The sequence below is a fragment of the Amborella trichopoda genome, chromosome 5, assembly GCF_054954075.1.
Source record: "Amborella trichopoda isolate Santa Cruz 75 chromosome 5, AtrichopodaSantaCruz75HAP2 v2.0, whole genome shotgun sequence".
In the NCBI taxonomy this organism is placed as follows: Eukaryota; Viridiplantae; Streptophyta; class Magnoliopsida; order Amborellales; family Amborellaceae; genus Amborella; species Amborella trichopoda.
This window is the reverse complement of record NC_142340.1, coordinates 7,058,491-7,130,579: the sequence shown is the minus strand read 5'-3', so window position 1 is coordinate 7,130,579 and position 72,089 is coordinate 7,058,491. Positions and strand designations below refer to the sequence as shown.

At 35.8% G+C, this 72,089-nt stretch overlaps 3 protein-coding genes, 2 long non-coding RNA genes and 1 pseudogene across 9 annotated transcripts; 3 read left to right on the top strand and 3 right to left on the bottom strand.

Annotated features, from left to right (window-relative positions):
* Positions 1 to 107: 107 nt before the first annotated feature.
* On the bottom strand, positions 108 to 16,334 carry LOC18443560 (Pentatricopeptide repeat (PPR) superfamily protein). 3 transcript variants are annotated; one of them, XM_011628486.3, is made up of 4 exons: positions 16,295 to 16,334; positions 5,849 to 5,970; positions 5,441 to 5,775; positions 108 to 1,534 (listed from the first exon to the last, which is right to left on the bottom strand). In XM_011628486.3, exons 3-4 carry the CDS (start codon positions 5,771 to 5,773, stop codon positions 1,145 to 1,147), a joined length of 723 nt encoding a protein of 240 aa, XP_011626788.2. In that variant the 5' UTR covers positions 5,774 to 5,775; positions 5,849 to 5,970; positions 16,295 to 16,334; the 3' UTR covers positions 108 to 1,144. The 3 variants fall into 3 exon arrangements, with proteins under 3 accessions (XP_011626788.2, XP_006853808.2, XP_020528766.2); XM_006853746.4 differs by having other exon boundaries at positions 5,885 to 5,970; XM_020673107.2 differs by having other exon boundaries at positions 5,441 to 5,970.
* A 4,752-nt stretch (positions 16,335 to 21,086) lies between these two features.
* LOC18443558 (protein EFFECTOR OF TRANSCRIPTION 2) lies at positions 21,087 to 34,624 on the bottom strand. The gene is made up of 3 exons (XM_011628485.3): positions 34,162 to 34,624; positions 24,673 to 25,068; positions 21,087 to 22,652 (listed from the first exon to the last, which is right to left on the bottom strand). Exons 1-3 carry the CDS (start codon positions 34,243 to 34,245, stop codon positions 21,495 to 21,497), a joined length of 1,638 nt encoding a protein of 545 aa, XP_011626787.2. The 5' UTR covers positions 34,246 to 34,624; the 3' UTR covers positions 21,087 to 21,494.
* A 4,120-nt stretch (positions 34,625 to 38,744) lies between these two features.
* On the top strand, positions 38,745 to 39,928 carry LOC18443557 (uncharacterized). Its single transcript, XR_966963.3, has 3 exons — positions 38,745 to 38,990; positions 39,079 to 39,127; positions 39,258 to 39,928. It is a non-coding gene; the product is annotated as an uncharacterized LOC18443557 (long non-coding RNA).
* A 9,453-nt stretch (positions 39,929 to 49,381) lies between these two features.
* Positions 49,382 to 61,957, bottom strand: LOC105421367 (cell division cycle 20.1, cofactor of APC complex-like; annotated as a pseudogene). Its single transcript, XR_016055819.1, has 6 exons — positions 61,859 to 61,957; positions 51,993 to 52,087; positions 50,626 to 51,207; positions 50,163 to 50,428; positions 49,780 to 50,050; positions 49,382 to 49,669 (listed from the first exon to the last, which is right to left on the bottom strand). The product of XR_016055819.1 is annotated as a cell division cycle 20.1, cofactor of APC complex-like (transcript).
* Positions 61,958 to 62,560: 603 nt separating this feature from the next.
* Positions 62,561 to 62,957, top strand: LOC148781912 (uncharacterized). Its single transcript, XR_016055820.1, has 2 exons — positions 62,561 to 62,696; positions 62,779 to 62,957. It is a non-coding gene; the product is annotated as an uncharacterized LOC148781912 (long non-coding RNA).
* Positions 62,958 to 65,988: 3,031 nt separating this feature from the next.
* On the top strand, positions 65,989 to 71,548 carry LOC18443555 (small ribosomal subunit protein eS24z). 2 transcript variants are annotated; one of them, XM_006853741.4, is made up of 5 exons: positions 65,989 to 66,147; positions 66,231 to 66,272; positions 66,558 to 66,728; positions 70,376 to 70,462; positions 71,226 to 71,548. In XM_006853741.4, the coding sequence occupies exons 1-5, from the start codon at positions 66,073 to 66,075 to the stop codon at positions 71,265 to 71,267; spliced, it is 417 nt and encodes a 138-aa protein (XP_006853803.1). In that variant the 5' UTR covers positions 65,989 to 66,072; the 3' UTR covers positions 71,268 to 71,548. The 2 variants fall into 2 exon arrangements, with proteins under 2 accessions (XP_006853803.1, XP_088723399.1); XM_088867273.1 differs by lacking the exon at positions 66,558 to 66,728.
* Positions 71,549 to 72,089: the final 541 nt, after the last annotated feature.

Below are 72,089 nucleotides of genomic sequence, written 5' to 3'. Positions count from 1 at the left end.
GAGATCGTTTGCTTTTCATACAAAGAGTTCCCAATCATCATTGACCATTAGATTTAAAATCGAATGGTTGAAGACGTATCATTGTTTAGACAAAATCTTAATCACAATTTCTCAAATGTTGTAAAATACTATCTAATAAATTTCACATCCATTTCACACTAACATCTATTGGATTTCAATCCAATAAATAAAATAATTGTGACCTAATATAAAAAGTAGATGAATCCCTATGCTTTAAGGAGTTCGCTAGTCCGTCTACTCGATATATTTAGCCAGCGCTTAAAACCCTGTGGATTGGTCAGGTGAATTGGCCATCTAGGAAACCAGTCCAGATATGAAATCCGGCCGAAAGGATCTACCAACAAGAAGGAAAAAAAAAAAAGTGAAAACATAAATAATAAATAATAATAATAATAATAAAACAGTGGGAACTAGCCGGTTCTAGCAGGTACCGGCCGGTTGCTAATACAATCGTCAAAACCGACTGTCCCCAACAATTCCAAGGTATGGTTGGGCAACTCCGATCGGACTTCTTGTTCAGCCTGACTTCTAATTAACTTCATCTTCAATATGCAACCGATACAAGTGATTTTTTTGATCTTGGAATACCCGATCTCGTAAGTGTGATAACCAATCAACCACATTGGTCGTGATTAGGACTTAGGACTCTAAAACTCTAAACATTCTCTTATTTTTCTCTTTCCATAGGCCATCATCCATACCCTCCGTACCTTCCTTCCAACTTCCGTGAACAGTGGGGATACCCAATGTTGGAACAAGTGTGATTTGAGGTATTCCCACTGTCACTGAACTTCTGGGAGGGTTCAATTCCAAATAAGCCCCCTTTCAAGGGGCAATGGAGAACGAGATATCACAACTTTCTTCATCCTCCTTGCACACCATGCACATATTTCCCAAAGCTAAAAACTTGTTCTTGAGGACCACCTCAAGAATCCTAACACCTTGAACAATGCAACAAACACCGGACTCTTCCAATGGAATTGTCATCCGTGACACAAATTTCGCTTTGGGTGGATACTGATTCAGTTGTGGTCAAGGAGGTCTTCAGGGGGATCATACACTATTATAGCATGAAATAGCTCAAGGAAGCCCTCCTTTAGTCTCTCTTTGGCTGAATACTGACTCAGTTCTGATCAAGGAGGTCTAAAGGAGGATCATAAACAATCATGCCAGGAAATAGTTCAAGGAAATCCTCCTTTACTCTTTCTCTAAGCTCAGGGTAAGGTAGGAGGCCTTTCAAGATGACTCGGAAAGGAAGAGATAAAGGAGGGTCAGGAGATTGTCTCATTTCTTCATACCATTCCATTGCTTGGAACTCGAGGTTATTATCTAAGAATGATCTGATAATGTCACCATATGTATGCTGATCAAAGTGGACTCCCTCTCTCTTCAGGTCCTCATGGACCTGGGCTGCCTCCTCCACCTTTCTATTCCTTGCAAGCATCAGAAGCATGTCCCTGTAAAAGAACATATCTGGGCGGTACCATATCTCCTGACGTATAGCCTGGTATACCTGCACGCAAGGCTGCCATTTCAGTGTCACAGTATATGTGTGTGTATATATAATATATATATATATATAGAGAGAGAGAGAGAGAGAGAGACAAAAAGAGTTACATGGAGAGCTATGCCACCAAAAACACTTACAACATGGATAAGACGGATGAAACTCCAGGAAGATCCCGAATTCTGAAATCCAGAACATTTTCACTTCCCATTGGAGTTTTTATTTGAAATCTCTAGAATCAAAACTATGTATTTTCTCGAAAATTATACAATAAAAAAAAAAGACAAGTTCATAAAGGGAGGTGACAGTTCTCCCCCACCCCTTTAATGATAGTGTAAGATAATTTAAGCCCTTGAATGATATTTCCCTTTAAATATTTGACTACACAAGTTGCAGATAAAATTTTCTTTGTAATTGCTGAGCTACAAAAAATAAAAGTAAAAAGAAATTTATAGGCTATTATATAACTCAGAGAAATGTCTGTATAAATAAAGATGCTATCTCTTAAGTATAGTCCAGGAGAGATGGCAGAATTAGTTTGGGAGCCAGTGTTTCAGTTGATAGAAAAGGAACGAACTTGAAGCCAACTAAATTTGCATATTATAAGCTAAAGAGCTGCTAATCTAAGCGTTTTTTGAGCCCTATAGGGGGTTTTTATAATTGACCACCCTGCCTGTGGGTTGCCCAACCTCTTGCAATTGTCTTCACTCAATACAACAGGTAACACTTTCAAACCCACTCCTAGCCTGAAGAAAGATAATAGTGCCCAATGGAAGTCTAATAATGGAGGTCAAAACAGATCCCCTTCTTTTTCCCCTATTGACACTGGTAACAGATGACAGATTTGTAGCTGTGACAAGGCTGAAAATAACATATTTCTCCATGTGATCAGTTGTATATACCTCAAACAAAATAAAAGATTATGCACAATTTCTGATGAAAAAGCTGATCAAATCACATGGCTGAATAGAAATTGTGATGGAACTTGGCAAAGAAAAAGCTAAGATGCCAAAAAATGCAAGAAAAATCTTAGATATCTGGGAGGGATCTTGTGGAAACATGCTCCTACTACTTAAATTAAACAAAAAAAAAACAGATTTCATCAATTCAATCTATTATGGTATTTCAGTTATTTTTTCCAAAATTTTAGAACCTTATAAGGTGTAGACTTCAAAGCTCCAAGAATGCAAGTAAAATTTGGAAGAACAATATTATGTAGGGCATTGAATACAGGTGCTAACTGTTGGAATACTGTCCAGAAGTTCATTCCACAGGATTTACTATGCCGCCCTTTTTTTATTTTTTTAGAAAAATACACATAAACCCTTTTTTTGTACTGTTATTACAATTTTACCGCATAGTTTCCATTGCTACCTCTATACCCATTTTAATCCTTTATTACTATTTGTTTAAAAAAAATGATGAAATTACCCTTTTTGGATATTGAGTATCTGAATTTGTCATTCATGCAAATTAGCAGGTTCTACAATTTTTGTCATCTCAATATCTGAAAAATGACCTTTTCGGATATTGAAAATCTGAAATAGATTTTTCAGATGTTCGGCATCTAATTTCGCACTAAACATGATTCAAAAAAACCTCTTTCGCGCTAAACATCGGATGTTTGGCATCTGATAATGAGGTCTTAGTTGGCCCAAGGAACTATTTCCATAGCACTTGGTAACCTTCAATTTCCTCCTTTGTATAGAAGAAGTCCATAATTTGAGTTCGTCTCGAAAGACCCTCCACAATAAAATACCAGCAGCACTTTCTCGATAACCATTGTCGAAGCTTCTGTATTAGATGACTATCAAAATTCTAGTTGCAGAGTAGAAATGAAAGAAGTCATCAAAAAATATGGGATCTGTTAATTACCTGATTAAACATATAAGATATATCTACATCATCACTTATTTCAATCAATTTAAGGCCACTAGATAGACTCGTGTTGTGATACATAATAGTTAACTTCGTTGGATCACACGATATCATGTTCCCAAAAGGAGTTTTCAGTTGGCCCAAGGAACTATTTCCATAGTATTTGGTAACCTTCAATTTTCCCCTTTGTATAAAAGATGTTAGTCACTTTGAGTTCAACTCGAACGACCATCGATAACGGAATACTAGTTGCACTCCCTCGGCAACCATTGTCAACACTTCTATATTAGATAAATACCAAAATTCTAGTTACATCGTAGAAATAAAACAAGTCATCAAAAAATATGGAATCTATTTAATACCTATTTAAATAATTGATCGCTCGTGTATTTTTTGTCAATGTCCCTATTTAGAAAGATAGATACAAACAATCCACCATCACAACAGGAGCCTCACAATGCAACAACTATGTATCTATCACTAAACCATAAACTCACCCCCAGTAGAACTAATTTTAAAAAGAAAGTATCCCTCAAAATTCCTAGAGGACCTCCGAAAACCCCTACATTTCATTCATACCTTTCTATAACCTGTTTAACAGTGAAGAAACACATAAATATGAACAGAGATTGACTAAAAGCTATGCTACAATTTATAGGTAACAATAAGCCCCGAGGCCTATGAGAATTTCCAACTGTAGCTACAAATTACATGGGTTACTTCCTCAGATTTTCTTGAAATCACATCAATCTCATTAAAAGCTTTCGGGGTTTCCAGCAATGAGACAACACTAGCGAACAAGACTGCTTTTACATAAAAATTTATTTGTAATGATCAAGCTCAGACTAAAAATGGATCATATACGTAACATCTCAGAAAGAAAGAACCTCTTCCACTCTTCAGACAATACCCAATTAAGCACCTCAATTTACTAGGCCATCTGCCAGGTTGGTGGGTTCTATATGGATATGTGAGATTTCCCTGGCAGCAATACTTCAAGATATCCACAATGATAAGTCGATCAAGTACCCAGAAATATTCCGACTCATGACAGCCCACCAATCTAGACTTAAGAGGACCACCATAGAACCAATAGCATTAGAAAAATATTCTTGTAGATTATACCTCTGGACAAAACCAAAGTCTTTGTCAGGATCAACAAACTACGGAATTTACCAAACACTAAGCTTCAATAAATGGCTGAAGGTGATAAAGAACTCCTAATCATCAACCAAACTTCTAGTGACTGATTCAATCTTCCATAAAAAAGCATAAGCTGAATGTCCTAAATGGACCTCTTTCTACAAGTTTTCTCGGACCAAGCAACCTTATTACTTGTCTAATCCATGTAATGCCCCTATGAACAACTTATTTATCTTCTCATAAATTGCAAGTCTCTAAATTTTCCGCGATAATTTCTGACTTTTCATGCTTTTCGAAGCCAAACACCAAACTGAGGGGTCAAACCTCATATACAAAAAGCTCACATTCAACAGAGAAGTAATGAACTCTCTGGAAGTTTGTGCAAAAATAGGAAATTAATTTTGGGGAAAGAAAAATAATTAGCACCAAGATCAAACATAATATTCCATGAGGCCAAAATAACTAAACTAATATACCATATACACAAACATACAGCATGCATAAACATGAAATTTCTACTAAAATTATCTTAACATTAGGCAAATAATCTCTAGTAATTTTGAGACATTCGATAATATTATCATTATTATAAAAAGACAACATTCAGAAAGGCCATGGCTGTCAGAGAAATCCTTAACATCTTCTGTAACGCTTACTATAGAACTTACACAAGCTTGTAATTTAATACTTCCACTGGCAAAAAGATTACTTAGGAAATAAAGATTCAGAAAATCTAGGTGCACCGATACTATATTTATTTCCTTTCTTAAAATTTTCTTCCATTTATTTAGGCAATTAATCATTTACTGAAATGTACCATTCGCAAATTCAAAGATGGAGAGAGAGAGAGAGAAGAGAGATGGATAAGAGAAAAAAGGAGAAACGGATTACCTTCATACAGAGGAAAACCTGGTCCTGGCGCTGAAACTCTTCAAGCACAGCAAGGAGGTCAGATTTGAGAAGTCGAGAGACATGGCTTTTAAAGAAAGAGCGTAGCCGAACTTCATCAGACTTCAAGCGCTTCAATTCCTGAACAACCAAAAGCCCTTCTTTCCCCATACTCCTCCTTCGCCTCCATATTGACAAGCTATGGCTTGCTGCACCAGAAAAGTGGCGTGCTGCGGAAGAGTGAGAAACTCTTTCGCTCTCTGGGAAATCCCATGTCCTTGTTCTAAGGAGAACTCCAAGTCCTACTATAAGTCTCTGAGATTTAGCAGACCTCATGCCTGAATGCAAAAGAGATGAATGAGCCATGATTACTGCAAAGAACGATGCAATCACTCATTTGCATCTTCTTACCCAAAGCCCAAAACTATCCTTCCCACTATCTCTTACTTGGCTTCCATCTTGTCCAAGAATCAACACTTTCTCTTCTGCCTGGTTTTCATCATTTTCAAGATCTCCCTGGTAGTTTCCATGTTCTGGCAAACACAATAGGTGGGAGAAATATAGTTAGAGCAAGGTTAAGTTAAGACATCATATGTCTAACTAGAGAAACACTTGAGGGAAAGAGGGATGAGACAGAGAGGGAAGGGGATTTTGTTAGGGCAATCCACCAAAAGGAAATGCATAAAATGTTTTAATTAAAAAGTAGAAGCAATTACCCTAAAAACTTGAAGGATAACAACAAGTAAAAATGCTCAAAGAATGGAATGAAAATCTAAGAAATGAATATTCCAGGCAGGCCAAACAGTGGAAATGTATCTTCCAGGTTGCATATAAGTAATATCCAAACAGAATTTGCCCACCAGAAAATGTATCTTGTAAGAAATAAATATCTTTAGGAGATGCTCACAAAGACTGGCCACTTACTCATAAGCATGCCTACTTCTACTGAGAGCCCAATGATTTCAGTAAGTTACATGGTCACAATGCCACATACATGACAAGTACTCACAAAAAGTGGTCACCGTACTCACAAGCATGCCTGCTACTACTATGAGAACCAATTGATTTCCATGAGTTCCATAGTTAAAGGCAAATGCCAGCACCATTAATTTCAAAAAGCTACACAGTTGCCAAAAGTAGGCAAGGGGAAAAGATACAAATACCAGATCCGTTAATGGTCCATTAGGGCTGTCAATGCAATCAAATAAGTTGAAAATACAACAAACCAGCTTTGCCAGAAGACTACTGCGGGTCATCCACCTGTTGGCCCGCCACCTTGCTGTTTCGGGTCGCCATTGCCCTCTTTCCCTTTCCTTTGCCCTTAGCTTGTCGCGAACCCTTTGACAAAGCATTGAGCTTGAAGTCCACAAGGGACTCAGCAGCAGTAACAGCTGCAGGCAGGTCCTTGACCCCCTGCCTCCTCAACTCAGCCTGGGCCCATGGCTGCAGCCCAGCCATGAAGTTGAGAAGTTTGTCCTCCTCAGACATAATCTTTATGTTAAGCATCAGACTCGAAAACTGCTTGACATACTCGTGCACTGTGGCAGTGTGCTTGAGTATGCGCAAGGCCTCCCTAGTGGTCCAAGCAGCATTTCCAGGCAGGAACTGCTCCTTGAGTTCGCGCTAGTGGTCCTCCCACCCAACAATGGGAGGTCTTGACTCATCTGTCATGCAGTCCTCCACCAAAGCTTGGCTTCTCCGGTGATTTACATGGAAGTCACGGTCACACGATCTCTCTCACGGGCATGAGCAACAGTGAAGTACTGCTCCATGTCCAAGGTAAAGTTATTTAGCTCCTTTGCAACCCTGGCGCTGCCGAAAGGATTGGGCTCAGGCACCTTGACTCGGGTCGACTCAAGCATCCCTAAAGAGTTGCTTAAGGCCCTTTTGACTAGGCTAAGCTCCTCATTCAAGGTCTTGAGGTCGTCTTTGAAGACATCCGTTAAGGACGCAACATCTGCCTACAAGTCCCCCAACTGGGTTCCTCAATGGCCAGCGTGCTCCTCCTGTGCCACCAACAACGCATCGAGTCAGGTACTAAGGGCCTCGGCTCTCTCATCTGAGATAGCCAATCGGGCATCGAAGTCGGCTAGTTGCTCCTCGACTAGGCTAACACGATTGCCCATGTTTGAAGCCATTGCTTGAGCCGTCTGTGAACCTTCGCTATGATACCAATTGTCACGGGGTCTAACCCTTCGCTGACGCCATGCAGCCTTGGCTCTCAGCCTGGACACTAAGGGTCAAGTTCAGCCTTCACACTTACGCACTGACCTAGAGACTTTTCACAGTCACAGACCAAGCAGACACTTGAAAATGGTCTACGCGCCTCAGCCTGTTTTATTAATCTTTACACTAGATTGTGTATATTGCAACAGATGCCCCCTCAAGGGTCAGGGCCAGGGGCTTATATAGCCAACCGTTACAATATTTGAAATCAAATACACGTGGTGGCCAGGCATGCCTTTGGACCTGATCGTGGACCTGTCAAGCTACCCACATTCCGAGCAGTTACATCTAGAGGCTGTCAACCTCAGCCACACCTACACCAGCACTCTGCCATGCAACATAACATCAACCCATATTCCACCACGACCCTGTCGTCCAGCCCCAGCTGCCCGTTACACCGCGTCGGCCTGGTCGTCCAGCCCCTAGATGAGCCGTTCCACCACGTCAGTCTGGTCATCCAGCCCCCAGTTGGGCCGTTACACCTCGTCTCCCACCCTGGTGGGTTCGAATTCAAACTTGGCGCCTGCCAGCTCACAAGGGCCCATCCATCCCACGATTAGCCCTCTGCAAGTGCCTGTGCACCTTGCTGGGGCCTTGTCCACTGCTGCCTGCTAGTGACCCAAGGCTCTCATACTTCCCCCAAGTATAAGTATAGTCTCAAATACCTTCATAGTTTCAAAAAGCGGACTGCCCAACACCTGGGCGACCGCCTAGGCGGATATCCTTGGGCGCCTGCTTGAACCTGCCTAAGCGGCCGCTCAAGGCCTGCGTCCCACCCAGGGCTGGAAATGCAGCTCCTTGAGGGTAGTTTTGGGTCATTTTTTTTAATACTAAAGGAGTAAAATTGTGGGTTTTAGGTTCATTTGAAATTTAAAACCCATTAGAGGCTATTTTTGAGAGAGAAAACTAGTTCTTCAGCAATTTTATAATTCCTAGACCAAGTTGGATCCGAATCCCATCAAAATTATTTTGAATAAATTATTCTGATGTTAAATTATATTTAGATTGGTTATTTGAATTTGTAGAAGTCTCTAGATATTTTATCTTCAAAAAATGAAATTAAGAATATTGAATTTTAGTATGTAAATATTCATAGAGAAATAATGTTTATTTTTCATATTCTAAAAATAAATTTTAGAATTTTATAAATCATTAAATATATGGGGGCTCACCATGAGCTATGAGACCTACCATAAAAACCACATGCGAAAATTTTGTGGGGCACACATGAGGCCACCTAGGGTGGTACGCCCCACTTAATTGAATATTACTTGCGAAATTATGTGGAAGCCACCAAGGCTATCAATCAAGTTGAATTAATATAGAATGTTTTGAAATTATAGAAGATTGAATTCAATCATATATTATGTGCAAGAAGGTTATGAAAAACAAAAGTAAGTATGATATTATTTTTCATATTTCATTATTTGATGGGATTAGGTTTAGGAAGCAGAAGATAAAGGTTCTAGCACCTTCCTTTGAATCATGATGCTTGATCTAAGGATTGGATGACTCAAATCCCTCACAGGTCTCCTATGGTCAATGATCATAATCTAATCTCCATAAAGATTGCTACCCCTAAGTAACCTTAACCCCTGGAAAACTCTATAAATAAGGTACCAAATCTCTACATCTCTCACACCTCTCATCTCTCTCTCCCTTAAGGGTGGCACGCCACCCTCTCACCTCTCTCTCTCATCTCTCCCATAATATTTAGAAAGAAAGCGAGGGCACGCCCCACCTAGATCTAAGAGGAGGGCACACTGCATAGCCTAAGGCATTGAGGCCTAGTTTGTGATCCAAAGTTTCATAGCTCTCATATAGATAAAAGTAATAACTAAGGCTTTCCTATACTTCGTAGATCTGATATAGATTCATTGATCTCGTGCGCCATTAGAGGAGGAGACCCGGTGTGAGGTATACTAAGTCTGGTTAAGGTAATCTTCCGGCATTTTGCTTTGTACTTTGCAGTATTATTATTTTCTTGTGCCTTCTTATTCCTATAAACATTATGTATATTGTTTGTTGAACAAAAGAAGTAATTAGTGGCAGCAAGTGATAACCTCTTTTGGTTGTTTATTTGATTCATTTGAGTTAATTTAATTGTATTTTGACCATTGCAAGTGTTTTAGTCAGTGAAAAGTAAAAAAATATTAAAGCTGGACAAGGTGATCTAGCACAGTGTGTATAATTTTTTATTTTTCTTTTTCTCACCGACTATAGCATTTACAAGGGTCCAAATACAATAAAATTTATTCAAAATAAACAAATAAACAACCAAAAGAGGTTCTCACTTGCTGCCACTAGTCACAATATCTTTTATCCAATAAACAAAAAAAACATAATACTTATAGAAATAAGAAAAACACAAGAAACTATGAGACTGCAAAGCACAAAGCAAGATGCTGGAAAATTACCTCAATTGGACTTAGTTCACCCCACATTGGGTCCCCTCCTCCAATGGCGCATGGGATCAATGGTCCATCTCAAATCTTTAAAGCATGAGAAAACCTAGGCTACAACCCTTAATAATATGAGAGCAATGGAACATGACTTAGTTAACTTATGCCTCAATACCTTAGTGTATGGGGCATGGCCCCTCTTCCACATAGCTTGAGGCGTGTCCCCTCTTACTATCGCTCAATTCTAAAGGAGAGATAAGAGAGAGAAGAGAGAAGACTAAGAGGGTGGCATGCCACCCTAGGTGAGAGTAGAGAGAGAGATGAGAGATGTAAGAAAATGAGATAAGAGAGCCCCTATTTATAGATTTTCTCAAGGGTTAGTCATCCTTATAGAGATTAGATCCATACCATTGATCATAATCATACGAGACATGTGGGGTGAGATATCTTAGCCATCCAATCCTTAGATCGGTCATCATGATACAAAGGAAGGTGCTAGAACTTTATCCTTTAGCTTCCTAAACCTAATCCCATTAACTAATGAACTATAAAAAATATTATCAATCTTACTTTAATTTTCCATAATTTTCTTACACATAATATATTGATTGAAATCAATCCTTCAAATTTTCAAAACATTATACATTATTTCAACTTGATTGATAGCCTTGATGGCTTCAACACATCTTACTTACTACGATTCAATTAAGTGGGGTATGCCACCTTAGGTGGCTTGATGTGGGCCCCAAGAAATTCTATGTGATTTTTATGGTGGCCCCATAGCTCATGGTGGGCCCCCACATAATTAATGAACTATAAAACCCACAAAATGATTTTTAGAATATTGAAAATAAACGTTATTTCTTTCTGAATATTTAAATAATGAAAATTCAATCTCTCTTAATTTATAATCTATTTTACAAAAATAAAATATCCAAAGACATATAAAAATTCAAATAATCAATCTAAAAGTCATTTAATATCAAAATAATTAAATCCAAATAATTTTGATGGGAATAGGATCCAACTAGGTCTACAAATTTTAATATCGATGAAGCACTCCATCTTCTATTGTGGACTATAATCCACATTTGCTTTTTCAAATTGACCCAGCAGTTCCCATAAACCACAGACCATTGTAGGGGTTCATTATTGGGCTACCAAAGTTAATCAATAGGCAAGGAGACACAATCTCATTATATGGATTACAGGTTCTCCTCTAGAGATGAGCCCAAGTTCAAACAAATCTCATGCAACCACAGATCTATGGTGCGTAAGGGTAATCTCTCGTAAATGTACATGTTTCACCCTCAATGGTTACTCATTTTCCCGATACAACTATCATAAGTACAAGTCGTGTGATGGCTCAGTGATGAGGCTTCGTCCCTCGTCTCTAGAGGCCTACCATCATACACATGGGTCACACAATCCCTTGGCTCATAATTCTGGGCAACTCAACATCATCAAAGGATGACAACGGTCACACAATCCCTTGGCTCACAATTCTGGGCAACTCCAACCTCATCAAGGATGACCCTGCTAATCCTTAGGTAATAAAGGTTTTCCAACTCAACTAGCCTATCACGTCAAGTCAAGTCTGAGTATCAGCATACAGCATTTGCCTATCTCAATCCACAAAGGACCATACTCCCACTGATTTTATGTTCCATATCAACTATTTGAATACAAGCTCTTATAAGGCCTTTAATGGCCACAGAAATACATCTCTCACTTGGCCTTTGAAGGCCTTACATCTCTCTTCCTCACTTTCTCTCGGCCCCCATCTCTTTATCAGCTAGAAACAAACTAGTATAACATATGACTGATTAAAAAGACATTGAACCAGTATAGAACCAAAACTCGCATAAAAAAAACCATAAATCTCAAATAATCACAGGTATAAAACTATAAACTCTATAAATAATCACATATGCACAGCATTAAATAATCACATACATAAAACCGTATTCCTTACAACAGCATTAACCCTAAAGCAGCAGCAAACCCTAAACCAGCAGGAACGGTCAAAAATAAACCCTAAATAAGCACTAACTTTCACATATAAAGCAGCAAAATAGCATTAAAAAGGCGCACAACAACAGGGGAAAAAAATTACCTTGTTGGTTATAGTACGGTTTCTCCTCTTCAAAAGCACTATCTAAGGTTTTGATGTTGCTATTGAAGAGAAATCTGCAGCTCTGATGATGGTATTGAAGCGATTTTGAAAAACCCTAACTAGGGTTTTTTTTTTAGGGGTTAATACCCTAACTAGGGCTTTGAGAGAAAGAGAGAGGGGAATAGTGACAAGGATAGGGAAGCATAGTATTTGAGCATAAAAATATCCGAACTTGGAAAAGCTATGGTCATGTTGCTATCATCATCCAATCAATTGATGGACGGTGATGGAGAGAGTTAGAGTGAGAAACCATGAAATATACCCCACACTTCCACTACCGTCCATCAATTAATTTCATGGTTGAGATATTTATTACAACAGTTTTTTTTTTTTTTTTTTTAAATAATAGCATCGGACACAACATACTCTTCATCCATGTCTTCACCATTTGGTGTTTGGAAACCTAATCCGTATTAGTTCATAACTAAATCTAGTTTAAGCATCAGGCTTAGCCAATGTGAGAATCGGTTCATAAAATATTTTAAAAAATCATAAAAATATAATGTGTGACAACTAGATTAAAAAATTAACAATTGTTACATCCATTCGTTAGATGACACCAATTATCTAATATATAACAGGCAGTTTTTGAATCACACCCACTACGACTATAAAATGTAACGGAGCTTCTAACATTCATAATGGTGTAATTATGCACAAGCTAAAAACCCAATATTGTATGAAACTTCTTATAGCACATATATGGATGGCTTGTTTGTAAATTGGAGCGAATGATTGTATACCCCCCACCCATAATAGATTATGCCCAGTTTGAAGGGATTAATCTTTTTGAACAAGGTTGGTTTTTTCCTTTACCCGTTTGTTTTTTCTTTTTTTCCTCATAAATGTTAACAATTATTGTCATTAGATAAAGGAGCAAAGCTCCAATGAGTACAATAAAAGGATAGAAAGGAAGAAATAGAGGAATACAATCATGTACTCCCTTCTTCGAGGTATGATCAACCATCACTTACAAACACATATTGACCCTATTCTCGAAGGGTCCTACTCCTACACCACCACCTGCCCATGAAACCCAACTACTCCACACAAAGCAACTTACAAAGACATTCTCTACAATGACCTCTCTTTCCCAACCCAAGCTTCTCATGAAGACATCCCTTTTGCAATCAACTCAAGGCCAGGGTTGAGGAAGCAGACATAGCATCAATGAACAAGGGCTTGACAGGTGGTGAGCTAGGGTTCAAACAACACGATGTGGGACTTGAACAGGAACTAAGGTTTGAGCAACAACAAAAACGATCTGAGATACAATGGTGAGCAGATCTAAGGAGATGAGGAAAGAAAACAAGCAGCAAGCAAATATTGAGGAGCAACAGCGAGCAAATATGAGCAACGAAGAGCAAGGGATTAGCAGATATGAGCAGCAACAAGGGGATTGATGAATGTTTCAGTTTAGAAGTATCAAGATGATTATTTTATACTCTCGGTTGAGTACATTATTGAAGGAATTGGATCACGTATATATCTCGCAAAGTTTGGAAGATGAAATAGTATGGGACATTGAAAGTGATGGGAAATTTTCCATCACATAAATATATAGGTTGTTTTTCCATGATCGTTACCACAGGTCGTCACCACAAGTTGCCCAAATTTGGAAATGGCCAATCACTGACAAAGTTTAGGCCTTTTTGTGGTTAGCAGCTCAAGATAAAATTCTAACTATAGATATGTTGATTAAAAGGAGTAAATTTATATCAAATGTTTGTCTTATGTGTAAGGAGGATGGAGAATCTGGGGCTAACTTGTTTATGCATTGCCGTTTTGTTTTAAGATGTGGTGCATGTTTTTTTCGTTTTTAGAGGTGAGGGTGGCTATTCCCCAATCTGTCTTGGGGATTGTAACCCAATTGGCGTTTCCAAATCTACTAAAGGTAAGCAATGTGATATGGAAGATAGTTAAAGGAGTAATTATGTGGGAAGTTTGGAAAGAGTATAATAGGAGAACTTTTAATGGGGATGTTTTACCCTATGATAGAGATCTTGATAATGTTAAGCATTGGTTGTCAATCACCAAAGAGGGTCCAGGGATCTCGAAGGTGGATGTTACACTAAGCTAGCATTTGATAACTTTCATTACAGTGTCCCTAGGAATTACCCCTACTGCGGACTTTCCTAGATTTTGGGATGCAAGTGACAATTGGTACGGTGAAAGCTGGAAACCCTGTTTGATAAATTGTGCTGCAAGTAATTTCACCTGTTTGGCAATGGGAAAACTGGAAACTGCCCTATTTGGCAATGGGAAAACTGGAAACTGCCTATAGTATTGTTTATTATATATTTCACTAATATGATAGGCAAAATGTAGTTTTTTTTAAAATATTTTGTAATTGAATAAAGTTTCTTCCATTCATCCAACATATTACCAAATTGAGAAAAATCCAGGTCTATTTTTTAAATAATAATACTAACTAAAAAAAAAGCCAGGTCTATTGACATACAATTCCTAAGAATGCATTGAAAATCAAATCCTAGTCCACAAGAATCACTTCATTTTGACCCCAAGGCAACAAAACAATGGCCAATAAACAATCCCCTGCTAAAAATAAGGAACTATATAAAATTAATCAGAGGAACATTAAAAACAATAGAACACTAATCAATGGAAGAAGACACACAAGAAACTGCCCTTTCCCCAAGAAAAAAAAAAAAAAACCCAGATCATCATATAGTGATTCAAATGAACACTGATCTACTACTGCTATTACTTCAAAAGAAGATAAATAATAACCAAACATCTATTCTTTATTAGATGCTGAACCAAACAAAGACAAAAGAAATAATAAAATCAAAATCTCAACCAGATGAAACCATCAGAGTCAGAATAAGAAAAAAAAATAAGCCAGAGTAATCAGTGTATGATTGCTTTACCAGAATAGATATAAAGAGTAATGCTTACCGTAAGCAAAAAAAGAGAGTAAAGAGATTCAAAGCTCTGAATAAATCCATGGCAGACTTATAAAAGATAAGAGAAAAGCATTCTTATCAGAACCACTCAAACAGATTAAAGAGAAGGAAATAAATTTTCTGCTTTCAAGAAAGAAATTGTGATCAAATGCATTACACAATGGACAGTGCCAAGGAAGAACAATTTTCTATAAGATCCAGCAGCATAATATTAGAGACAATGCACACAAACATCCTAATTTCAAACAGAACAAAAACATAAATTAAAATAATAACGCAACTCTTAACATGCCATAAAAATGCACAGAAAATACATATAGAAACCTAAATCATGAGATAATGTACAGTAATAGACCATAACATCAACTTGGGGACCAGTTCCAAGTGAAGAACATGCCTTAAACTATTGAAAATCTGTGGATTAAATAACAAAATAAGAAAAAAAGGCTAATAAATTAATAATTCCATCTAGTTGAAATATATGCAAGCATCAGATTGAAAATAACCAATAAATAATTTATTTATTTTTTAATATGTATCAATAAATAAATATAATCCCAATCTACTATAAAAATGACTCCAATAAAACCAGATCAACGCAGACCCCTGATCAAACACAAACAAACATCAAAACAATAAAACCAATAAGAAATATATGATAAGAATCAGATGGAATCAAAAGGACCATCTCCATTCCAGAAAGAGCTAAGAGACCGATAATCCACCAAACACACCAGAAAACCCTAATTTCCTAAAGCCCTAATTTTATCAATAATATATAAAATTGTAGAAAAAAGAAAAAAATAAAAAATAAAAAACTCACTTATTTGGGCTTCTCTGTGAAGTACAGTATTTCATATTTATCAGTTAAAAATAGCAATAAAAACAAAACAAAAAAAACTCACTAATTTGGGGTTAGGGTTTATCAGCACTAATAACAAGGTTTATTAAAGCCAAAATAACAAGGTTTATTAACGCCAAAAAAAATTAACAGACTGATTTGGGGATTATCAGCGAATTAAACTCTGATTTGGAGTTTATCAGAAAAAATAAATAGCCGAAAAAAATTTTAACTTACTGCTTCAGGTTTATCATCATAATAAACAATAAAAAAATTACAACTCACTGATTCGTGACTTCAATCTCTTCAAGCTCTCACTGATTCGTGGATTCAATCTCTGCAAGCTCTCACTGATTTGTGGCTTCAATCTCTTCAAGCTCTGTGATAATGGCAATGGAGCGAGAGTTGCTGCAGGCGTCTTTTTCTTCTTCGACCTAGGGTTTTCATGGGATTTCTCTTCCTCGAAGGAGGCTCGAAGAGCGACGGATATGGGAAGCTCAAGACTGAGGGAACCTCAAGTAAGCACGGCGAGGGAAAAAGTTAAGAGGGGTGCAAATGGGGGAAAAGTGGAGCGGTTCTTATTTTTACTATCAAACACGCTCAATACACCATGCAGGGGAAAGTGAGATTCTTTCCCCACTTCATACCCCATGTCGACGTTATCCTAAATCTTCTAAATCTATTCTATCCTAAGGGTCGGTTTGCATAACTGTAAATATAGTGTATTTGAAATATATTACTGACGTAATTTATTTATGCATACGGATTATTAGTGTTTGGATAGCATTTAGATGCAACTTGATAAATATATTGCTACTTTTGGGTTATGTCGAGAAAAAATATAAAAAATACATTGTCAAACAGATTTGAAAAATATGGCTATGTTTGGCTAACATGATTAAACTTTGGTTTCAACATGTCATTAGAATAATATAATTAGATAATAATATTTCATTGCGATAAGCTTCATTTTTATTTTATTTTTTTATGAGTCTTTCAAATGTCTCTCTTTATATAATTTCAAATAAATAATAAATTTATATTACCAAAATCAAAATCTTTAAAAAATAGGAAATAGTTTGATTAGTAAACTAGAAGGTTTGCTATTGTAGAAAGTTTTGAAACATTGGAGGATACTAAAGAGGTATCAATTGAAAGTATATCATTTCAATTGAGCTTTTATTAATCTCTTATGAGGATTATGTTGTGTGAATTTTTTTATTATGATTGTGTTGTGTAATTTCTCATCGATTACCAATTATTATTTTTATTATTGTTGTTTTTATATGAGAGGGTTTCAAATGGGGTTACAACCAAATTAGGGACAGAGGGATGTAGAAAATTATTAGTATGATTGAAATAGGAAATTGTCTCTTCGTTCAAATCAATTTAAATTTCTCTTATTAAAAAAATTTGTTTCTATATGAGAGTCAGATGAGGGCTACAACCCAATTTTTGTTTTTATATGAGAGTCAAATCAAAGCTACAACCCAAATGGGAGATAGAGGGATGTAAAAAAAAATTTATTATAATTACAATAGAAAATTGTCCCTCATTAGTTGCACACCTATTCAATCAATATAGATTTCCCTTTTCATATCCCATACTTTTATTTTCTACCTACCTTAATAATTATACAATACAACGTAGACTTGAGAGAGTTTAAGAGCAGGAAATGTTTGGGCAGATAGAGTTTAAGAGAAAGAAGTGTTTGGACAGAGAGACGCACGCGAAAGATTTCTAAAGAATACGCATTAAAGCACGTAATAAATTTTTCACCTCTTACCCCACATAATGTATTTCGTGATGTTAATGGATTTTGTGATGTTTGGGAAAATGTCGTTAATCTTGGATAATCACTTTCCATTTCTTTCCTATTAAAGTGTACTCAAACAGTAGAAATGTCGTATTTTCTTGTAATCTATTGTCACGTAATAGATTTTTAGATACCGAAATGTCCCTTAAATCTTCTAAATTTGTTCAATTTGGGTATTGTTAACTTCCACTTTCCCTTGTCTCGGTCAGCTAATTTACCAAATCGACCTCTCTTTTTGTCTAAGGTCAATTTGATCTGAACATTCTGCCTTTTCAAAATCAATCTCTCTTCAGCCTGCCCAAGGAGTTGTACCCAGCCTTGACATATGATCAAAGTCAAATCTCGAGGGGAAACCTAATGCCCTGATCTATGAGTAAGTTTAGATCCGGATTCCTCTGTTGGTAAGTCAAGATCCAATTCCTCTGTTGAATATAATGATACTGGTCAGTGAATAGCACATCCCAAAGGCTAAGTGAAAGATGCTCACCTCGACAATTAGCCAACCAAAAGCGCTATTCGATACATATGCTAGGTAAGCTCTAGAGACCACAATGTCTCATCTCAGTCCATGTCTTCTCAGTCTCAGTCTCAAGCTCAAGCTCAAGCTCAGTCACAAGCTCAAGTTGTTCAGTCTAACAAACTGTCTATCTGACTCATTTGTTTTCTCAGGATCTCCGGTTTTAAGCTTAATTTTAATGGGAGTTCTCATGGTAACTCAGGATGACAGGATTGGAAGGATGGTTAGGGATTGGAATTGGATTTTAATTTTTACCTATGCATATCCTATTGGTAAAGCTACTACAAATCGTGCTGGAATTCTTGCTCTCTTTCACGGCTTGAATCTTTTCAGAAGTAGGAATTTGGGTATGTGTTGTATGGTTGAGGGAGACTTTTTTAATGTCATTAGATAGTGCAATAAGGAGCAAAGGGTACCATCACAGCTTAAATCAATATGGTTTCAGATTCTATGGATGATGGAACCCATGACTTTCTCTTTTCATCATGTTTGTAAGAAGGCGAATGCTTTGGCTGATGCTCTTGCTAAGAGTGGTGATGATGTAAACTCTTGATGTAATTTTCGCTTATTAATAAATTCAATAACATTTATCAAAAAAACAAAAATGATTATTTTCTTAGAAAAATATAAGAGTCATACTAAATTCCTATTCATTAGTTATGGAGTTTTATTGACCCGATTATATTGAAAATAAGGAGAAAAATATACAATAAGACTAATTAGCACTAGCACATGGAGATTACAACTAACCTTTGAATGTTGGATTTTAATTAGGCTGCTAGAGTTAAATAAAGATGCTCAAAGTCAAAAAGTTCGAACTCTGTGTCACACCTCAAACCATCAAATCTGATATTTGAACTATAGGTAATTATGACTACCTTGTGCCAAATGCCTTTATAGTATACAATCCAAAAACATCTATGACTTGAAATAAAAAATTATAAAGAAAAAAAGACGTGGTTTGTCTAAGGCTAAGGCTCCTAAAAAGTCAAAGTAATACACACCTTTAAATAGTGTTGAATGATATTGTTTCAGTACTGGAAATTTTATAATGGCCTTAAATTTATTTTCATCTCTAGTTATAAAATTTAAAGCTTAAAAAATAGGGCAGATTGAGTAGGTATATGAACACTTGATAATCTTGAAAATTGACAGTCGAAAAAATGCATTACAAGATGCACTATTTTCAAGACGTAAAATCTATTTTTTTCTCATGACCACACATCTTGAGGTCAAGATGATCGGTTCGAGGATATTTGGGCATCGAAACAACCTCTTAAAGTGAATTTTGGAGATGCTCCATAATTCGATCGTTTAGGACCGACCTCACCCTTATATAAATTTTTTCCATAAAAAAAATGTTGTCGGATTGATTGGCCACTGGCCTTGCGTAATAATATTCCATTTTGGAGCCCTGGATTACGGATGGGGCAAAATGAACCCCTAGGTCCCTCGGTATCCCCATTGAACACGGTTATTCATGAATATAGGCATTTCTTATCTTTTAAGAATAGGAAATTGATTGTCATGGACGTTTTGGAAATAACCCTGCGCATGAATGGGCCTTATTCATGAATCGCTGGAGCGACCCTAGCAACTCCACTTAGCGTTCATCAATGATTCGAGGGAGTGGAATTATTAACAAATAAACGATCCCTCAGAACGGGTTTTAGCCAATCAGGTTGAAGAACCATTCGTCTCTGTCATTTTTAAGGGAAAACATTTTGTCCGCCCTCGCTGTATACACTATTGCCCAATTTTAGAGTAGGAGCAGTTTTTCATGCCATGCCCAAACTTGGCATTAGGCTTCAAAAGAAATTTCAACCAAGAAACCTAAGAAATGATATAATGATGTGCCTATGAAAATGATTCATCCATCTTAGAATAGAGAAAAAGTGATTAAATCTAAGCCCTAGGTGAATTTGCTAGACCCCAAATCATGTAAATTGCCTCATCCTCGCTAAATAGATAATTTAGAAATTTTGATTTTGAGTTTTGAAAGGCTAAATCTAACTCCCTCATGGACAAGCTACCTCTGCTTACCAAAATTGGAAATATCATTTTTGGAGCTTCTTTTTTAGATTTTTTTCATAGGCTTCGATGGTCAAGAGAATGCGTGTGGCAAATTCAGGACAGATCAAAATATCCCCAAAAATTGGGGAGGATAGATGCTGTAGCAGACCCTCTTTGGGCAGTCGAAATTCTTTTTATTTCATGAAATGACAAACAAGTTTAGCTTACTGGCAAATGTTCATTTTTTCCCCAATGATTTCTCCGATCATGAAAGTTTAAACTTTGAGTAGACTTCCAAAATGTCAGAGTTTTCTTTGAAAAATAATGAGAAATTTAAAGAAGGGAGCATCACAACATAAATAGAAACAAGAGAAAAGAATAGTTTTCAATTAGTTTCCTCCATGATTTGAAAAGCACAAGGACTTTCCTCAAGCCAATAGCAACTTTCAAAATGCCTCTCTGCTGATACTGCAAACAAATAAAGAAAAGGATGGTGCTCGTGTGTAATGGACATTTAGGATATCAAGTGACATACATCTAGGGGTGCCAATGAGCCAACCTGAGCATGGACATGTCCGAGCTTGGCTTGCAGAGTTGGAGGATGAACTTTCAGCATGACTTAAGCTTAAACCATCCATCTTGAGCTTGAGTTGGTTACTTAACAAGCCCATTAAGAAGCCAAGTCGATCCATAGAAAACACATAATCAAGAAAAAAAACAAGTCAAGCCAATTTTTAAACAAGTCAAACATAAGTCTTAACTTCCAGGGTACAAGTGTTTACAAATTTACACGTATAATAAACACTGTTTTAATATATAATAGTATCAAACAAGCTCAAGCCAAAGCTCAACCTGAGCTTCCCTCCGCTTGAGCTTGGCTTGACTAATAAACAAGCTGTCCAGCACGACTTGGCTTGTGTTGTCGAGCTGAAAATATCGTTCACACTTGGCACATTATGAGCAGAGCTGAGCACACCTGCAAGCTGGCTTGGCTTGTTGACACCTCTAATACACATACCAGACACAGCATACATGCTACACATGCATTTCCAGAAGTTAAAAGCTAACCCAGCTATTCACAGTAGGCATTCATGAGAAAATGCTAAACTTCATCAATTTTGGTTCTAAATAACATGAGACTACATGACTCTTCTTCCCTTGTGTAATGCACATCTTTTCCTCCCTCTAACAGGAAGGTTCCTACAAATAGAACCACTACCTGTCACAACACCACAGATACTTTCCCTCTCTACCAATTTCTCTGGGTAGTCATTTGCCACATTCACCCTCATTCCTTTGTGCTCGCTGCATCTCTTCCTTCCTTTAACAGGAGAACTGAAACATATTGATCCATTACCTAAGGCCACTCCACAAACAACCTCACTTTTTCTCTCATAAGAATTTCTAAACTCAGGTGCCCTACGAACAACCCCGCTTTCTCTCTCATAAGAATTTCTAAACTCAGGTACCCTACAAACACCCCAACTTTCTCTCTCAAAAACCCTACTTTCTTTGCAATGAGTACCATTAGGTTTAAATATTATTGTACCATAACTGCCTTCGTCTTCAAGCTTGCTTGCGTTCACCCTCATCCCTTTGTGCTCACTGCATCTCTTCCTTCCCTCAACAGGACACCTGGAACATATTGAACCATCACCTAAGGCCACCCCACAAACAACCCCACTTTCTCTCTCATAAGAATTTTTAAACTCAGGCACCCTACAAACACCCCAACTTTCACTCTCAAAAACACTTGCTATGCCATAAGTACCATTAGGTTTAAAGGTTCTGGTGCCATAACTGCCTTCTTCTTCAAGCTTGCTTGCATTCACCCTCATCCCTTTGTGCTCACTGCATCTCTTCCTTCCCTCAACAGGAGGCCTCGAACATATTGACCCATCACCTAAGGCCACCCCACAAACAACCCCACTTTCCCCCTCCACAGATTTTTTAAACTCAGGTACCCTACAAACACCCCCACTCTCTCTCTCATACCCCCGACTTTCTTTCTCACAAGTATCACTGACTTCAAAGGTTATAGTACCAGAACTGCCTTTGTCCTCGAGCTTGCCTGCATTAATATCTATGCCTATACATTTCTTCGTAATGCCATTCCATTTCAGGTGCCCGAGCTTTCTACTAAGGCAAGCAAGCAGGGCACTTTGGGAATGAGTTCTATCCAATTTTGCAAGAATATCAGCAGGGCGCCGGGCTCCATTTGCACCTTTGTTCCACGCATAGTCAAAGTTTGAGAGAAGTCGTGATTCGGCCAGTCCCGCTTCTCTCTTGGTTGTCATCTGATAGATGTGCAAATGAAAGTATATGAAATAAGCACAAATATATAATGGAAAATTGTTTCATGCGGGCTGGACCGCATTTCTACATATACGGTCCAGAAAGTGTAAAGCATCCTTCTTAAAGATGGATGCAAGTAGGTGTTCTATCTAAAAACAATGGAAACAAACGGTCCAAATGTTTTCTTACTAGAATTATTATTTTTACTCTTTAAAACTTATTTATTTTTTCATACTCGTGATCTCCATGTTAGAGATTACATGCCCTTAAAAATTAAGACTTAAAATCCATCTCAAAAATAGATTTATTAAGAGGCCCACATTTCTACATATGCAGGCTTGGCCGCATGGAAACCAGGTCCATATGTAAAGGTTCAAGAGGTTGTTGGGTTTTCAAGTTCAATCATAACCCACTAGCAAGTTGCATAGTGAGTGCTGGGTTAAGTTAATGACGAAAAAATATGGAAATGTTATTATGTGAAGTTTCAAAAGCTCAGTTAAAAAAGTAATACTATGTAATAGATCTATAATTTTAGATACTACAAGGAACTATAATTAAAAGAATCCAAGTCAGAAGTGCGCCCTCATTTTAACCAATTCAAGATGCGTGTCAAAAAGGGGTGAGTACCAGCGGTGCTCTTTCGTTACACAAAAAACAGGCTAAAGGTCAACACTAAAACTTGGATCAGAGAATAAATATAGCAACATAAGCCCAGAACTACTAGCCTAATGGGAGAAATCAATATTTTGACCAACAAAGAGCACATTTGTATAATCATCAATACAAAAGGTTAAATTCCTACTCTCCCCATGCACCGTTAACATTTATTTGAAATGAGTAGACACATATTTATGTAACATTTAGGAGAAATGAGTAGGATCATAACACATCAGAACCATGAGAGGACCATAACATCTATTAGACCTTGTACCTGTGTTTAGTTATCACTCAAAAGAGCTCAAAAGTTTCAACTTCATGCCTACAAAGCTTACAGCAGGAGTGATAGCAGAGAAGGGGCAGTTATGGAAAGAGATTTCAATAATAATGCTTAGGAGTTAAAAGCATCCAAACACGTTACAAGTTCCTGTAAAACTCACATTATAGAGACTTACTACTTTTATTTTGGCATCCAACTTTTAAACAGAGACCCAAGGGACTGAGTTATCAATCACAATATTTGAGAACTTGATTTCCATATGAACAAGCTTACAAGCACTCTATTGCAGGACAGCTAATGTTTGTGAATGTTCTAAATAGTACAAAATCCCTAAAGCTCCAAATATTATCTCCTCTTGAACAGTAAAGAGGTAAAAAAAAATAAAAAGCAATCTAGTTTTAGCTCAGTTAAGAAGCTTCAAACATGCCAATCTAAGCAATAAAAATCCATAGTTCAGTTATTTAATCATCTTCCTCCAATAACAGAGGATTTATGACCATCGAATTGCTTCCAATATATATACACTTATTGACTTTTTTTTTATTTTTTTATTGGGGTTGGTCAGCAGTAGGGCTCAAACCTAGTACATGGTGCTGCCATTATCAACATTATAAACAATCATCCTAGGTGTTAAAGTTGAATCCTTCACATGGTTCTTTGGACAAATATCAACAGTTCTAACCTTTGAGCTCCATTAAATAAACCAGGGTCTTACAATTGGAATCAAAGCCAACCGAAAAAATATTTTTGATCAAAATGACCTTCTCAACTAAGTGACATAATGTAGATTGATAAACTCAATCGGGGGAATATTTTCATGTCAGGCATACCTTCACTCATCATGTGAAAACAGAGCCTAAATTCATGATCCATAGTAGTAATATCCAATAGTAAATAAAGATGAAGATTTTCTAATTGAGTTTTGGCTCTCAAGGCAGTGCTACTCCAATGAAAACAACTAAATCTGAAAGTATGAAAAGAAGTTCCTAATCAGATGCATTCAAAAGAATCTTATGCTATAGTCAATGTTAATGACATGAGGCAAGTAATCATTTTCCATGTAAAAAGTTCAAAGTGATACATACCGGAGCCCATCTAAATACAATATAGAAGCCCCTCGAAAAGGCTTCTCTAAATAATCCAGGTCTCTTCTCCAAACATTGATTTGTAGTTGTAACTGGTTCGCTTGGTTTCCCATTATCTGGAAGAACAAATGGATCGACTAGCTCCAAATGAGAACCAGACCGACCATAATGCTGGAGTCTTGTTCGAACATTGTCAGCATGTCCAATGTATGCAACAACTATGGCACTGGGGTCAATCTTGCGAATTGTTCGGCCCAAGCCAGTAGAAATGGGAGCCACCCCAAGTTCATAAATACCAGGACATGAAGAACTCAATGGTAAATTATGAATCCGATACTTCTCAGTTCCTTCCTTGCCCAAAAGGTAATTTCCCCAATCAGATGGGCCAATCAAGATCTGAAAAATGAAGCCAAAAGCAAAGGTTATATAAAAATTATGTGTGTGTGTGTGTATGTACAAAATACGAAATAAAGCGATCATAATAAGCAAACCATGTTAACAAATCATCATGAACAGTTCTTGGAAAATGCAAAATGGTTAATGAGAAATGGTATGTCATAAGGAATTGGGAGCACTCTTTTGTAACGGTGTTTGAAAAATTGCTAATCCAAATAAAAAATTAATGATCCGAACCAGATTCGGTAGGCAACCGGTTCATTCCTAAACTAATTCGGGAATCAATCCAGATTAGAGAGACTCACCCGGTTCTATTAGAGAACTGAGCACTCTTTCAGAGGAATTGGCTAATTCTATCAAGAGAACTAATCGAATCAACCAAAAAAACAAAATTGTTTTTTGAGAGAAACGACCTGGTCAAATTTTTGCCCCCCATCTCTCCTATTTCAGCCATTTTCTCAAATTCGTCCCATTTCGATCATTTTAGACCTATGTTTTAAAACTCGACTAAGTCGACTTGGACTCGGTTGAGTCACGTAGCCTCGGCATGGTGCCAAGGCCAGTTCGGGTTCACAGCCTGGGGCTGAATGCCCGAATAGAGTACTCGGGTGAGTACCTAATAGAATCACCCGAGTACTATTACTGATACGAAAAAAAAATAGGGAGCAGAAATCCACCCCCATTTTTTCCATTTTCATGAGCATAAGAGCCCCAAATCCCCGTTTTAATCCTAAATATCAGATTATGCTAGAAAATCACTAGATATTAGAAGCATTAGATTCAAGAAAAACCATCTCATTTCTCCTCTTTTGTAGTTCGAAGAATTGGGATTCTTTTTCCCGATTCTGAAAACTTCAATTTCTTCGAATCCAATGGTCAATCTTTGATACAAATTGAACCGTTTTATAAAATTTCAATTATTTTATTTTTCATACTTTTGGGATTTTAATTATTTTTTTATTTTCTGGTGCCCTTTGTGGGCTTTGATAGGACTCAGACGATTCCACTCGGATTTGCTGGAGTAACTTGGCCCAAGCAAGGGCCAAGTCTGGAGCCCGAGCCTAGTTTTTTGAAAACTGTTTTGGACTGATCTACAATAGTCTTAAAAAACCTTCTTAGGATAAAAAATTCCATTCTATCGAAATCATGGGATCAAAATTTGTTAGAACATTGCTGCGAGATTTTCTTGCCTTTCCTCTCTACTCTTGACTGTGGTTTCGACCAAAAAAAGAAGTATATGAATAGTTTGATTGAGAAGGCCCAATAAGCCCTCTTTTTGTTAGTTCTTTTATCTGATATTCTTCATTTCCAGTTCATCTTCTTCACGTAGCCTTATCAGCTTACTCCAAACTATATCATGAACAGAGGAAATATGGGGAATCTTTATTCCATTTTTCCAGACGGTGTACCACACAACAATTTATCAATTCATCTTCAAATTCTTTTATTGTGTTCAGCTGGGAACCTACCTCTAGAGACATCCCTTTGATTTTGTTCTACTATCTCATACTCTTTAGTTTCTTTTCTATCCTCAACTAATATTTCATGATATCCACAATGGTGGATTTCGTTGCATTATTTTGCCCTTAGTTTAAATGATGGGGATATTCTAGGTATTTTTGTCTTTCTCCCTCAATTGCAAAAACCAAAATATTATCAGAAAGTGTCAATGCAGTACTCTCAAATTTGTTGAATTTTATCGTCACTTATTGCTCTAGAACATCATTGTAAAAATTAAAAATAAAACTCCTAATCCTAGAAATTAGAAGCTCCAAATTGAGCCTTTTTTCCCCTTTTTAGTTCTGATGCGCCCTTTTTTATCTCCCAGTATTGATCTATTTTCTCTCAAATTTGAATCATATCTTATTTATATAAAAGATTTTTAAAAAAAGTTCAGGATCAAAACCCAATATTTATAAAATCATTGAAAATACAATTTATCTCAAATAAATTGGGAGGGAATGGGGGATCCTTCTTATAGAATCACCTATTCCCTAACATATTAACCCGAATCTATGAAAGAACGAGGTGACTCTATAAACGTACCAATTCGCAACTCATTGTATCTCTGCTCCTAGCTTCTTTGAGCAGGTAAAAGCGTCTATACGGACAATCTTCCCAGAGAGGGCGAGTCTTGGGTCTGTACTCGCACTAGGGCCCTTATCTCGATGCAGAGCAATTACATTCCTAACTTTCGGTTCCAGCGGCCTCTAAGCATCACCTAGATTTTTGAACCACATACCCCGACCATATGACTATGATGAGGATGCTCCAGATATTGAGGTTCTACGTCCGCCCCTTTCTCATTATTTCCATAGGGAAGTACACTTTAGTGCTAGTTTACTTATTTTGGGTAGCAACAATATATTAGCAAGGTATTTTGCTTCTTGATATGCATTATATTGGGGGATTGTCACACTTACAGGAGATATGTGACGAGTTCATCCAAACCGCACCATCTACGGAAGTGAGCCAACACATGGGATTGCACCTAGAAAAGGGCTTCATGTGCTCTTTCAGGTCTATCGAAGGCTAAAAGCGGAGGTGCATATCGTAAATCAATTTCTGAAGTGGCAAGAATATTTCTACAACATGGGGACACGGGCTGATGAAACCTTATTTGTCCCTTTCAAGGGGTAATGACTTCTTGAATGTTGTTGGCTGGAGCAGTCTGCCTCCTCATGGGCCATGGAGCCGATGAGGGGCTGGGTACACTTGGCCACTTATCTGGCCTTATTTCTCTGCAAGTTTGCCCCGCCCTCCTCCGGGGGAGACCATATTAGAGGAGAATGTCTTTTCACCACCTATGAAAGGGCAGGGGCCAAGATATTTGCCTTGGCTCATTAGTCCTTCGCAGCCTTTATCAAGGGCTAGGAGTTATATCACTCCCAAGTTAAACTAAGCTCAGTTAAAGATGATGAAGGGGAAACAATCATGGACACGATCAGCAAGGTCATTGAGGAGGGAAAGGCCTAGGAGCAATGCAAGACCGCCTTCCTAATCCAATATTTATGTGGACGACTTTCTAATTACTTTACATTAACTTGGTGGGCGACGCTTGGCCACAATCATTGTGGATCATTGGCAAGAGGGTTATTTATCATGGTGCCTCTCATGTTCATCAGCTCTTTGAGAAGGACAATTTCTTCAAAAATTGTTTGTGCTTCAGCATAGGAGGTTTGATCAATGGAGCATTTGAAGACTGACTTGGAGTGTCGTTGGACGGCACTCGGACCATACAGATACAGATCACGTACCTATTAAGTATTAGAGCACGTGTATTCTCTCTTCGGGCTAGCAATCACAAGAAATTGGAGCCATATTATCCTCATCGATTCGTATGCCAACATAAATTAGAGTAGAATTACACTTACCCTGTGCTCTTTGAGAGGCACAACACTTGGGACAACAACAGTGTACGGGCTGCTTGGGAAACATGTTTCGCCTTTAATGCTCACAATAACTTTGTTGTCCCGAACGACAAAGAAATACTCCTATCACTTCACAAAACCGATGTACATGCTAGACACCTCTTTAAACCTTCGATAGATCTGAAATAGTTCTCGAAGCCCTTCAAGATGCACAATCCCATGTGTTGGCTCCGTCATAGATGATGCGATTAGAGGGGACAAATTCGTCATACATCTCCCCTAAGAATGACAATCCCCCAATGTTATGCATATCAAGGAGCGAAATGTCTGCTTAACTATAATCAAGGGCTGATGTATTGGTGGCATCACTCCATGTCTCCAAAAAGGTCTTTATAACATTGGAGCAACAATCATATACCATAAAGAACATTGACAGGCAGCTAACAAAGAGGGGAACCTTAATGGCTCCTCAAATTGCTCAAGCACATCCGCAATCCACGAGTAATAGTCCCTCAGGTAACGGTGCTCCCCTTGAAAGCACAATCCATATGTCCGCCATCGAATGCATTCTCTTGACCATAGTAGGTAAAAAGGCACTAGAATCTATTCTCCTATTGAGGTAATCATAAAGGGGTGGACCTAGATCCCAAGTATCCAAAGCATCCCCATCATAAGCACATGGATGCAAGCTATCTCATTGAGAAAGGTAAGTGATGCTTAGAACCCACTGCAACCGAATGTCAAGAGTGAAGGTCCGTAACAGCCATTGCTGGCCCCAGCGTAAGTACCAGCCTGAGACTCTTCCTCTCAGTGAAGGTTGTCTATATACATGGCTTTACCTACACAAATAAGCCAGCGGCCTAGATACAGTCAACGCTAGTAGTGTTTAAGATGATGGGGCACCTACTCTAGCAAACACCCTTACATTTTTATAAGAGACCAAATGTATGAAATGCCAAATAAGTCTTAATTGATAAATTTCGACAATGTCTCATTTACAAATTGGGTGTCATGGCAAAATAAAGGGGCCCTCAATCAAAATAAAAGAACCCGTAGAGGGAAACCATGAACAGAGTCCAAGGGGGCAAACCCACCCAATTATCATCTAGGAACGACCTCCTAAAAAGAAGGAAAGCTCCAAAAAGTCTAAATTACTCAAACAACCAAAGCAACAAAAAAAATCAATGAGGGACAAGAGCCTTACCTTTAAAAAGCATCAAGGAAGTAATGAGGCGCGGCGCCTATCCAAGGGAGTGGACTGTGGAGCTTAGAGAACCCAAGGAAAGGGTGGGCTGTGAATGCCTAGAAAAATAGAATATACGGATTTAGCTGAAACAAGAGGATGAAGAGGAAAAGACTATGAATCCCTTATGAGTGCTAAAACCTAGAGAGAGAAAGTAGATGAAAGCGCTCAGTGGGAGAGTGAAAAGTCAAAAATGAGTAAGAAGCTAAGAATGGTGAAAAGTGAGAGTGAAAACCTCCCTTTATAACCCCTCCAAAATGTCATTTTTTGAGTTTCCATCAAATTTCCACACTTTTGACACACTGCCATCAAGACGCCTTTTACAAAGCAGGCATTAATAAAATGATTAAGTTCAAAAGGGGAAGAAAAGTATGGAATTTTGAAATTTCTTCCCTTGGAACTCCTCCACTAATCAAAAAAGTCCTCTTCAAACCAAAAGCCCGCTCATGAATTTTTTTCAAAAATCCAAGGGCTAAACAATAAATTCAATTTCCCATTAACGGTCTTCTGCATATAAAAGCAAACTTGAAGCCCAAAATAAACAAACCAAGGCTCATTAAAAATCCAATGTGAGTAGAATATCGAGCCTAGTTAAGGACATGTTTCCTGTAAGGATTCCTCAAAATGGCTCAATTGTTCTTAAACTAATTCTGAAGGCCGGTTGAGGACATTTTTCTCAAGAAACCGAATAATATGCATCAATTTCCTATGCAGATTCCGAGGGCCAATTAAGGACATATTTCCCGCATGTCAAGGTAGGTGGTTTGGTCGATCAAGGGCCTTTTAAGGGATATGTCTCTTGATTGTTCCAATATGTATGGGCTGAAGCTTCTTTGGGCTGACTACAATGCCTAAGAACTAAATGTATATATTTAGGCACCATCGTGGATTGTCTTTAAATTTCTAGGACGTCGAGTGGAAGTCTGAGAAGCTGCACCATCTCAAGAATCTCGAATACTTTAATTGGACGCATGAAGAAATCAACGGGGGCCAGCATAGTTAATGCTGCTCCAACGGGTGCAAGAAAGAGAAAGGGAAGCCTTGTGAGGAAGGGAGAGGAGGCCCATCGAAAGGACGAGAGAGAATTCAAGAGGGGAAGGAGAGCGAGAGAGAGCCATGAAGTAGAGAAATTACGGGAAAGGGATAAAGAGAGAGAGAGAGAAAGGAAAGCGGTTAATTGGTTGTGCTACCGCTGGTATGAGGGAGAGAGATGGGCCAAGCAAGGAGAGGAAGAGCGAGGCTGACTGGCAAAGTTACCGCCAGTGCGTGGAAAAGGGGGGGAAGAGAGAGAAGTAAAAGGGAGAAAGAGAGAAGGGGGGACCGGCAATGTGGATGCCACCCTCCTTAAGTTGCCGGCTCCGGAGATTTTGGAGTCGGTTCGGACCATTATTAGGCTCAACATGCTCGGCTGGTCACAAGCTTTCCGACGGGCCCGGGTTTGCATATTTTGGACTTTGGGTCCTCCTTAAGGGATACGAAAGATTGTTCAAGGGAAATCCAAGTTTTTAATTTCTTATTTTGCCCTTGTAATTAAAAACAAAAATCCATGAGTTGGCTTGTTTTGGAGAAGTCTTTTTTTATAAATAGAGAGGTTTCAATGAAAAAATATCAAAATCTCATAGTTTTCTCCCCCTCTAAACTTTGATCCTTTTATTACTGCCTTCTTTTTAAAAAGGGTCTTGATTCCAAAAGGGGAATTATTAGATAGGAGGCTATAAAGGGAGGTTTTCACTCGCTTTTCATCATTCTTATTAATTTTTAACTTTTCACTCTCTAAATGGAGCTTTCATCTCCTTTCTCTCTCTAGTTTTTACCACCCATAAAGGTTCTATATCCTTTTCTTCTTCATCCTCTTACTTCACCTAGGTTTATATATTCTATTTTTCGAAGCATTCACACCCATCATTTGCTTGCATTGTTTAACTTCCACACTCCACTCCCTTCGATAGGCTCCACACCCCATCATTGGTGCTTTTTCAAGATAAGGCTCTCGCTCGGTTGCTCCCCATCAATTTATTTTTGTTGCTTTAGTTATTTGGGGAATTTAGACTTTGGAAGCTTGTCTTCCTTTTTAGGAGGTTATTCAATGCCAAACCCCCCTCCCCCCCCCCCCCCCCCCCCCCCCCCCAATCATTACCTCCATAAAAGAAATCCAGTCCCAATTCACTTACTATGACCTGCGCATTTGATAATCGACACATAGGCTGCATTTTCATGGGGAGCTCAACTTCTTGCGGGGGTAGTATTCATGAACTGCAAATGTGTTTAAGCAGTTTGAGAAGCCAATAAGGTTCACCTCTTTGTCAGCTGCTAGTATGGGTTGTAACCTAGGGTTTTAGAGGGGTCAGCCACCACAAAAGATGATTTGGAAAGAAAAATCTCAAGAGATCCCAGCACTGCAGCAACCAAAGTCGATGAATCAACTAATCACATGCCTCCACCTCAAACCTACGATTAACCTTCACTTAATGAGAGAAAAGGCCAATAGTATTATTTCGACAAGGAATGGACCCCTATGATCCACCAAATGCTACTAGATGAGGGGATGATGTCCCTCCCAGAGCCAGGGAAGCTTCAACGAGTAGGCTTTAGCAACCCAACTACTGCAACTACCACAAGATGCTTGGCTATGTAGTGGAGAATTGCTTCCCGAATAAAGACATCAGCCAAAGCTTGATCAAGAAGGGGTTGATCCACCTAGATAACAGCAGAATCAGCAAATCCTACCTCGTGGTGGAGGATCATCCTCCACGGATGGAGTCTTCTCACTCCTCTTGGAGAACGGCTCAATTCAGTCTCAGACTCCCAGAACGCCTAGACACTCAATTCAAGGTCACAAACATCTCTGGCACCTCTATCACCAACAAAGGGCAGAAGCTTTAGAGCTTTGTAGAGTGTTTGCAGCAGTCTTGCGACAGCCGGTGCTCAACTGATGTGTGGTTTTCATAGAGCCCTCTGCCTCCATCTAGCCCTCCCCTAACACCTAAGAAGGCAACCCCTCCTCCAAATCCAAAAACAAAGCCCCAGAAGGAGCACAACTCGTTCCATCCCCTTCCCTCCCCCATCACAGATGAACCCCAAGAGACTTGATATGTGATACAAGTCAATGAGATATATGGGGGCATCTCGAGGCCAATGACCTAAAAGAGACAAACACTGGCTGGGGGATAAAACCTAGCCCAGAAAAAGAGGGAAATCGAGCCCAAGGAAAAAGCCGAAGCCCAGTCCAAAGACGAGGATCTGGTCAGCAGACTTGGCAGGAGACGGCAATCACCCAATAACCCAAACCAAGCAACAATCCAAAGGCGAGGATCTGGTCAGCAGACTTGGCACTGTGAGAGGACAGGGTACCAAGCTGCCAGTAGGTGCATGGTGACCAATGGCTAAGCCACCTGTTGGCCACCGATTGGGGTATGAGGACCGGTGATCTAGCCGCTAATTTGGGTGTGTGGACCAGCGGTGTAGCCGTAGGTCAGTGTGTGTATCACCGATGTAGCCACGGGTCAATGTGTGTGGATAGGTGATCCAATACATTGCAGCAATCGCCCTGGCTCCTCCCCATTTTATGATAGGAAAAGTATAGAATGAGACCATTTACCTTTGATACAAGGTGGTCACAATTAATCTTGACCATTGGATGTGAAATTGGGTGGCTGCATTTATTCCATTGACCAAGCTCAAACTTTAAAAAAAAATTTCTCGAACTTTGTAACACATCCAAGCTATCAAATTTCGCATCGAATGGTTGTAAGTAATTGTGACCACCTTGTTTCAAAGATAAATGGTCTCATTGTAGACAATCCCTTTATGATATATTATTTTCATTTTTTTGAGCAAGTCAACAATTTCAAAAAAATATTTCCACTTTTTTTGGGACCGATTACGAAGCCAAAGAATTGGTCTGATCCACCAGGATTAGCGACCCAGTCAGTCCAGCTGATGACCAATCTGGCAACCCAATCCAGGTTTTAAAACACCACTCTACATCAATTCCAAATAACTTGCAAAATTTCATGAACCTTCGACTGACGCCTCATAAATGGTGATGAATGACATTTTCGCTATCATTTTGGTCTTAAGCAGTCACAAGATGGCATTTGTTAAGGAAAAATCTATTCTTTCTAATAGTGATTGGCAAAATCACATTGATAGTTTCTGAGCACACAAATCACAGTATTCCAGAATGACACCCCGAGGAATTCCAATCCAATGATCTCATCAGATAAGATACAAAAGTAGAGAAGGAGGGAGATAGAGAGAGAGCAGCAAAACCCATGAAATTCCTTTAAAATCAAGAAAAGCACCCCAACTCTTCCAACACAGATATTCAACAACATCATTCCAAAAATAACTAAAAAAAGGGACAGAAAATCTCTCAGATCAAAGAAGAGCGAACAACAAATTCAAAATTGACTTCCTGAAAAAAATACAATGAATTAAATTCAATAAACCATTGATTCTAAAGGAATAGTGACAAACCTCCCATTTAGAGAAGAGATGATCAAGTTTGGTGCGACTCTGTTCCTCTCTTCGGATTCGATGTGTTTCAGAACCAAACACCATTGCACCAATTTACTCATCCAAGGCCTCAAAAACATAAAACAAAAAGGAAAAAAAAAATATTCCTGAGATAAAATGGAAATTCATATAGTTCCTGGAAAAAAAGGGTAAAAATAAGGGAAAACAAAGGGTTTCAGGAGCCTGTAAGCCCCAAACTAACTTGATGGGGGGTGTTGAGTTCCGGAGGGTTTTAGAAGGAAAAGTGAATCCTACCATTTAGAAGGGAAAGTGATTCCTACCAATAATTTACTTACCTGTGTACGATACAAAAAGCCTGTCTACCTTCCGTTTTCAAACTAGACGGTGTAGATGAACCTTGGTTCCTTCAAGCCGGATGACGACGTTACTTTCCTTCACTCTCTCTCTCAAAAAGCTCCTTCGCCAATGGTCCGAGACTCCTAACTCTTCGAGTGCTTTTTCTTTCCTTATTGAGAAGCGTTACTTTCCTCAAAATAAGTGATTTTCATGTTTTTCATAAGCTTTCTCCATTCTTTTCAAAAATTGGACGGCTCCAATGCAGTTTTGGGATTTTTTTTTTAATGCGAAAGTCATTGTTAAAAATTTATTTTTTTTTATATTTTTAATTTTATATATATATATATATATATTGATTGCTGGATTTAGGAGATTACATCCCATTCTTTTACACCGAAGTAAGAGTTTTTTTTTTTTTGACATGGTTGAAGGTACAACAGATTACATCCCTAAAATTTAGGATCTAAGACATTTCGAGGAGTTAGTTGCTTAAGGGGTAGATAGATATCATACTCTATTAAATCTTTTGGCTCTTCTTTTTTAAGAAATGATAATAAAACCCTGCAAGATGACCTCTTAGACTTATTTGAGTTTAGAGTAGTGTTTAAAGAACTGCTGATGGGTTCGATAGTACATCTTATATTTGTGTCAGATTGTTGATCCAGGTCTTTACCAAGGTTTAAAAAATAGATCAGTGACCCAGATTAGTCACCTCAAAACCTATATTAGATCGATGGGTCAGCGATCCGGATATGCTAGTTTTAATCGAACTTTTTTTCAAAAAACACTATAATTTATCAAAAAATCTAGATTTTTAGGTTTATAAAAGAAATAGTGGCAATCATATTATGGTTTTTCATTATTGTGTCAAAAATATGTAAATACTGATAACCTGTCTCATATTAAGTGTTTGTTGTCTATTAAATTCATTTTATAATTAAAATAAAGTTTAAAATGTAACACAATAATAAAATTGATCTCTCTAACTCAATTTATTTATTTTATTATTGTATTAACTTAGGAGCTTTAATTTTCAAAAAATCTATATAGAACAAATTTAATGCTGAGGTTGTTAGTTGAGACATAGAGAGAGAGATAATTTTATTGGAATTATTTGTTTGTACTACTTTGTAGAGAAAGAGAAAATTTTAGTAGAAACAATTTTATTGTATTTATTAATAAAACAAATTTTATAAAGAGATAGAAGTTCTTGGTAGAGAGAGACACCAATGTTTTAAGGGCGGTAGGGAGGAGAAAGAGAGAGAAATATGCATAATAAATTTGACTTAAAAGAATGAGAGAAAATAACGAGAGAAAAAAAAGAGACACAACAGCCAAATGCAATTATAAAAGAATAGAGAGAGAGAGAGAGTGAGGGTGGGAGAGAGAGATTGTTTAGTAAAGACAATTGTGATAAAGAGAGGGGACCTTAATGCATGGGAAGGAAGACTTGGAGGGAGGGTGACAGTTAGAGAGAAGAGAGATTAATGTATTATTATAGAAACAACCCTTGAAACCCTACCTCCATTGATTTCCCCCGCTGTGGTGGCATCTATGCTCGAAGAGGAAGACCCAAAAATTAGGATTCAAGTTCTTCATTTGGTTTTCGAAGCGTTTACCGCCATGATTTTGGCTTATATGAACTTGAGCATGATTGAAAATGCTTCAGTAAGATGGATGAGTTCAATTGTAGGCCCAATACCTTCACTTACCATATTTATACTACTCTTCTTGATGGATTCTTTAGAGCAGATGAAAGTTGGACTTATGTGATCTAGCCGGTATATATATATATATATATATATATATATATATATATTATTATTTTTTCCTTTTTTTGGATTTCTTTTCTAGTTTAGAATACTCACAAGTAGTCCATTACAATAAAATTTACTTGAAAAAAAATAAAAAAAACAAATCTAGGATCTAAAACTTGATGCCACTTAAAATATTTATTTTAATAACCAAAAAATATCACAATGATGTGATTAGGAGTGATTAGGAATAACAAAAGACACAAGAAATAATTATGGCAAGAAAAAAGAAAGAAAGTGTTGGAGATTACCTCAACCGAGTTTATTACACCCGATACCAAGTCACCACTTTCCGATGGTACAAGATCAACGATCAACCTTCAATCTCAAGCATGGGAAAGCAATTTATGCCAAAACCCTCCATTGGAACCATAACTTCTTTCAATCAAATTTTCAAATTTAGGTAGAACCCCTTGATAACTTAGTTGAGAGAGATAGCATCTCCTTACTACACCATTAACGCTTTAGGTCATATCACAACAAGATCGGATAGAGATATCCAAACAACCATGAGTGGGGTGTGTCCTTTTTGCTTACCATAAGAGAGAGATAGATAGTTGCTATAAGAGAGAGAAAGTTTCTATGTTGAGAGAGAGTTACGAGTCATTCATTTCCATAGATAGGTTATCAAGATCATATGAAAAGTGTTACAACCTTTATCCCTTATTTTCTAAACTATTACCCATCAATTAAAATAAATGGATAAATATTTTATAATATTGTGCTTTTCATGCACAAGTTTCTTCATACATCCTTGTTATGTTTTAAACCTACCTCAAAAATTCAATATTTCCAAAACACTTAATATCTTGGGCTTCAAGCCAAATAACTTAATCACAATAAAATGAAAATATCCAAAAGATGGGATGTGCCACCCATTATGCCATCTCATGGGCCCCACCAACTTGCCATGGCAGGCCCATGTGCACAAATTATCGAATATTGAGTCCCATTTAAAACGTAGGATATGTAGCTTTAAATAATAGAGAATAAGACGGCTATCAAGAAGAGAGAAGATCACAAATTTTATAAATACATGTCTAATTTCTCGTTTGGGTACTTGGAAATACGTTTGCTTGAGGGATACATATTCTCGGATATACATATGCCAGATAAAACTCCTAGGAAATATGATAATCTTCTTTGATAGTATCTAAATGCAACTCAGAATATGCCTTTACTTGGCTCTCCAAGGAGATAAATTTTATTATAATTTCATTTTGTTCAAGTTATATAATATAAGGTTACAAGGTCCATCTTTGTAATTCTTCATTGGAAATTTTTTTCGCTTTCTAAATAAATCAATGTAATGTTTTTATTTTCCTTTTTCGTGAAAATCATCTAGAATTTCTTAATTTATTTGGACAAGTTAATTAAATAGTATCATGCGAAAAGGAATATTTTGGTTTTAGTGGTATTTTGGTTATTTTATTTTATCGAAAATATATTTTCAATATTATTTCTAGGTGCGCTCCATTGCGATGATAGCATTACCAAATTTAATATTTATATAATTTGTAAAAAAAATTAAAAATAAAATAATCTGACATATCTAAGATCAAATGGTTAATGGCTCACTTGATCTAAATTCTTTGGATAGGGAAGTATATATCTTCTATCTTGAGGGGAAGTATATAAACATTTTCCTAGTGATAGATTTTCACAAAAGGAAAAGGTTTATATACTTTCCCTACTGTATAGAAGATATATACTTCTCCCAACTATCAGTCCAATTATAGATCAAGTGAGTCACTCACTCTTTAGACTATTTTATTTTAAATTATTGTCTACAAATTATATGAATATAAAATTTAGAACCCACCATCATCTCAATAGGCTCACCTAAAAAAATATTAAAAAATATTTTTGATAAAATAAAATGACCAAAATACCCCAAAAACTTGAAGGCTATTTTATTTTAAATTTTTTGTGCAAATTATATGAATATGAAATTTAGAACGTATCATCATCTCAATGAAAATTTAGAACGTATCATCATCTCAAAGAGGCGCACTTAAAAAATATTTTTGATAAAATAATATATCAAAATACCCCTAAAATTTGTAAGGGTATTAGTTATTTTATTTGATTAGAAATATTCTTTTTATATTTTTTACATGCATGAGTTCAAGAGAGGAGTTGTTGCTCAAAATATCTCAAACTATTGTCAAAAAAAGCTTTTTTAAAAAAAAATTGTTTCGTACGACAAGGATCGCATTTCTACCTTTACGGTCCCCGAAGTATAAAGCATCCATCTTAAAGATGGATACAAATAGGTGGTTTATCTAAAAACAATTTAAATTAACTGTTCAAGTTTTTTTTTAATGAAATTATTATAGTTAATTTTTAAAATTTATTTATTTAGTTTTATATTCATGATCTCCAGAGATTAATTATCTTTAAAAATTAGGTAAAAAAACCATGAGGTGATTCATGCCTCTCATTCCAAAATAAAATATCATGACAATGTGATTGGGGCTATCTTAACCATCCATTCAGGACGGTTGGATCGGGGAAGTATGTAAATTTTACACAGCAGAGAGAAGTCGAGAAAGTTTGCCCACAAAGAAGCCCCGTTCAAAGACAAAGGCAAAGACAACTGGTTTTAGGGTTTTCGTTCTCATTGCTGGGGTTCGTTGTGGGGGCGAAGAAGCCTCTCTCTAGCAAATAGCAACAATGGTCTGTATCTTTGCTCTACTTTTAGTAGTCATTTTTTTGCTGAAACTCTTATGAAGCTAACTCATTTTGTATTTCTCTGCTGGTTCAGTTGATCCCGAAGAAGAACCGCAACGAGGTGTACAAGTACCTCTTTCAAGGTCCTCCCTTTCTTTCTACTCCCTTCTCTCTCTACTGCATGATTTGTAACTACTCTTTCTTATATAAAAGAAGAAGGTTCTCCTTTCTAAAGCTTTGTTTCTCATGCTGGTATTTTGTTTGCGATCACAGAGGGGGTGCTCCATGCCAAGAAAGATTACAATCTGGAAAAGCACCCTAACATCGATGTTCCAAATCTTCATGTGATAAAGCTCATGCAGAGCTTCAAATCAAAGGAATATGTTCGTGAGACATTTGCATGGATGCATTAATATTGGTACCTCACGAACGATGGGATCGAATATCTTCGCGCTTATGGGACTTTTAATGGTCGTATATTAGTTGTTCATGTTCTTCTGATGGAGGTTTTGGATGAGTATCTTTTTGGCGAATGAAAATCTTCATGCAATTTGGTATCTGTTGCTACATGCTAACGGTTCATTTTCATTAGCATGTGCTCATTAATGAGAGTGTAGTGTGGATTCATAGCTTGATTGATATAAGAAAGTCCTTCTTTGGAAGGAAACATATGGGTTAATTGTGGGTTTTTATAGGACAACGCTGATCTTTGTTAGTTGTTGGCATGCATGGAATAGTATATAGTGGATGTTTAGATTTAGACCCATGTGATCCTATCACTGATTACTCTTGTATGTTTCTTATTTCTTGTTCTTGAGCTTGCAAATAAAATGCACACGTCAATTCCACTTTTTCACTTTTAGATGTAATCAGACGGCTTAGTTGGTATTCCTTGGTAGTACTTTTTATTATATACATGATGATTGCTAGCCGATTTGAGACTCTTTGTTTCTATATTTTTGTAGCTATATTTAATGATGAATATTTGTATGGTTCTTTAGACTTCCGTTCTATTTCATATTTGATCCAACCATAGTCGCTAGAACATTGTACTCACCTCTTTTAGTAGCATTATCAACGTTAGTCACTAGATAGCATCTTGCATCTTCTTCCACAGTGGCACCTAGACATTCTCCATAACTAGGCCCAATGTATCACGTAATTCATTTAAATGTTAGCTTATTGGGACAAATAATCGTAATAATTTTTTACACTAAAATTACATGATCAAATCTGGGGGTACGCAAATTTAATTAAATATAAAAATAGATATTCAGATAATCATAATAATTTTTTACACTAAAATTACATGATCAAATCTGGATGTACGCCTTAATTGGATTGTTTAAGGTTGCAACCTTAGGGAAATGACTCCCTAAATTAATTACTTCACGGCATCACACTCCAATCCCAACCCTCACACAATCTTCCGCACCCAGAGCTATTCGCGTATATTGGATATTCATCCTACTAAATAAATCGTGTCTCCTTTTAAATCTTTATAAAATATACAACATTGATTTTATCAAGATTTAATAAATATAGAACAACGATTTTACCAAGAAAAAACATTCGCCATTCCTACATAAACCAGATATGCGCAAATTGCAACTAGAATTTACAAAATATATACAATAAGGCCATTTGCTTTTGATAAAATTATACATTATAATAATAGAACAAATCTTTTGATACAAAGCTCACATTATTAACCATTAAACTGGGAATAATGCAAAGTTCACATTATTAACCATTAACTGGGAATGTATCATCGATTGGGTACAAAGTTCAACTGTAGATTTCATATCCAAAAAAGTGACTCCTTGGAACAAAAAGTGAATACCATATGACATAGAGTCCCTTTACTTTTATGCCTCGAGTTACACAAGGGCCCAAATTTAAATTTTTGAAGTGCTGAAGTAAGAGTCAGAAGACAAAATATATCATATCTCTCCATTATTCTAATCCATGAATTCATGTCCAAATATAATATCGATCAATTTCATTCACAGATTTTATAAAAAGAATCACTTGTAATATGCACACAGCAGATGCAGCAATTCTTGTGCAATAACATTACCTCGCCACCAAATATATAAAGTTCAATAAGCAAAAATACGAACTTCCAATATGACAAGGAAATATACATAGAGAGCCATATATGTGCATGACACTGAAATCCTATAATAAAGTAAATTTGGAATATACCACCAACACCTGCATTTTCTTGAGATGGAATAACTATTGAACATAATGTCTTCACACGAAGATTAAAAATTGTTGGATTAAGATTAGATATACATCCAAATCAAACATTGCATCAAGCCAGCAACTTCCTCTCCCCAGTGTGTTCACATAAAATTAAAACAATTCCTGTTCAAATGGATATTGAAAAAGCAGAATAACCTCCCACCCCAAGAAAATCATGCATCAAGATGGAGCAACTGATACGAACAAATGGATGAGTAGATACTGCCATGCATAAGAGTGTAACTAGGACAAGATCAGACAAGAAGCAAATAAAGACCAGATGTCAGAGATACAAAAGACTGGATATGCATATGAACTTCAAAAGACTGTAACAATCACATCTTCCAAAACTCTAGCGGATACATTACTCCATTTACATATAATACTCGCACAAAAACCATCGAAGTACGTAACTACAAAATGCTTTGCAAAACAAATAACAAAAACATAAAACAAAGAGGCAAGGTAGGTAACACTAAGCAAAGATGATTGTTCTTACACGACTATCACGAGCCATTTTGCATCATTGTACGAACCAAAGATAAATATCCACATCATTACACCACTTAAAAAACAAACAACCAAATTAAATTTAGATTTTTATTTATTTTTTATTTTTTTTGGTGAATAGTAATTAAACTACAAATTCTATTGCCTACCAAAACCAAAAGATATAAATCCCTATGGCCACAGCACAGATCTCGGAACTTGCATAACTCCAGAACCAATGCAATCAAAATAGCTAGTTCTTGTACTCGTCATGTTTAACAATGATACAATAAAAATGATATTACTGATAAATTAATTCAACACAGATCAGAAGAAATCCGGAAATTCAGATATTCAACCAAATTAAACATTGCATCAAGCTAGCAATTTCCCCTCCCCAGTGTGTTCACATAAAATTAAAACAACTCCCGTTCAAATGGATCTTGAGAAAGCAGAATAACCTCTCACCTCAAGAAGATCATGCATCAAGATGGAGCAACTGATATGAACAAATGGATGGGTAGATACTGCCATGCATAAGACTGTAATTACGATAAGATCAGACAAGAAGCAAATAAAGGCTGGATGTCAGAGATACAAAAGACTGGATATGCAACTGAACTTCAAAAGACTGCTACAATTACGTCTTCCAAACCTCTAGCGGATACATTACTCCATTCACAGATAATACTCGCATAAAAACCATTGAAGGACATAACTACAAAATGTTTTGAAACACAAATAACAAAAGCATAAAACAAAGAGGCAAGGTAGGTAACATTAAGCATGGATGATTGTTTTTACACGACTATCACGAGCCCTTCTGCATTATTGCCTGAACCAAAGACATATATCTATATCTTAACACCACCCAAAAAACAAACAACCAAATTAAATTTCGATTTTTATTTTTTACTTCTTTAGGTGAATAATTAAACTGCCTACCAAAACCGCAAGTAATAAATCCCTATGGCCACAACACAGATCTCGGAACTACCATAACCCCAAAACCAATCCAATCAAAATTCCAATCAAAATAGCTAGTTCATGTACTCGTCATGTTTAGCAATGATACAATAAAAAAGATATTATTAATGAAATAATTCAACATAAAACAAAAGAAATCCAGAAATTCAGATCAAACATTGCAACAAGCCAACAACTTCCCCTTCCCAATGTGTACACATAAAATTAAAACAACCCCCTTTCAAATAGATCCAGAGAAAGCATAATAACCTCCCAACCCAAAAAAAGCACGCATCTAGATGGAGCAACGACTGTGAACAAATGGATGGGAAGATACTGCCTTAAAGAGTGTAACTAGGACAAGATCAGGAAAGAAGCAAATAAAGACCAAATGTCAGGAATACAAAAGACTGATATGCAACTGAACTTCAAAAGACTGCTACAATCACATCTTCCAAACCTCTAGCGGATACATTACTCCATTCACAAATAACATTGATACAAAAACCATTGAAGGACATAACTGCAAAAATACAAATAATAAAAGCATAAAACAAAGAGGCAAGGTAGGTAACACTAAGCATGGATGCATCATTGCATGAACCATTCTACACTATTGCACGAACCAAATATGTATATCTACATCATAACACGACTTAAAAAACAAACAACAAAATTAAATTTAGATTTTTGTTTTTACTTAAAAAACAAACAACAAAATTAAATTTAGATTTTTGTTTTTACTGCTTTGGGTGAATAATAATTAAATTGCGAATTCCACAGCTTACCAAAACTACAAGAAATCCAATCAAAATAGCCAGATCTTGAAACTTGCTTAACTCCATAACCAATCCAATCAAAATAGCTAGTTCCTGTACTCGTCAGATTTAGTAATGATACAATAAAAATGATATTACTGATGAAATAATGAACACAGAACATAAGAAATCTAGAAATTCAAATATTCATCCAAATCAAACATTGTATCAAGCTAGCAACTTTCGCTTCCCAGAGTGTTCACACAAAATTAAAACAACCCCCATTCAAATGGATCATGAGAAAGCATAATAACTTCCCACCCCAAGAAGAGCATGCATCAAGAGAGCAACTGATGCATACAAATGGATGGGCAAATACTGCAATGCATAAGAATATAACTAGGACATGATCATGCAAGAAGCAAATAAAGACCAGATGTCAGGGATACAAAAGACTAGATATGCAGCTGAATTTCAAAAGACCGCTACCATCACATTTTCCAAACCTCTAGCGAATACATTATTCCATTCATAGATAACACTAGCACAAAAACCATCGAAGGACATAATTAGAAAATGCTTTGAAACACAAATAAAAAAAGAATAAAACAAAGATGCAAGGTAAAGGTAGGTCCAAGCATGGATGATTATTCTTACATGACTATCACGAGCCATTTTGCATCGTTGCACGAACCAAAGATATATATCCACATCATAACAACACTTAAAAAACAAACCAAATTAAATTTAGATTTTTTTTTCTTTTTTACTTCTTTGGGTGAATAATAATTAAACTGCGTATTTTATTGCTTACCAAAACCACAAGAAATAAATCCCTACGGCTACAACACAGATCTCGAAACTTGTATAACTCCAAAACCAATACAATCAAAATAGTTAGTTCCTGTACTTGTCATGTTTAGCAATGATACAATAAAAAAGATATTACTGATGAAATAATTCAACACATAACAAAAGAAATCCAAAAAATCAAATATTCATCCAAATCAAACATTGCATCAAAGCCAACATCCCCTCCCCAGTATGTTTACATAAAATTAAAACAACTCCCGTTCAAATGAATCATGAGAAAGTAGAATAACCTCCCACCCCAAGAAGAGCACGCATCAAGAGGGAGCAACTGATGCGAAAAAAAGGATGGGCATATACTGTCATGTATAAGAGTGTGATTAGGACAAGATCAGGCAAGAGGCAAATAAAGATCAGAAGTCAGGGATACAAAAGACTGCATAAATAGCTGAGCTTAAAAAGACTACTACAATCACGTCTTTCAAACCTTTACTGGATACATTACTCCATTCATAGATAACACTGGAACAAAAACTGTCGAAAGATATAACTACAAAATGCTTTGAAACACAAATAACGAAAGCATAAAATAAAGAAGACATGGATGATTGTTTTTACACGACTTTCACGAGCCATTATGCATTGTATGTATATCCACATCATAACACCACCTAAAAAAACAACCAAATTAAATTTAGATTTTTTTTTTTTTAGTTCTTTAGGTGAATAATTAAACTGCGAAATCTACTGCGTTCCAAAACTACAAGAAATAAAAATACCTTTGGCTACACCATAAACTCGGAACTTGCATAACTCTAGAACCAATCCAATCAAAATAACTAGTTCATGTACTCGTCATGTCTGGCAATGTTACAATAAAAAGGATATTACTGATGCAGTAATTCAACACATACTAGAAGAAATCCAGAAAATCTATTCATCCAAATCAAACATTGCATTAAGCCAGCAACTTCCAGTGTGTTCACATAAAATTAAAACAACTCCCTTTCAAATCGATCCTGAGAAAGTAGAATAACCTCCCACCCCAAGAAGAGCACGTATCAAGAGGAAGCAACTGATGCAAACAAATGGATAGGTAGATACTGTCATGAATAAGAGTGTAACTAGAACAAGATCTGGCAAGAAGCAAATAAATACCATATGTAAGCGATACAAAAGCTTGGATATGCAGCTGAACTTCAAAAAACTGCTACAATCACATCTTCCAAACCTCTATCGAAGACATCACTCCATTCACAAATACCTTAAAATTACGAAAATAGTAAAGAGCGCATAAATTAACGAAGACACATACAAGAAACTGAAGCATAAAAAAGGAGAATTACAAAAATAATAAGCATTATCCTATGATACCCAAAATGACTAAAATAATGAAGAGTGCATAAATACACAAAGAAATATGCCAGAAACTGAAGCAAAAAAAAAAACTGGAGAATTGATGGACTAAAAGAAGGCCCTAACAGAAGGCAGCAAGGCATATCTTACAGATAGTTTATCATCTAACAGAGATTACATTAGCATAGATCATTGAAGCCGTGACTCATATACTGAAATAAAATAATAACCATCATCTTATTCCCTAAAATGACTAAAATTGTAAAGAGCGCATACATACATATAGAAGCATATCAGAAATTGAAGCATAAAAAAAGAGCATTACAAATCCGAGTAAGACCAATCGAAACTAATTAAAGCAAGCGATTATCATCAAGAAAACTTGAAGGCAACAAGGCCTATCTTACAGAGAGTTGATCATCTTACAGAGATTACATTAGCTTAGACCTTTGAAGCGTGACACAAGTATACTGAAATAAAATAATAACCATCCTATGATACCCTAAAATGACTAAAATAGAAAAGAGCGTAGAAATACACATAGAAACATGCCAAAAACTAAAACATAAAAAATGAGCATTACAAAAATAATAACCATCATCCTATAGTACCCTAAAATGATTAAAATAGTAAAGATCGCATAAATACACATAGAAGTATGTCAGAAACTGAAGTATGGTGATGAGACCTTATTCTTCTGCACACAATAACAAACTATAAAGTCAGGTTACAATGGTTACAAAATGGTTACAATGATAATTCTATAATTGATAACCAAGAAGAAACTTAGAGCAATTTTTGATGATTGAAGAAAAAAACACCAACATGATAATCAGAATAGAATTAATTCACAAGAGCTTAGGCATTAGCAACAATGCAATTAAGTATGGTGATGAAACCTTATTCCTCCGCACACAATAACAAAATATAAAGTCAGGTTACAATGGTTACAATGATAGCTGTATAATCGATAACCAAGAAGAATCAGAAAGCAATTTTCAATGCTTGAACAAAAAGAACACCTATTTACCAACTTCACAAAACAGCACCACCTAGAGGAGAGTCAGAGGATAGCCCGAGTGCAATAGCAATAGGAGTCAACGAAATCTATCAAAACTCGTTAAGCTGTAAGCAATCATCAAGAAACATACCAGAGAATAACCTAAAAGAAGGCCCTAAAAGAAGGCAATAAGGCCTATCTTACAGAGAGTTGATCATCTTACGGAGATTACATTGGCTTAGACCTCCGAAGCCGTGACTCAAGTATACTAAAATAAAATAATAACCATCATTCTATGACGCACTAAAATGACTAAAATAGTTAAGGGTGCATAATACACATAGAAAGCATGCCAGAAATTGAAGCAAAAAAAAGGCGATTGCAAAAATGACTAAAATAGTAAAGAGCGCATATATACACATAGAAGCATGTTAGAAACAAAAGTATGGTGATGAAACCTTATAATGGTGATGAAACCTTATTCCTTCGCAAACTATAAAGTCAGGTTACAATGGTTACAACAATAACCAAGAAGAAACAAAGTGTAATTTTTTATGCTTGGACAAAAGAACAACATCATGATACAACAATCTGAATAGAAGTACTCCGCAATAGCTTAGGCATCAGAACTGCAAAGGCTAAACAACAACAATGCAAATAAGTTTGGTGATGAAACCTTATTAATAGCAACTACACAAAATAACATCAGAGAGCAATTTTCGATGCTTGAACAAAAAGAACACCTCTTTATCAACTTCATAAAACAACATCACCTAGAGGATCCGAGTGCAATAATAGCATTAGGAGTCAATGAAATCCATCAAAATTAGTTAAACTGCAAGCAATCATCAAGAAACGTACCAGAGAATAATTCGAGGGAAAAAATTGGAGAATTGACTAAAAGAAGGCCCTAACAAAAAACAACAAGGACTATCTTACAGAGAGCTGATCATCTTACAGAGAATACATTAGCATAACTTGATGGCAGTAAAAAGATTACAGAGAGTTGATCAACTATCAGAAGATGATAGTTATTATTTATTTCAGTACACTTACGTCACGACTTCAAAGGTGATACCCTAAAATGACTAAAATAGTAAAGAACGCATAAATACACATAGAAGCATGTCAGAAACTAAGTATTACAAATCTAAGTAAGATCAATCAAAACTAGTTAAACTGCAAGCAATCATCAAGAAACATACTAGAGAATAATTGGAGGGAGAAAACAGAAGAATTGATAGACTCAATTCTAACATAGGGCAACAAGGCTTATCTTACAGAGAGTCGATCATCTTACAGAGATTACACTAAGACCTTTGAAGCCGTGACTCAAGTATACTAAAATAAAATAATAACCATCATTCGATGATACCATAAAATGACAAAAATAGTAAAGAGCGCATAAATACTCATGGAAGCATAAAAAAGGAGCATTACAAAAATAATAACCATCATCCGATGATACCCTAAATTACTAAAATAATCATTTTAGCCTATGCAGTTCTGATGCCTAATCTATTGTTGATTACTTTCATTCAAATTGCTATATCATGTTGGTGTTCTTTTGTTCAAGCATCGAAAATTGCTCTCTGTTACTTCTTGGTTATTGATTAGAGAGCTATCATTGTAGCCATTGTAAACTAACTTTATAGTTTTCTATTATGTACGGAGGAATAAGGTTTCATCACCGTAATTAATAGGGTTTTATCACCATACTTTTGTTTCTAGCATGCTTCTATGTATATTTATGTGCTCTTTACTATTTTAGTCATTTTACGGTATTATAGGATGTGATGGTTATTATTTTTGTAATGCTCTTTTTTTCTTCCTTCAGTTGTTGGCATACTTCTATGTGTATTTCTGCGCTCTTTACTATTTTAGTTATTTTAAGGTAGCATAAGATGATGGTTATTATTTTATTTCAGTATGCTTGACTCACAACTTCAAAAGTCAGCCAATGTATTCTCTGTAAGATGATCAACTCTCTGTAAGTAGGCCTTGTTGCCTTTTGTTAGGGCTTTCCTTTAGTCTATCAATTCTGCAGTTTTCTCCCTCAAATTATTCTCTGGTATGTTTCTTGATGATTGGAGTTTAACTAGTTTTGATTGGTCTTACTCATTTTTCTAATGCTCCTTTTTTTATGCTTCAGTTTCTGGCATGCGTATACTAGAGAATTGATAAACTAAAAGAAGGCCCTAACAGAAGTCAACAAGGCCTATCGAGAGTATACAACGATTACATTGGCTGAGACCTTTGAAACGTGACTCAAGTATACTGAAATAAAATAATAACCATCATCCTATGATACCCTAAAATGACTAAAATATTTAAGAGCGCATAAATACAACATAGAAGCATGCCAAAAACTGAAGCAAAAAAAATGAGCATTACAAAAAGGTCTAAAATAGTAAAGAGTACATAAATACACATTAAAGCATGCCAAAAATAGAAGTATGATGAAGAAACCTTATTACGGCGATGAAACTATATTCCTCCGCACACAATAGCTAACTATAAAGTCAGGTTACAATGGTTAATAGCTCTCTAATTTATAATCTAAAAAAGCAAGTTAATAAAATATAAATAAAAATCAATAATGATAAAAATTACAAGAAACACACACTATCTACTGACGGATTTTATTGATCCAGGAATTCTCGCATGCCTGCTGAGCCATAAAAGAATAATTGAGAAATAAATAAAAGCTTTGCCCCCAAACAGTCACAACATTTGGCGTTAAAAACCAATAAACATAACAATACATAAACAGGCACAAAATTACAAAAAGGAGATATGTAAAATTTTATACCTCTTTCTCTCTCCAATCAGTCTGTCATGCATAGAATGGGTAGAGACCTCTCGCTCTGAAATGGATCATATCAGTTCTCCTTCTCCCTCTTTTACTCTCTCTCTCATCTGATTTGGATATTGCTGAATGGGTCAGATGAGGTCTTAGCTTTAGGCTTGCTATTGAGTTCAGGAGCTCCAAACACTTGCCAAAATCTCAATGTCTCATCAGCTTCGGCTAAGACCACTGTGCACCCATTTGGGCTCTGCATAGAAATGACAAACTTAACATAAAACTTTTCTCAAGGAAAAAAAAAAACAGAAATAAATGAAAAGCAACTAATTCTCAAAACCAGAAATTAAAAAGTCACAATGCCTGGGCCATGAATAGAACTCTAGAAGTATGCGCAGCCAACTTCACCATAGATGGATACTTCCACAGTGTCAATTGGTTCTGAGTAAACCCATCAGAGCTCAACAACTCTCTCTCATTCTTACTCCAAAGCAATGAACACACTTGAGACCCCGTATCCACTGAATTTATGCAAGCTCCAGTGTGTGAATTCCAAAATTTGATACGCCTATCAACCCTACCTCCACCTGAAGCCAATAAATTTCTCTGAAATGGGTATTGCCGCCAAATGGTCCTCTAATCTATGCAACGGTGAGTTGCTGGAATTAGATAAGCTTTGATCCCAAATTTGATACACCTATCAGCCCCACCTCCACCTGAAGCCAATAAATTGCTCTGAAATGAGCACTATCGCCAAATGGTCCTCTATTCTATGCAGCGGTGAGTTGCTGGAATTAGATAAGCTTTGATCCCAAATATGGAGGATATTGTCATTTCCACCACTTGCTAGTTGTTTGCCTGAATTAGACCATTTGAGACCACAAACATCTTGTTGGTGGCCTCTCACATCATTGTTGATAATGAGGCCATCATGGCCACCAGTTGTGAGAATATGAGAATTCCACGCAAGAGAGGGAACTCGCACACGGTGACTACCTCTTAGAGTTCGTAGCTATAGAAAAACCACATGATAGGTTTTTGTTAGTTAACAGTTCAGTTTGATATTTGAGATAGTTTCTTCACGTAGACCATCCTGTGGGTTGCTCGATAGTTAAAACAATAATGAAAAGAGATGCAGAAACCCAAAAACACACACACACAGAAAGAACCAATGCATGTTTGCACATATATTTTGGCATAAACATGAACCTGTGTAGTCGAAGCTACATCCCAGAGATGGACATTAAAATTGTTCAATCCAACAGCTATATGCTACCTACCAGGTGCCCATTGCCATCAACGGTTGTCAGCTCAGAAGTAGATCCATTTTGAACCATCCCATAGATAAACTGTGTTCCCAAGGGCAATGGCCAATACATTGCCACAACTCCAATCCAACAGATTTAATCATCCAACAACTCTAGGGAGGGAGATTGCAAAGGTATCCAACAGATTCAAATAGTAATCATCCAAAAACTCTGAAGAGGGAGACTGCAAAGGTAATGTCTTCGAGGGAGAGAGTCAAACCTGAGGAATATGTCTTCGAGGCTTGGCTGATTGCACTTGATGCTTATCTGAGAGAACTTCCTCATAAGCTCTCTCAAGGGTTGGGGGCTTGCTCTTAAAAGCTAGGATTCTCGTTCTATTTTGGAAAACAATCACAGAGAGACGCTTCCTATAAGCCTCTTTTGATGGTGAACCAGAGGTGGTATTCTCTTTCTTTGAATCCATAAGCATATATCGACCAACGTCAAGGTCCATTGCTCTTCTATCTGGGATGAATCTATCACTCTGTTTTATAGAAAATGAAATTAAGTAACATATGGATCAAAGAACAAGACAATATGGAATTGGCCTTCATTCACAAAAAAGATGCCACAAACAGAAACAAGAAAAGGTCCATATAACTCAAGGAAGGGACCTATGTCAACAGCAAGTAAATATTGACTCAACAAGAAGAAGAAAACATAGAATTGGGCTCCGAAAATAGATTGAAATTATAAAATATTACTCAAAAATTGAAGAAAGAAGCCACAAACAGAAGCAAGAAATCTTGACTCAAGGAAGGGACCAATGTCAAGGGAAAATAAATCTTGACTCAACACAAAGGGGCCCGGCCCTTTACAGCTAATAACTTAATATGGCAAATAAAACAATCAAGTGGCAAAATCCTCAAATAGATGATTAGAGTCTCCATCATCTCATGTGCGTTGCTAAGGGAAGACTCGATTGGATGAAAATGAACAACATGGGATAAGTCTAAGGTACCAAATGTTGTTATCAAAGAAAAATAAATAAATGAGGAGAAAACAAGAAATATGAAGAGAATTCTGAACTCCATTAAGATCATATACCTAAATTTACAATTTCCTCAAGAATTACAAATAACTACAGAAATCATAAAAGAAGTGTAGGAAGGTTAATTTGTGATTTATCAGAGAGCAGAGAAAATGGAGAATTCAATCATGGATAAATATCACCCAAGAAATAATGAAACAGACAAAAAATCAAGATCAAACCCTTTAACAACTCAAGCCATAACAATCAAAAGAGGCTATGAAGCACAAATTTCTTACGTATTGTTGCCTTGAAGAAGGTCTTCTTGGAACCACCTGCTCACGAAGAGGGTGACGCCTCTCTTGCTTCATTAAAGCAGAGGAAGAGAGAGAACCTGCATCCATATGAAAAGATAGAAAATACCTACAAAACAGAAAAAAGCACAAAAAAATATCTACGCAAAAATAACAGAGATTTGCAACAAATTCACTGAACACTTGAGCACTTGGTGATTGAGGCTCTTTTCACAGAGCGAATGGATAGAGAGAGTGAGAGAGCACAGAAGGGTTTTTCGTAAGACTGGGCTTCCCTTTAATATGTTTATGTGCGCTAACGGTCGAAACTAGGCTTCCTTAATTCAAAGACATGGGATGTAGCCGTTTGATAGAACACTAAAGGGCGAAAACACCGACTTAACGTTATGTAACAGATTTTTTCTTAGTGTAATTAACGTGTATATCCGTGCTGTTATTTCAAAAGCACTTTTTTTTTTTTTCAATTTGTTGATGACTTTCAAAAATGATAAAATGGCCATAGTATTTTGGAGGTCGATATTTAAAAAAGTCCCTCACGTGAACTTTAAAAATCCAAAACTAATCACATTTGGAATTAATTTTTTAAAAAGTTTGATATTCAAAATCCAAAATATGAAATTAGTTTAATTCTTAATTTTGGATTTTTAAGATCCAAAAAATTGGGAAAATATTAATTTTAGATCTTTAGATTTAGAATATCTATAATTTTAAAAAGGGTGCGATTTGTGTAGAGCCTAGGCTCTAAACGATCAAATTAGAGCCTACCTTCAAATAGTGTCGAGAAGTATAATTTTCATATTGGAAATCTTGGTGATAGTCATAAAATATATTTCCATATGTATTTATAAATTTTAAAACTTTAAAAATAGTATAGATCGATAGATCTATGAAAACTTGAAAATCTTGAAAATTGACTGTCCAAAGATATGTTACAAAATACACTATTTCCAAAACTTAAAATCCATTTTTTTCTCATGTCCATGCATATCGATGTCAAGATGATTGATTTGAAGATATTTGGGTGTCAAAACATCATCTTCTAGTGAAATTTTGTATGTAGGCTCAAATTTGATTGTTTAGAGCCTCGGCTATATGTAAACTTTTTCCTTTTGAAAAAGGCGCGGTTTGTATAGAGTTGAGGCTCTAAGTAAAGCGCACTCTCAAATAGTATAAAAAAAATGTGGTTTCAATGTTGGAAATTTTTGTGATAGCCTTAAAATATATTATCATCTTCAATTATACAATTTAAAGCTTCAAAAATAGTGTAGATCAAACAGATCTATGAAAATTTTAAAACTTGAAAATTGATGTTCCAAAAATGTATTACAAGATACACTATTTCCAAAACATTGAAATCCATTTTTTTCTCATGTCCATACATTTTGATGTTGAGATGATCAATTTAAGAATATTTAAGCATCAAAACAACCTCTTTTGATGAAATTTTTGAGGTAAAAATAATTTGTAAAAAAAATACCATACATAAAAATAACAAAGATGCCCCTCCTATTTTTTTTGTCAATGAATATGAACTGTCCAGAGTCCATATAGGTCAATTTGGGTCGTCTAGCACATAATATATATATATATAGTAATGATTTTGTGTATAGTAATATAATGCAACAACCTTAAAAGCCCAATTAACATAGGCTGTTCATTTTGGTGAGTAGAAGGATTTTTTCATTTCAAATTTTTTGGATGGCTTTATTTATCATTAGATGAACAATGTTAAAAAAAGAAAAATGATTTTGAGTTTATAAAGGCTAAGATATTGAAATTCACAAAATGAATGGTCTAGATTCGTTTGGATGGTACTCATTTTGACCATATCTAGGGTTCAAATTGAACCTTTTTTTTTTTTGGGATTGATTATTGAAATGAAGAGTGTGTGTGTGCGCAAAATTTGGGGTCTTACAAATACCATAAACATGGTTTTCTAAGAGTGTCGTTGCATTATACTATAATACAACCGTTACATTGGATCATTTCACAAACACAACCGTTACATTAGATCATTTCACAAACACAACCGTTACATTAGATCAAACACGCTCGGAACATTCAAATGTGAAAAATATTGTTTACCATTTGTAGAGCTCTAGTGAATGAGTGTAAGTTATTTATTTTTGCTAAAGTAAATTTTATTTTGGACAAAAATTAATTTTTTGTTAAAATAATTTTTAGTTTTTTGTCATAAATTTTATTTTATTTTGTCAATATAACTTTTAATTTTTTTTTGCCATAACTTTTATTTTTTGCCAAGATAATTTTTTATTTTTTTTTATAACTTCTTTTTTTTTGTCAAGATAATTTTTTTTTATTTTTATAACTTCTTTTTTTTTATATTTTTATAACTTTTTTTTGACAAAAAATCCAATGCTGTTTATTTTTATAACTTATTTTTTTTAATAAATTTTTTTATTATATATATATATATATATATATATATATATATATATATATATATTGAAAAAAAAATGTACTGTGGTCGAGAGGGTTTAAACTATAATCCCTAGCGAGGAAAATGAAAGAGCTACCCATCATACCACTGCAGTGAATTTGTCTACTTTCGTATAACAAATATATATATATATTGCTTTACCTTCTCAAGACTACGTAGCTAATTGTCCCACATCGAAGCCTATGGAAACCGTGGTAAGTATAAATTGTTCAAGAGTAGTAGATTGTTGCGTGTGTGTGGAAGGCATGCGCTCCATGGACGTTGTTGCGTCCACGCGTGTATGCCCCGCTTGGCTTGTTTGCATGTGTTACTTTTATGTCATGAGCCGGTCGGGCGATTTGCGGTTTTATGCTAGAATCGACTTGGGGTGACCAATTCGACACGTTAGACACCGGGCGATTTGCGGTTTTACACTAGAATCAACACAGGGTGACCGATTCCCGTGTCGAAACGGTCGAGTCCATGGTGACTTAGCGATTTTTTAAACCCCTGGTTGAAAACCATTCAGCTTCAAATTTTAAATCTCTGGTTAGCTGTTGCTAAGGTGTTGGACTTCAATCTCACTTTGTGTCCCTTCAAATGTTCTTCTATTTCTCTCTCTCTCTCCAAATATTCCAAATAATGCTCACCCATAAAGCTCTATATAGTACGGTGCCATTTTTCAACAAAAGATTAGGATGTTTAGATTCAACAACTTTCTACAGCAATCCCACATGCTTAGAGTGAAAGGACAATATAAAAGAATATGGTCCACACTTTCGTTATCCCTCAAACATAGCCTACAAACATTGACAATTATGAAAACTCTCTTACGAAGGTTATCCACAGTAGAAGAGCTACCCACAAAAATAATTGAACCTTCAGCTGCACATGCAAATTTAATATTCTTGCTAAACTATGATCAATCACTCTGTGATTCTCCTCATGCCGTAATCGTTAGACGGACTTAACTGAAAAATCCCCTGAAACTGTGAGATCCCACACCAATCGATTATCCTTATTGGAACATAGAAAAATTATGCAACAGATTCATAAGCAATTGGAACTCATGAAATAAAGAATCTGAGACCCTCCTGTACTTGTAAACAATATTCCAATAAGAGTTAGTACAATCAGCTCCTCTAAGATCTTTCACCGAGGCCAATGGATTGTCGACTTTGGAGAAGACTTCAGGGAAAGAATATCGAAGAGCAAAGTATCCTAGACACTTATCAAATCAGAACAAAGTTTGGTATTCCTTTCTAACTACTTTGTGACAATGATTACGATATAATGATCGACATGCATCAATTCCTTTCCAAATACTTGAAAAACCAACCTTAGATCTTAGACTTTTAATGAGGTCAATCAATACATCCACTCCATATTTTTCTTTTAACACCTCTCCCCATAATCTACCATTCTGATTTTGGAAGCACCACTACCACTTAGTCAATAAGTTAGTGTTAATCAATTCAAGTTTTTTAACTTCTAAACCCCCATCTCTTTGGAAAGTGCATACATTTTCCCAAATCACGAGTTTCAATTTGTTTCCTGAATCTACATTGCCCAATAAAAAAGATTTCGTAATGTTTTCCAAAGTCTTCATCACCTGCTTTGGCATTATGAAAATGGACATAAAACATATGGGTAGGTTGGACAAAGTAGATTTGATAAGAGTAGATCTTTCTCCAAACGACAACACTTTAGACTTCCATATGTCCAGTTTCTTATTAAATCTTTCAATAATAGGATCCCAAATAATTGCTGATTGGTTTCCTCCAAATAAAGGAATACCCAAATATTTGTAAAAAAACTTGTTAACCCCACATCCAAGAATTTATGCCAAAGATGCAACCACGTTATCTGAAACTCCAACCCCATCCAAGTTTGTCTTTTTTACATTCACTTTGAGACACATAGCTATTTTCATACACTTTAATAATACCCACAAATTCCTTACTTCTTGTTCCTTTGGGCTACAGAATATAATGATATCATCTGCATACTGTAAATGAGATATTGTTAGTCTACCAACATTAAATCCAAAAATAAGGCCTCTACTCACCACATAATTCAACATAGTACTAAAACTTTAAGCCACAATAGGATATAAGTATGGGTACAAATAATCTCCTTCCTGAATGCCTTTTGATGCTTTAAAATAACGACAAGATTTTCCATTGAAAAGGATGGAGAAATGAGTTGACTTCAAACATCCCTGGATCCACACTCTCCAACGTGATCTAAAACCCATCTTTCCTAAGATTTCATGTAGAACATGCCAGTCTACTTTGTTATATACCTTTTCAAAATCTATTTTACATAAAAGACCTGATTTTTGCTCTTTCAGCCATTAGTGTATGCATTATTGTGCCCTTAAGATACTGCCCATAATATGTCTGTCTTTGAAGAAAGCAAAATGAGGACCTTTCACAACCAGATGCAATGCTTCTATCAATCTATTTGCCAAAATCTTTGCAACAATTTTATAGACACTCTCTAGTAGGCTCATAAGCCTTATGCCCTTCACACTCTCTATAACAGATTTATTGGGAATTAAAGCAATAAAGGTAGAATTTGTTGTTGTTGAGATTTTACCTCTATGATAAAATTCATCCATAAATAATAATAATAAATCTTCCTTTAGAAGCTCCCAAAAAGTTTGAAAAAATGCTAAAAGAAAACCGTCTGGCCCCAGTACCTTATCCCTCCCCAAGGAGAAGATAATATCTTTTATCTCATCTATTTCATCAAAACTAAAATTATTTATGTTTTTCCCCTATAAAAGCTTCTTTAGAATGGTTAATTCAACTTATTTCAATACTACCTGGTTCAGTAAGCTCCACATCTCCCATTTTAATTTTACTCATGGAGTAGCATCTTTTTCTAGCATTAACAATAGCATTAAAGAATTTAATGTTTCTATCTCCTTCCTTTAACCATTTCACTCTAGATCCTTGCTTTTAATGTACTTCTTCCAATTTCAGAAGGTCATGCGAGGAAGCAAGAGAGTTGTTTCTTTCTCTTATTTTTTTTGGTGGCACTGATCCTCCCATAAATTGGATCTCATCAATCTCTTCAATATTTTTTTTGTGTTATTGCAATTTTTTACTGTAGGTTATCCCAACATTATTTTTTTCATTTACATATTTCATTTTTCAGCATTTTCAATTTAGTAGTAAATTGATGACGCACCCAACCTTCTATCTTGGTATTTTGCCGAAACTCTTCCACCAACTTAATAGAACTTCTATCTAATAACCAATTCAGCTCCATTCTAAAATGTGACGAAGCAAATTTCATACCCATTGAATTCAATAGGAAAGGGACATGATCAGAGTCAAATTTTCACTAAAGCTTTAACATAAAGATTTAGAAACTTATTATGAAAGGAGTTGGTCACTAAAAACCTATCCAAACAGGTAAGAGGTAGGGTATGAAAGAGCATGGTTTGAGTAGGTGTAGGCAGCCCCAATTGAAGGAATGTCTAGAAGTTCATTATTCTGATCAAAAGAATTAAACATGCGCATATAAGGAGAGCTCCTAGGATTAACAGAGAATTCACTAGGTCATCGAATCATATTGAAATCACCTTCAATACACCATGACACACTAATGAAATTGGTCAAAGCATTTAGTTCATCAAAAAATTGTGCTTTTTCATCAGGACAGTTGAGACCATATATATTTGTTAAACATCATTTAAAACCATCAATCAGAAAACAAAATGGAAATATGTCTTTCATTTAAAAGACAATCATCTTTTTTAACCACATTTGAGTCCCATATGACCTACAAACCACCTGATAAGCCATTAGAATCAAAACCCAGAAAGTCCATTGGTCTCCTTCCCCAAACTAACTTAGCAAGCTGAAAATTCGGGGCCTCCATCTTTGATTCATGTATAATCAAAATGTCTGGCTTTTCCTGCCTAACAAAAAACAAGACATTTTTTCCCTACTACTATTGAGGTCCCGAACATTCTAGCATAGTATTTTCATTTTGAGACATAACCCCTACTGTGCCTTGTGATCTTAGATGAACCAGCAGACACAGTACCCCAAGGCTAAGAAACGACACGGGTGCACCCATTAAGAAAGACCATGTGATAGTTTATAGAGCATACAAGATTGTCGAGCTCCTTTTGCATTCACCCTTTGTGCTTTGATTTTTGAATTTTTGAGCTTCCAGTTTGTGCATCAACACCCTAGTCACGATCTTTCTGCAACATTTCAGTGATATAGCCCAGAGACTCTCTATAATGGAGATTCATCGCATCAACAACCTTGCCGACTTTTGAGGGGTGCAGGACTACTGGTAACCTTTGAGGCTCATCGTCTTCTTCATCCTCTGAGGGGTCATTTGGTAAGTGATAGGCCAAGGGAATTGCCATGACTAGTTGTGCATCTTCCTTGTTGTTTCTACCACTTACCAGTTCCCTAGGCTCTACTTCTTCCAAATGTTGCCGAAAGACATTTTCATCCCAACGTAAGTTCTCACTCTTATTAGACATCATGGGTTCAAAATTTTCCTCCTCTTCTAGGTTGTAATCAATCAAGGGGTAATGGCTAAGCTCCAAGGCATTAGTTTTCTTTGACAATTTAAGAGGTTTTGAAGCCACTATTTTTATTAGAATCTTCTTCTCGTACGCCATGGCCACAGAGATTTTTTTTTTTTACCTTTTGCCGATGAAAGGGATAGTTGGGGATGATTAAGGAGGGCACCAGAAAACACACCAGAGATTGGCCCCTTGGGACACTCTGCTTCATGATGGCGGACCTGAGATTTCACTATATGCACCGCTGTTTCCAATACTGGGTGGTGTCCTTCCACACATATGTCCCCAAAACCACTAGATAGATCTTTGAGTACAACAAATTTATTTTGGATAGAGATGGGAGCTGACTTTTCATTTGAATTTTGAGATATAACATTCAAGTTTTTGTTAGCATCATACTTTACTATACACCGTTGAACAATGTGTTTCTCGGTAAAAGCGGTTATTGGTTGCGATGAACGGCCATTATTGCTCCGAGATGCATTCAATTATTGAGGTTTTTGTGCCGTTGTACTAGGTTGGCCATTGGTGCTCATAGAGTTCCCCATGCTTTGTGCTTCCTTGGACTTAGGGACATTCGAATCAACATAAGTACTAGGATCATTGTCTTGGTTGATATTGTCTTGTGTGTAGCTGATTTCTTTAAAGGTTAAGAGTAAATAGAATAAACCAACATTCATAATACAGGAGGCAGGACTCTTTACTTCTATTTTCTATACTTGAAATTTCAGCGAGTGATACGATGTATTTGTCCAATCAATCTTAATCGGTGTCTCACATAAGCTGGTAATTTCTTTAAAAACTTCCATCGACCTTGCTATATTTGGTATACTGCTCACTGAAAAATATGTAGATATAGGTTTAATGAGATATTTTTCCATTGTTGGATCCCATTTTTCGGCCATCAACTCCACTCCTCGAAATATACAAATTTTATCACCTTGGCTACTTCATTGGTCGATTCAAGAAAACATATAGCTTTATTTCCAGGGGTACTTCTGCATTGGCTAGGGTTTGATGTCACACCCCAAGAATTTACAATACTGATATTCCTGAGATGTGACAATCAAAACATATGTACACTCTTAATAGGACAAATTTACACTGACGAATTCTTACAAAGTAACAAAAAAAAAGCTTAGACACAACTACAATATCTTCCAAAGTTGCCCTTGACGAGTACTCAAAATGAAGCCGCAGTTATCCTGAAAAATGTTTACCATAGTTTGATGAGTTTGGCTACTCAGTAAGTGATCATCATAATCCTAAAAATAATCATGGTTGAAAGATATCAATATTTTCCAAAAGGAGATATATTAACAGAAATGCATCAACAATTTCACTTTCAATAAATGCATAATTAAGTATAATCTGAATAATTGAAACGCATATAACACTTTAACAGTAGTGCATAATTCAAAGGATTTCACAAAATACCCTACTGGCGTCCCAAGTATGTCACCTATATGCCCCATCAGCGTCCTGATGGGTCCACTTAATCCCTATCGGCGTCCCAGATAGGTCCACTTAATCCCTGCAGGTCCACTTATACCTCACCGGCGTACCGGATGAGTCCACTTAATCCCTACCGTCGTCCCAGATAGGTCCACTTTTACCTCACCGGCGAACCGGATAAGTCCACTTGCATACTTAAATTATTTCTAAATCTCTTTAAACATTCGAAAGCAGCAATATCATGTACTCAACATATCACTGAAACCATTAATATGAATTTCACTTAAACCATTAATAACAGTCACTCTCTATAACATTTCAAAAATAACCAATCAAATATTTTGGGCTCAAATTTAGAAAGGTAGCAGTTTGTAAAGGCATTCTAGCATAATTTCCAATTTAATATGTATAGAAAAACTCTTATAAAAATTCAAGAATACGGAATTATCACAATTTATGGGATATCAATCCACAAATAAACATTTCACAACAATACTATAATCAATTACAAAAATGTCAATTTTTAAATAATAAGGCAGTCATTTGCACATGAATTTTTCAATGTCTAAATATTCAAAACAGTAGAAAAAAATATCACAATTTTACTAAAAGAAGAAATATCACATTTATTTCTAACAATAGACAAGACAAATAAATAATTTTATTTTTCTAATTTATAGCATTCAAAATTTCTAACATAGATAAAATATCACAATTTTTATTAAAAAGATTATTTTTCAATATAATGAGGTCACGTGCGCATAAAATTTATCGCGTCTAAAATTCATGATAATAAGCAGAAATAACTATTTCATTTTATTTTTAAAAAAAATGGATTATTTTTCGAGACAATGAGGTCACTTATACATAAAACTGATAAAATAAAGATCCTAGACGAAAATATCATTATTTATTAGAAATAGACTATTTTTCAGGAAGACGATGTCACTTACCTAAAATATTTGAGAGGAAGCTTCCGATAAAAATTTGGTTAGGGAGAGGAGCTCACTGTGTTTCGACCAGAAAGGGAAAGATTTCAAAAGTTTTCTAGGGTGGGAGTCCTCGTCTCCCATATTTAAACTCTTACGACACCTTATTATAATATTTTATTAAGTGACACCTCATAAACGAGGTGTAACCCTTACAATACCCCTTATATGCTTAAAGCCCACGTCCACTTGACGTGGCAAGGCAGGAGCAAACAAAAGAAACTTAACCAAAAGATTTTGAAAACAGTGATGGTCCTTAAGGACCATCATGCTCATATAGACCATCACTTATTAAGAGTTTCTTTCTTTCTTTTTTATTTTTATTTTTTATTTTTTTTATTTTTTACTTTTTTTTTAAAATTTTTTTTTTTAGAATTATTACAGTTGAAGTCCATGATTTGTCTACCCATTGAAGTCCATGATTTGTCTGCCCATCTCTGAAAAGCCGCAACGTTTGTACCTTTAGAGAGAAAAGATATGACAACACTAGATTTGATACGTTGGACTCACCCACCACAATAACCGAATCAACACGATGATCAAACCTAGTAGAAGAGCGAAAAATTTGAGCATACGAATGACGCTTTACTCCATCCTTAACTTCTTCTTCCTCCATCCATCACTCCTCTCTCCCCCGTATGTATAGAAAATTCACTCGAATGTTTATGAAAAGGAGTTTTCTCATAGAACTCTCAAACAATTGGTTAGTTTTTAGTAGCCTTATACCTATAGTAATCACCCAAAAGCAGCCATCACCTGAAGCTTTTGTCAAACACTTAGAATACCCTACTCAAGACCAAACTCTTTTCGTTTTTGACCCAAACCAAAGTCTCTCAATTTTTCTTCTCTCTGTTTGGTGCCTCTAGACCTTCTCAATCCCTACCTTTCCTCCCTATAAATGCTCCAATCATTTGTACCCGAGAGCCCCAATCAATTGCACTGCTCCTGTGTTGCATTACATTATGCCTCTAGAAATAAATCTCTGTTTAGCTGTTTTTTCTTCTCTCGTGTCCTTTACTCTCTATCTCTCGAAATCAAGCAGGCCAAAATGGAAACTATCTCAAGGGCGAAAACGAGGAGACTATTGGAATGGAGGAATACTGCCCATTTCCAACAAGTCCTACACTCTCTCAAGCTGCAACTGATGCGGTCTTTGTGCAGCTCTCTGAAATTCGGTCCTCTGGCTGCATGAGCATTGTTCTCTCTCACTAGCTGCACTTTCGCTCACTAGCTGCAACAACTCTGTGAGTTTCTCTCTCTAAAGCCAACAACCGACGCAACCCCACTCTCTCTCTTCTCTCAACTCAAATTCTTGTTTTGCAACAGCCCTGCTCCACCTCTCTGCAATCTGTCTTAGGGCTGCCGCCTTGCAACGAAATACAAATCCATACCTGCATTACTCTCTCTTCCTCACTCACTGTCACTCTCTCTTTGTCTTGTCAGATAGTTATGGGGTCACCCCCTTCAACATTTCTCTCACTTCAACAGGTCAAGAAGTGAACTTCTGTATGGGATCTCTCCTCCTTGAGGGGCTTAGGAAGTGGATCATAATATGATTTGTGTGGCTTATAATATGCCTTTATTATTAGGCTCAAACAAAAAAAATACTTTCAAAATATATAAACATAACATTTAACATCAAAAATTTATTTTCTTATAACAATAGTAAATGGTCTCATTGTATATAATCCCTATTCCTTCACTCTTTTTTTCTTATTTCTTATTTGAATAATGTTTTGTTTGTGTGTGATTATCTTTAACCAAATTTTAAATATTACCTATACAAATTTTTTTCCGATGACCACAAATGAATATACTACTCAAACTAAACCTACCTATACAAATAAACTTATCAAAGTGTCTCCAAACCATTGTCATTTTTTTTTTTAATATCCGTAAACCATGATATGGGGTGGCATCCAATCAGTCCAACCATATTTAAATGTCAATAAACCCTTTTCCCAAATGAGGAATCAAGGGATTTCTAAATCAACATTCCCAACATCCCAATGTTTTTAAAACCCATGTGTTCGGATTGGGAATTAGCTGGGATTGAACCGGTTTTGAATAGGTGTCGGATCGGCCTGGTCGCCCCTAAAAACCCTAATAATATATATATATATATATATATATATATATATATATATATATATATATATATATATATATATATATATATATATATATATATATATATATATATATATATATATGAAATGATCCTGTCAACCCACCAGTTGATAGCTACAGTATCAGCCAATGTCCTAGATTGAATGTTGGCCGATTTGAAGGTCACGATTTCATTTTATGGTTGAATTTCCATTTTTTTTCCTACAAATCCAAATCATTTAAAATTTGGAGTGTCTATTCTTCAAAAATAGGACAATCTAATAAAAATATTAAAACAGTAATTCACAAAATATAAATTGACCAAAATACCCTCAAAATATTTTGATAGTATTTTGATCAATTTATATTTTACAGTTTTTTTTATATATATTTTTATTAGGTGCGGCTTGATGAGAAAAATAAACGAATATGAAATGAAATTCAAATATGAAATGATGTCATACTGTCAGATCGGCTATGATTGAATCTGGAATGTTTATTTGCTATGATTGATCGGCTATATATATATATAAGGGATGTTTATTTGCTAAAAGATAAATGTTATTTGGAAACAAGTTCTTCTTTGTTGAGAAATGAACATTATTTTTTGGGATTTTTAAGGAAGTTCTGAATAACTGTATAACCTACTGGAATGTTAATGAAATTTAGAGTACACGTGGTTGATTACCTTATTGAATTATGAATTGAGGAAGTTTTTAGTACATGTATTTGATTGACCATATAATGTTTGGGGTATGTAGACAAACAAGTTTGAACAGTTCGTTTATTTTTAAGTGATATGAGATCAATATGTCATGCATGAAAGAGATATCTAAGATGCTCCACGATAAAATGATATGTCATGTATTTTCCAACAATAAAAAGGAAAAAGTTTATATAAGCTTGCAACTTTAAAATGTAGAATTAAGATGCATCTAAAAAATCTATCATAAGAGTTATTTTGATGTTGGAAAATCCTCTAATTGATCATCTCAACATCAAAATATGAAAAGAAAAAAAAATATTTTGAGTCCCGAAAATAATATATCTTGCAACACATTATCTGTACTGTCAATTTTCAGGTCTATTTGATTTGAATTGTTTTTGGAGTTTAAAATTTTATAATTAGAGATAAAAGTAGATTCTCAAGTCATATCAAGATTTTTTAACACTAAAATTGTATTTAAGATAAAATTTGGAAGGACACCTTAATTTGATTGATTAAGGTTACAATATTACAAGGATGAGATTAGCATGCAGGCCAAGCCCACACATGTAGAAATGCGGGCCCCTTAATAAATCTATTATTAAGAATGGATTTTTGGACATAATTTTTAAGGATTTGTAATCTCTAACATGGAGATCATGAATATGAAAAAAAACAAAAAAAATTAGTAACTATAAATAATAATTATATGAAGAAAACATTTGGACCATTAATTTAAAGTGTTTTTATATGGACCACATATTTGCATCCATCTTTAAGATGGATGGTTTATACTTCTAGATTGCACATGTAGAAATGACATCTAGCCCCGCATGAAACAATTTTTCCCTTTATAAACCACATTTATAAAAAAAAAGATATAGGGTGCAGTTTATGTAGAGTCGAGGCTCTGAACAATCAAAGTAAAGTGCACCTTCAAATAATGTCGAGAAATATGTTTTCAATACTGAAAATCTTTGCGATAGCCTTAAAATATATTTTCATTTTTAATTATAAAATTTAAAGCTTAAAAAATAGTATAGATAGAGTAGATCTATGAAAATCTTGAAAGTTGATTGTTCAAAACTGTGTTACAAGCTGCATTATTTTCAAAATTTAGAATCCATTTTTTTCTCATATCCATGCATCTTGAGGTCGAGATGATCAAATTGAAGATATTTTGGCATTAAAAATTTTGAAATAGGCTCTATATAAACTTTTTTCTAAAACAAAAGAAGGGAAAAGTTTATATAGAGCTCAAGCTCTAAACAATCAAATTAGAGCTTACATAAAAAAAAATTCATTGTTTTGATGCCCAAATATCATCAAATTAGTCATCTCAACATCAAGATACATGATATTGAGAAAAAAATGGATTTCAAGTTTTGGAAATAGTACATATTGTAATACATTTTTAGACCGTCAATTTTTAAGTTATTAAAATTTTCATATATCTGCTCGATCTATAATATTTTTAACCTTAAAATTTTATAATTAAAAATACAAATATATTTGAAGGCTAGTCAAATATTTTCAATATTGAAAGTATACTTCGGACACTCTTTGAATGTGTGTTCTAATTTCATTGCTCATCTCTCAACAAACCGCACCTAAAAAAAGGGCTATACTATCGTAAATTTCGTAAGGAGTGATGGGCATATTCGACATTTTCAAACACACTGGCTCCGATATATAACCGCTCATAGCTTCGCATATCGCTCGCTTTGCAACTAGGGTTAGGGTTTTCTTTGTGGCGTTGTGCTCCATTTGTCTCTTGCCCCTCCTGCTTTCGTTGCAGAGCAACAATGGCGGACTCCAAAGCTGTGACCATAAGAACAAGGAAATTCATGACCAATAGGCTTCTTTCAAGGAAGCAATTCGTATGCCTCTTTTCGCTAATATTTTGCTTTACTCAATTTTTTCGAGATTTCTCTCTCTTTACCCTGATTCTTCTGTCTCTTAGGTCATTGATGTTCTCCACCCTGGAAGGCCCAATGTCTCGAAGGTATTCATCTCTTAAACCTCTCTCTCTCTTTCTTTTTCTCATTCGTTCTCTCCTATTTTTCTTATTCTTCTTATTCTGCCCATCTAAATGATTTGCATTGATTTGTTTAGAAAACCATGTTTTCATGGCCTTAGTGATTCTAGTTGTTTACCTGAATAGAGGGGTTGCTGACCGGTAGTTGCTTCTTTTCTTTCGAGGGTTTTAGAGTGGATTGTGGGTAAAGTTTCAAATTTTAGGTTTTTAATGTTAATGGCGTTTAATTCACTTTATTTTTTAATGGTGAAGGCTGAGTTGAAAGAAAAGCTTGGAAAAATGTACGAAGTGAGGGATTCCAACACGATTTTTGTGTTCAAGTTTAGAACACATTTTGGTGGGGGCAAATCCACTGGTTTCGGTCTTATTTATGACACAGTAGATAATGCAAAGAAGTATGAGCCCAAGTACAGGCTCATCAGGGTAAGCCTTTGACTTTCCTTCTTCGGTGTCTGCTCTGTTTTTAAAGTGTTGTTTTTTTCTCTTCTAGTGATTTCATTTCTTACCAATCATACTCTAAATCACTTCATTAGATTTTATTGGTGGTTTATTAGTTTATTGGTCAATTTATTGTAGTTATCAGATATTAGAGCTTGAGTTTACTCCCTGTGTTTCATGTATTATATTTAGTATGTAAACACTGTATTAAAAGAGCTGATTCTACAACCTCTAATGTCTTCATTTAAGCATCAATTATCTGTAAAAAAAGATGCACTCTATGTTGTCTCCTGATCCTTATAGTGAGTTCTGAGTCTGTATGGGTTTTAATTAGTGGAAATGTGTGTGGATTTGGTTTCCCCCCCTAGATCTTTAGTGATCTATAACTTCTTGTGCTATACAAATGGGTTTTTTATTTAGTAAAATTTTTATTAATATCAAGCTGCTTTCTCTGGTAGAGGTATTTTTCTCTGTTGATTTCTAGTGGTATTCTTGTCTGCAGTTAAAAATCAACACTGATTGCTTTGTTATTTGATCTACCTCCGTTCTTATGCTTTATATTTCTTACTATGAAATTGCAGTATTTCACATGTAAAAGCCTCATTTGTTTTTAGTGAAAGGAAGGATAATACCACCAGTTACTTCAATCTTTACATCTTTTCTTTTGACAAGTTGATCTTTGCACATTTTGTTATATTACTTTGATTGGGTTTGACTTGATCTTTACATTTATGTTTCTTTGCTACGACTTTGGGTGGCAAAATTGTCGCAACTTGGATTTTTTTGGAGAACCAAATATTCTTGGAGGTACTTTGTTATTTTACTTATATTGTGGATGTTTTTGATGTGCTTTTTGTGATATCAATGATTACAGATATATATATATTTTTTTTCCGATACTACCAATGATTACAGATGTTAAGTGTATCTTATATCGTTTGGCTTTTTCTTTTCTTTTGATTTTTATGTTTCATCTTCATCAAACATGAAACTATTTGATTGAGTTGATAGATTTTTCCATGCCTATCTTAGGAACTTTGCTAGACCGACATTTTTTTTGTAAGACTTGGCTTCAGTCATGTAAGTACCTTGAGGGATGCTTGCCAAATTACCTCAAGTATTAATGTAGTCTCGGCTCTTTCTGTTATTTCCCTTAACATCATTCCACTCTCAAAAGCGTAACTTTTTTTTTATTAATTGTTACATTACTGATCCCTTGCAAATTACAATTGAAGTATCAACTGTCTGATTGTTAGTGAAATTTGGGCAATTATTCAGTATCACTCATTTGATGCCTTGTCTTATATTTAACATCAATCGCCTGATTCCATTGATCAATTTAACCTTGTCATGTCTGATGCAAATTCCTACATATCGGTCTTTTTAAGGTCCAGTATTGTTGTTTCCACTTTTGCCTACCCGGTTCTCTAACATGTTTTGCATAATAGCCCAGTAGCCCACCATTCTACCATTGTAATTGCATTAGTCCATTACTCTGTTACATAAACTGAATAGATCTGTCCACCACTATGCTGTTGGTGCCTTACCTCGGATTCATTATCATTTCAATGCTCTTTTTCTCCTTGTTATTGTTTTCGAAGGATTCTTATTCTTCTCCTGTCCCTCTTACCTTACTTCCTTCTGTCCTCTGTCTAGTTGTACAGCTCAGTTTTCCTTGACTTTGTATCTGGGTGTTAAGCTTTTGACCTCGCCTATTTCTTCCTGTAATGCAGGCTGACTCTTAAAAACTTGATCCTTAATAGGCAATTTTGTGTATATACATCAACTATCTCTAGGAAGTTGTCCAAAGACAAATCAATATGCTTCTACAGTCTTTTTATTTTTCCTGATAGATACTATTTTTATGCAAAGAAAAATTGTGTTTTGGTTCAAAATAATATACGAAGTTGGTTTCAAGTTTGTTGCCTATTCCCTTACCAGCCATCATATGGCTTCTGAAATTTATGGCCAATCACTTTACACTGTATTTTGAATATCTTTGAATATGCTATTTAAAGATTATGGCCCATATACTAAGACTCAAATATAAGGCCTAAATGACATATTTAATTGACATTCATTCAAATAAGATCTAATTCATGTTGGCATAAAAGCAACAATAAATCAGTCATCACATTGTAGGAGCAATAATATTTCCAGTTATACATAATCTGCAGTACTTGACTACTTGCTATAAATTAGTCAATTGGATTCATCTCGTGAAACAAATTGGTCCCAAGGATATAAAAACAGCATCAAAGTGGTGATCAATATAAATGAAATTGCATAGTAGAATTGGCTGATATATTGTATAACTATTCATCCTTCAGCTCATCACCCCTAGTCTGCGTTGAAGCGCATTAGACAAAAGGCTAATCATCTTGTCTTTTGTTTAAAGGATAATGAAGGATTCCTTATTTTTGTCTATTTGCCTATGCACTTTGTGATGATTTTGTTTCATGCACATTGTCTACATTGTGCAACAAGGTTAACCACATTGGTTGATTGCCCATGGCTATGATCATTATTTGGATTAAATGCCTCTTTCTCTTATGTCCCAAGCACCAATTTGGGCAATCTGATCTTGGCATTTTGCGTATTTCATGCAACCCCAAGATATTCCATCCCAAAACCTTGATTAGAACTATGGCTTGATTGACTTGTGGTCAAACTTTGATGCAACTTGATGGGTCCTTATTTTGATTACATGCATGATGCATTTTACCTGAGAAAAAGCACGGGTGATCTATACTAGGATCACATGTGAAATTTTCCTAAGGTAGAATAGCTTGTATTAATATGATCATCAAGGACCAAGTACGACATTAAAGTCTTCCTTATGTTAATCTTCATTCCAAGAAAAAAAAAAATGTAAAGATTGCATTGGGATTCTATGCTAGGATCTTGATTATAATGTTCTCAAGGTAGAGTATATTGGATTAATATGATCATCGAGGACCAAATATTAGTGTAAATTCTTCATTCACAGTAAAAAAAAAAAAAAAGTGTTTAGGGCTACCATGGGATTTTTTTTTCTAGTGAAAAAAAAAACATTTTTCTTTATCTTTTTCAGATACAGATTTCATTGTTATTTATCTCATAGCATACATATTGCATGGAGGGAAGGCAGCTGAAAGATTCACATGCAAGTGTTGCCACCATGATGGAGCAAGTTGATTGACATGGCATAGTCTTGGGATCTACCTGTGCGTTGTGTTATGGTTATGAAGGCCTTGAAAGACTCAATGCTCATCTCATGTTTTGAGAAATGTGTCTCCACTGTTGGACTCATTTTTTATATTTTTTTCTACTTGTTTTATATGTTTTACTTCTTCACTTCGAATTTGAAGCAAACTAATATTTTCCTTAATAAGGTTTCATGAAACTGAGATCAGCCCATAAACTCTTTTGAAATTGCAATCCCTACGTATGTGTTTGTGAAGCTCGTTTTTGGGCCTCAAGCACATGTATTCCTGTTGAGCATTTTACTGGAAATTGAAAATGTGAATGGCCATCTAAAGAATCTTTAATGTTGTCTTTCTCATCTTGACATGACATTTCCTTGGTTTTTCTTGTTTAATTTTGTTTTCTACCTTAACTGATTTGTTCTTATTGATGAATTGGCATTTCAGAATGGGCTCGCCACCAAGGTAGAGAAGTCGAGAAAGCAGATGAAGGAGAGAAAGAACAGAGCCAAGAAAATCCGTGGTGTTAAGAAGGTAATGCTTACCTGTACTGGATCTTTTCTCAAGCTCTTTGCCAAAAAATGCTTATATGTTACATGGCACACACAATTCATGTATCGTATCTATGGCATGCTTCTTGTCATCTCCACACTTGGTCTTTCATAAATAGGCAAAGTTGTTATTTGCCGTTGTCTTTTTTTTCTTGAGCGGAAGATTGACTCATCTCCACCATTCACAGTTGAGTATAGATTCTGGAGTAGATATGTGCAGATAACTGTTATTGTTCTTGCAAGTAGTGAACAAAAACTTGTTTTTGAGTTGGAAGATCTCACCTGAGCCTGGACTTTTATAAATGGAAGACTCTGGATATCCCCCAGTTTAGATCTATCTAATTTGACTAACAGGTCTACGCACGTGGTAGCATTGAGTAATACTTATTGAGACAGTGTTCAATTCCCACTGCATGCAAGATTCTTTTTTTTCTTTTTCCAATTCTTCATACAAAATCATGAACCTCCCAAGTTCACTATTTGGCTCAGCAAATCGACCTGGATTTGGCAGTGAGCAAGTCTGCCTCAAGTTTGAATATGAAATATTGATTTATCTTCAATATTATGGGTGGTCAAGATGGCAACTGGACCTTGTGGTTCAATCCGTACCTATGAATTTACCTGTCAACATATTAAGAAAAAGAAATCTTTTCTGCTTGCATGTGATATGCTTTCACACACAAGTACATCCCCTCTGGGCTTGTCATTCTGATATCATCACATTTGTGTTTGTGTTGGCCATGCAGACCAAAGCTGGAGATGCAGCCAAGGCTGGGAAGAAGAAGTGATATGGATCTTCTGTTGCCTGTTCTCTCACTGCCTTTGGACTTTGTATTTCCTTTCGTCTTTTTCTTTTGTGGAATTTTGCAGTGATATTCTATTTTCTCTTATTCTACAAAGCAATTTTGCCAAACTGGAAATGTCGAGTAGTTGTAGTGGTAGTGCGAGGACTATTTTCTATTTGTTTGGTTTCTGAAGTAAACTGAAACAGTAGCCCTCCATGTGGGTTCCTGGGGATTTAGCTGTTGAAAGTTCCAAAATAGAGATTTAATTTTTCTTTTGGTCTTGAGATACTACGGTTAGTTACTTTTTGCATCTTCATTTCTCTATGCAACTCCTTTGTAGGAGGGTAATTGGAATTTTAGCATATTGTGTCTTGACTTCAATTGAACTTGATTTTTGAAAACTTCAGTTTCAAAATTATAGAAAGGGGAGCGTAATGTACTGGTTTTTTGTAGCATATATTTGTCAACTTTTTTATTAATATCTTACCTCTAGTAACTTTATGGAACAAGTAGGTGATAATAATCAGAGCATATCTTTGCTGCAAAATTGTTTAGTGCAGGATATCTAAACATTGCTTAAAAACTCGCTGGTCTCACCTGGGTATTGCCCTAAAAGTCGGACCACATTGGGACCCTGGCGATTCTGCAGGGATAAGTGGCCAAGTTGAATTAAGACTCGGCTAATCCCATGTTAGACTCTCACATAACGTTTTGCACAGTGGTTCAGAAAGTCATCAAAATACAGCCAAAGTGCCTATTTAGCAGGAGTTACCAGTGTATTTGGGCTGTAACTCCAGCCCAATCGTTTCTAGAGAAAATAGTGAT

What these genes read in the sequence shown, in the direction of transcription:
- LOC18443560 (XM_020673107.2), bottom strand. Translation starts at nt 5,803, where the DNA reads ATGGCTCATTCATCTCTTTTGCATTCAGGCATGAGGTCTGCTAAATCT. An exon ending in AGGTTTTCCTCTGTATGAAG is followed by an intron (nt 1,535 to 5,440) that starts GTAATCCGTTTC and finishes CCTTGCGTGCAG; the next exon opens with GTATACCAGGCTATACGTCA.
- LOC18443558 (XM_011628485.3), bottom strand. Translation starts at nt 34,245, where the DNA reads ATGGTGTTTGGTTCTGAAACACATCGAATCCGAAGAGAGGAACAGAGT. An exon ending in ATCTCTTCTCTAAATGGGAG is followed by an intron (nt 25,069 to 34,161) that starts GTTTGTCACTAT and finishes TTCATTTTTCAG; the next exon opens with ATCTTGATTGGCCCATCTGA. An exon ending in TTGTATTTAGATGGGCTCCG is followed by an intron (nt 22,653 to 24,672) that starts GTATGTATCACT and finishes CACATCTATCAG; the next exon opens with ATGACAACCAAGAGAGAAGC.
- LOC18443555 (XM_006853741.4), top strand. Translation starts at nt 66,073, where the DNA reads ATGGCGGACTCCAAAGCTGTGACCATAAGAACAAGGAAATTCATGACC. An exon ending in CCAAGTACAGGCTCATCAGG is followed by an intron (nt 66,729 to 70,375) that starts GTAAGCCTTTGA and finishes TTGGCATTTCAG; the next exon opens with AATGGGCTCGCCACCAAGGT. An exon ending in AAATCCGTGGTGTTAAGAAG is followed by an intron (nt 70,463 to 71,225) that starts GTAATGCTTACC and finishes TTGGCCATGCAG; the next exon opens with ACCAAAGCTGGAGATGCAGC.